Source organism: Panicum virgatum, chromosome 5N (genome assembly GCF_016808335.1).
Source record: "Panicum virgatum strain AP13 chromosome 5N, P.virgatum_v5, whole genome shotgun sequence".
Lineage (NCBI taxonomy): Eukaryota > Viridiplantae > Streptophyta > Magnoliopsida > Poales > Poaceae > Panicum > Panicum virgatum.
In genome coordinates, this window is record NC_053149.1 from 42092259 (window position 1) to 42163814 (window position 71556).

The following is a 71556-nucleotide window of genomic DNA, read 5'->3' on the forward strand; positions in this document are numbered from 1 at the left end:
CTCAAGAACTAAGCCTAAACAAGCACTAAGCACTCTCACAAGTGTGCTTAAGCCTATATGATGTACAATGAAGCTCTATGGTGGTTGGAGATGATCTTTAGCTCTTGTATACTTCCTTGAACTCCAGCACTCTCAAATGACCCGGCCTTGGGGGTATATATAGGCAGCACAAGCAAATATAGCCGTTGGAGAAAAGCTGCCAGAAATGTGCTTAACACCAGTTAATCCGATGCTCCCCAAATTGCCATCGTCGGTTTAACCGGTAATACTAAACTGCCCACTGAAAACTAGCCGTTACGTGTACGGGCAATCAACCGACGCAATCGACCGGTGTAGGGGCGGCCCTTCGGGCCTAGCTTCGCCTCTCTTCTCTTTGTCATCACTTGAACCTAAAAGCCTGAGTATATCATTTAAGCAAACACATTAGTTCAAGTGTTGCGTGTGTCATCAATCGCCAAAACATTATATTGAAATATGGCATGAGAGGCCATTTTCGCTACAATCTCCCCCTTTTTGGTGATTGATGACAACACAACCAAAGCAAGCAAGATAAATTGCAAGAATATGAAATTGATACAAATTTGAAAAGTTAGAAACTACTTAGCTTGCTTGGATGACATTTCAATGCTCATTTTAAAAAGCCCTTGATACCAATTGTAGAAAGAATTGTAGAACAAAGGCTTGTGTGTGGTTTGAACCATATGAGCAATGAAAAATTTGTACCTTAGTCCATGGGATCATCAAATTGCACTTCTCCCCCACATTGACTAAGTACCTCCCCCTATCACCATGCATCCTTTTGCATTGCATATTCCATTCCTCCCCCTTGCTAATGGCATCACTTGCTTGCTTTTAGGGTACATTTCTCCCCCTTTGTCATTAAACACCTAAAAGCTTCATAACCACTAGCAACAAGGATCATTAGTAGCAAAAGAAATTCACTAGTGATAGAGTGTTATACCAACTAGATTAGGCATATCTCCCATTGTTTGAACAAGCTCCCCCTTTTTCAAAGCTTGTGGCACCTCCTATCTTGACATTCATTGTAATACCAATTGTGACTTGTAGGGGTAGTGTTCAAAAGAAATTGAACTCATGGAGATAGCTCTAGGTGACTAGCCATGCCTCCCTATATCATTTATCTCTTTAACCTTTGGGAGTTTTGGCTTGGTCTTCTTCCTTTGTCCAGTCTTTCTTGATCCATTGATACCAAAAGTAAGGTTAATTGCAATGTGCATTATTCTTTTGATCGAAGGATTGAGTGTATTACCATATGGACAAAAGGAGTGTGACTACAACAAATATCACTTTGAAAGTATGTTAGTCACAAAAGCACAAGCTATAGAGTTAGCTCCCCCTAAATGTGTGCAATAGTGTTTGAATCACTTAATCAAATGTATGCACTTGTAATTCACATAATGGGGATCAAACTCTATAACTTGAATAATATGACACCAAATGAATACCAAAAATAGGATTGATACCGATTGTAGACTTTGGTATTTTCTTTCGAAAATATGTGTCATGGAGAAGCAACGGTTTTTCGCCCATGTAGGTTGCACTAGATAAGAAATTAGTACCAAAACAACCTACCATATGATATTTCTAGGAAAGCATATCAAATAAAAGATGCCAAAAGTAAATACTAATTGTAAAGATAAGATCATGCATTCCTAGAGAGGCATTGAGCTACAATGATGCATGAAGGATATCAAATGAATTTGAGATCATCCTTTTACCTTGCTCATTACCTCATATGTAGGGGAGGGGAATTTGGGTTACTAATCTTTAATCCATAACTCGACTTTACTTTATCTTTGCATGATGCATCCCTACATATGCATCCCAAACCTTGTCAAGCCTCCAAATTCCCCGTAGCTTGGATGCTTACCACCATATAATGATGACTTGGCCTCCCTCTAAAACCTTGATTCCCCCTTTGATTCTCCCTCATGACTTGATTCACTTAGGTATTTCTCCCCCTTCGGGATATGCTTCCTCTCCTTGAGAAAATACCTTGATTTGATCCACATTTGTCCCTCTTTGGAATCAAATTACTTAAAAGGTCTTGCTTCTAAAAGTTCTTGCAAAATAATATAGCTCAAAAGAAGATTAGTATCCTAGGGAGTTAGCTCCATGACTCATGATCCAATTGTATGATATCAATGAAGATATCAATTGAGAATTTACTATGGTGGATCACAAAATCACGAAACTAGCATGACATGAGCTAAGCTTTCCACAAGTATGTGCATAAAGTGATAATGTGAAAATCAAGTGCACAACTAGATGTTATAACTAGAAAGCTTAGATCATATCATGCACGGAGGTAGCTCTAAAAAGGATAAGAAATTGACAATTATACCAATTGAATGAGTTTAGAACCTAGCATACCTCCGGGGGAAACAACTTAGTTTACCTTGTATGTACCAAATTGAAAGTGACTTGCAACCAATTGAAAGTCTTTGAAGGAAGAGTACTTGGTACACCAAGGTTGAGCAAGTGTATGAGCACACTGCCCACTGAAAACTAGCCGTTACGTGTACGGGCAATCAACCGACGCAATCGACCGGTGTATGTAATATTGGCGTCGGTTCAACCGGTGACTTGATTTCTTTTAGGTTTCAGGGCCTAGCTTCGCCTCTCTTCTCTTTGTCATCACTTGAACCTAAAAGCCTAAGTATATCATCTAAGCAAACACATTAGTTCAAGTGTTGCGTGTGTCATCAATCGCCAAAACATTATATTGAAATATGGCATGAGAGGCCATTTTCGCTACAACTGTGGACCCCCAACTCCGCAGGGCCCACCAACCAGCCTCGCCCCATGTCCGACCTTCTAGAAGCGCGCCCCGAGTCCAGATCACGGCGGGCAACGCTCGTCCGCTTCCCTTGCGCCGCACCGGCCCGGCCGCAATCTCCGCGGCGGCCCCGCTAATCACGCCCGCCGAGGATTGCTCCTGGCTCTATTTGAGCGCAGTCCGCCCACCCCTAAACCCCTGCATCCACCAGAGCCCCCAGCCCGAAATCCTAGCTGCGCGTCTGCCAGCGGAGCTCCACCCGAGCGCCGCCGCAGGTGAACTGGCGCACTGCCGTTTTCCCTCGCCGCCGATGCAGGCCAAACCTTGTTGATTCCCGTGGTTTCGTCGCAGGGACTCCGCGAGCCCGCACGTGGAGCCTAGAAGACCCGAGGGGCGCTCCACCAACCGGACCCCGAGTGCCGCACGCGAATCCGCCGCCGAATCCCACCGCCGGCTGACCTTCTCTGCAGCAACCCCCACCCCGCGCCCTTGGTAAAGGTCAGCTCGCCCCCTGGTCACTTTGTGCTAGTTGGGTAGACCCGTAGCTCGCACTCGAGGTCAGAACGCCGCTCGCACGCGTGACTCGCCACGCCGACCCGCCGCCGCAGCCACTTTCTCATCTCCGAGCCCGGCCATTCCCATCTGTGGCCTCCTTTGGCTTACCCATGTCGCGTAGGTGCCCCTGACCCAAATCCGGCTCGAATCCGCCCCTGGAACGCCGGATTCGCTTTCTCCGGCGGTCCCGCCGCCGCGGAGCTCTGCTCCGGCGACATCCCGCCGCCGCCTGCGCGCCCCTTCTTCCAGAACCGTCCGATCCGTGGCCAACGGATCAGATTAGATCCCGTTTCCATCCGCTCCGAGCCGTTAGATCCAGATCCAGCGGTCTGGATCCACGCGTACCGGTTCAGCCTTGGAATTTTGTTAAAGAGACCCTGGGGTCTTTCAGATTTAACCCGCGGTCCAGCTCCTTTCAAAAATAATTACGTAGAGGTCCTAGTTTTAACGTTTTAGCCCCTGAGTTTTACCAGTTTTGAACCCGCCGTCCACCCTTGGCGTTTTTGCACGTTGGACCCTAGATCTTTAGTTTAATTACGTTTTAGCCCTCGGTTTTAGCAGAAAAGCCCCTGGAACTTCAGTTTTCTTACAAATAAGCCCCTAGGACTTGTTTTTGGCCTAGAAAATGCGTTTTAGCTCCGTTTTTAGCGTTCTTTATGTCCACGCGATCGTTGTAACGCATAGAATAGTTCTAGATTAGTTTTGTGCGCTGTTTTTATGTATTGATGTACTGTTCTTTAGTTTTTGTTAGAGTTTGCTTGTCTGCTTATTGTTGTGCTTTGTTTTGGCCATGTGTTCGTGAGTAGACGCTGAGCTACCTGAGGAGCCCCAGTATCAGTACCCGGAGCAGCCGTCTTCCGAGCAGTTTGAGCAGCAGCCAGAGCAGTACGAGGAAGGCAAGTATAACATGAACAACCTATCATCTTTAAATACATTTTCATACTGCATTTTAATACTGTATGCCTATAAGGATTTCCTAGCCACTTTATATCCTTTATACGTACCTTTGGGTTGCATTTTGGTTAGTTGTGCTAGGTTGCTGCACTTTAACACACTCTGGTCCTTTTTAATTAAATTAATTAATGGTTTACTTGAACTTAATTCTGAGAGTGGCCCTCTGTGTGGCTTGAGTGGCTCACGTCTCGTTAAAATTGGCTTTTGTTAGAAACATGGTTTAGGGGGCCAGCACGGTGCTTAGTGCTTGGTTGGCCACTCTCCATAAGGACCGGTTCATAGAGCGACAACCTGGGACAACAGCGCTACCACAAGGCTAGAATGGGATAGACTTGGCGTAATAAATAGATCTTTTTGGTTTGGAGTAACTTACCTGCGGGGCAAGAGTAGTAAGCTTCAATGGTCCCTGCTCCTCCGGCTTGGTCTGTGCTTGGATTGCGCTCCTGTGCTTGTACCCCCGGAGGTGGGCCCCATCGTCGCCGATCTAACTCTCGCGGTTACGCCTTACCAACGAGATTCTTTTTAAAGGCCTTGTACGCAGCAGGACAGCTGCGAGGGGCAGCTTTGGACTGGTGGGAGTCCCACCCAGTTCACGACCGCGAGGCTCTCACCTGGCTCCAGTTCCGAGAGCGTTTCCGCAGCCACAACGTCCCCGCGGGCGTTATGAAGATGAAGCAGAAGGAGTTCCTTGCACTGAAGCAGGTAATCTTAAATATAATCATTCAGCGGTTTCTTTTGAGCTAATGCCCCCTTGTTCTATCTTTATGAATCTTGAGTTAATCTTCCGATATCTATCTATCTTTGTGAATTCAGGGGACTATGTCGGTCACGGAGTATCGTGATCGCTTTCTTCAGCTGGCTCGCTACGCCCCTGCCGAGGTTGCGGATGACCGCAAGAAGCAGGAGCACTTCATGGAGGGTCTTGAGGACTACCTCCAGTACGCGCTGCTCAACCTCCGCTTCGACGACTTCAACCATCTAGTTGATAGTGCGCTCAACACTGAGCGTAAGCACCTGGAGATGGAGGACAAGAAGAGGAAGGTTGTCCCCGTTGCTACCGGCAGCAACACTCGTCCACGACTCCAGCAGCCTCAGCAGTACCAGCCTCAGTACCGGCCTCCTCAGCAGTACCAGCAGAGGCCACCGCAGCAGTACCCGCCTCGACAGCAGCAGGCAGGTCAGGGCCAGAGGTTACCGGCACCTCCGGCTCGTGCTGCTCCACCGGCACCGCAGGCTCCACGTCCGGCAGCTCCTACCGGACAGCAGGCTCAGGGACCACCTCGCACCTGCTTTCACTGCGGCCAGCCGGGGCACTACGCCAACGCGTGCCCCCGGAAGGCGCAGGCGGGACAGCAGGGGCGCCCAGCTCAGCCCAGGGCGCCAGCACAGGGCAGGGTGAACCACGTGACGGCCGAGTCAGCGGCCGAGGCTCCCAACGTGGTTATTGGTACGTTCATGGTTAATTCATATCCAGCTACAGTGCTTTTTGATACTGGTGCTACGCATTCCTTCATTACTCAGTCTTTTGTCGAGCATCATGGTATTCATACTAGCACATTAAAGAGGTGCCTGTTAGTATCTTCACCGGGAGGACAGTTGAGGTCTCACACTTACTGCCCGAGAGTCAGTGTTTCTTTGAGGGGAGTAGAGTTCTGTACTGATCTGATGGTGCTAGACACCAAGGGCATTGATGTCATTCTGGGAATGGAGACTCTGGCCAAGTGGGGAGTCCGGATAGATTGTGCTCAGAGGACAGTCTTGCTATCAGCTTCCAGTGGCCAAGAGGTTGTTATCAGTGCAGTAGAGCCTTCCGGATTTCTTCATCAGATGGAGGCTAGACCCACGGACGGTATTCGCGTGGTGTCTGAATTCCCGGATGTCTTTCCGGATGATCTGCCAGGTATGCCGCCTGAACGCGCCATTGAGTTTTGTATTGATCTCTTGCCTGGCACAGCTCCTATTGCAAAGCGGCCCTACCGTATGGCACCTATAGAGCATGAAGAAGTTAAGAAAACTATTGATGAGTTGCTAGCCAAGGGCTATATCCGTCGCAGCTTCTCTCCTTGGGCTTTTCCATTATTGCTGGTAGATAAGAAGGATGGCTCGAAGAGGATGTGTGTGGATTATCGGGAGCTGAATGCAGTTACTATCAAGAACAAGCATCCACTGCCCCGTATTGAGGATCTCTTTGATCTGCTTCGAGGTGCTCGTATATTCTCGAAGATTGATCTTCGTTCGGGTTATTTTCAGCTGAGGATCCGTCCTGGGGATATTCCGAAGACGGCATTCACCTGCAAGTACGGGCTATACGAGTATACAGTCATGTCCTTCGGCTTGACTAATGCCCCGGCTTACTTCATGCATCTGATGAACATGGTCTTCATGGATTATCTAGATGTCTTCGTGGTGATTTTCATTGATGATATTCTGATCTTCTCCAAGACAGAAGAAGAGCATGAGGAGCATCTGAGACTCGTATTGCAGAGATTGAGAGAGCATCAGTTGTATGCCAAGTTCAGCAAGTGCGAGTTCTGGATTGACGAGGTTCCATTCCTCGGTCATGTTATCTCTCAGGGAGGCATTGCTGTTGATCCGAGCAAGGTGAAGGATGTGCTCGAGTGGGAGACACCGCAGACAGTGAAGGAAGTCAGATCTTTCTTGGGTTTAGCTGGATATTATCGGAGGTTCATTGAGAATTTCTCCAAGATCGCGAAGCCTTTGACTTCTTTGCTGGAGAAGAATGTGGTTTTCGTATGGACTGATGAGCGTCAGAGGGCCTTTGATGAGCTGAAGAAAAGGTTGACTACGGCGCCAGTCCTGACTCTGCCAGACCAGACCAAGAGGTTCACGGTATATTGTGATGCTTCGAAGGATGGTCTTGGGTGTGTCCTGATGCAGGAGGGCAGAGTGATAGCTTATGCTTCACGGCAGTTACGTCGGCATGAGCTGAATTATCCTACTCATGATCTTGAGTTAGCCGCAGTTGTGCATGCTCTGAAGATTTGGAGGCATTACTTGTATGGGCAGCGGTGTGATATCTACACTGATCACAAGAGCCTCAAGTACATTTTCACGCAGAATGAGCTGAATATGCGGCAGAGAAGATGGCTAGAGTTGGTCAAGGATTATGACCTGGAGATTCACTATCATCCGGGCAAGGCCAATGTTGTAGCAGATGCTCTGAGCAGAAGAAGTTATGTCAACATGGCCGTGGCTTTCCAGATGCCTCCAGAATTATGCGAGGAGTTCGAGCAGTTGAGTCTGGGCTTCTTGCATCATACTTCGAGTGCAGCATTCGAGGCAGTACCGACTCTAGAGTCAGAGATCAGGCAGCATCAGAAAGATGATGAGAAGCTGCAGGAGATTCGTGAGTTGCTCAGAAAGGGCAAGGCTCCTCATTTCAGAGAGGATGATCAGGGTACCTTGTGGTACAAGAACCGGATCTGTGTACCAGATGTGAAGGATCTCCGGAAGTTGATTCTGAGTGAGGCCCATGATACAGCTTACTCTATTCATCCGGGCAGCACGAAGATGTATTATGATCTGAAGGAACATTTCTGGTGGTATGGGATGAAGCGTTCAGTAGCAGAGTATGTGGCTATATGTGACACCTGTCAGCGTGTCAAGGCTGAGCATCAGAGGCCAGCAGGTTTATTACAGCCTTTGAAGATTCCAGAGTGGAAATGGGAGGAAATCACTATGGACTTCATTGTTGGATTGCCTCGTACTCAGAAAGGGTACAACTCCATTTGGGTAGTAGTGGATCGTTTGACGAAGGTTGCTCACTTCATTCCAGTGAACACTACTTACTCCGGTGCTAGACTTGCAGAGTTGTACATCTCTCGGATTGACTGCTTGCATGGTGTGCCCAAGAAGATTATATCTGACAGAGGGTCTCAGTTCACTTCTCGGTTCTGGGAGCAGCTCCATGATTCATTGGATACGAAGCTACGTTTCAGTACGGCTTATCACCCTCAGACAGATGGGCAGACAGAGAGAACCAACCAAGTGTTGGAGGATATGCTGAGAGCTTGTGCTATTCAGTATGGTACTAGTTGGGATAAGTGCCTGTCATTTGCTGAGTTCTCATATAACAACAGCTATCAGGCCAGTCTAAAGAAGTCTCCCTTTGAGGCATTGTATGGCAGAAAGTGCAGGACTCCTCTCTATTGGGATCAGATTGGTGAAAAGCAGCTCTTCGGTCCTGAGATCATAGATGATGCAGAACAGATGGTCCAGGCTGTGCGAGAAAATCTGAGGATTGCACAGAGCAGGCAGAAGAGCTATGCTGATGGCAAACGGAGAGACCTGACTTTCAGTGTCGGTGATTATGTATATCTAAAGGTGTCTCCGATGAGAGGGATCCGCAGATTTAATGTCAAAGGGAAGTTAGCACCTCGGTATGTGGGGCCATTCAAGGTGCTAGAGCGGAAAGGCGAAGTTGCTTATCGCCTGGAGTTACCTCTCAGCCTCTCGGGAGTTCATGATGTCTTCCATATATCTCAGCTGAAGAGGTGTCTGCGAGTACCCGAGGAGCAGGCACCACTGGATGGAGTCGATGTCCAGGAAGATCTGACTTATACTGAGCATCCGGTGAAGATTCTGGAGACATCAGAGAGGGTTACTCGGAACAAGCGCATCAAGATGTGCAGAGTTCAGTGGAGTCACCACAGTGAAGCTGAGGCTACTTGGGAGCGAGAAGATGAGCTGATGAAGACATATCCAGATCTCTTTGCTAGCCAGCCCAGCTAAATCTCGAGGACGAGATTTCTTTAAGGGGGTAGGGTATGTAACACCCTAATTTAAATTTCAGCATTTAATAATAAATTTAACTGGCTTTATTTAATTTTCTAAGGTTTAATGTGTTTAGCCTTGCATTTAATTTAATTTTGTTTCGTAAGTAATAAAAATTTGTCTAAGTTTAAAAATTTGTGTTGCATTCATGCTGGTGCATACTTTTATTTGAGTGTGGTTTGAATTCAAATTTTGATTTGAATTCAAACTTTGTTTGGATTAGAAATAGAAAAGAAAAAGAATTAGAAAGGGAACCCATAACCCAAACCCAAAACCCGGCCCAAGTCAACCCAGCACCGGCCCTCTCCTCCCTCTCCTTTCCCCGCGGCCCACTCCCGAGCCCAGCCCGGTCCGCCTCCTCCTTCTCTCTCTCCCCGCCAGCGCGTCCCGCTCCCCTTCGGCCCAGCTGGCGCTGGCCTGCTCCCACGCCCGCCTCACGCTCAGCCCAGCGCGTCACCCTCTCCCTCACCGCGCCCCCTGGGCCCACCTGTCGGCGCCGCACACCCCGTACGGCCCGCACTGCGCCGCTCGCCACGTCACTGACCAAGCGGCCCCACCGCGTCAGCTCCTCCTTCCTCCCCGCGCCGGAGTTCCTCTGCTCCGCCCGCTCGCCTCGCTCCTCTGCACTGTGGACCCCCAACTCCGCAGGGCCCACCAACCAGCCTCGCCCCATGTCCGACCTTCTAGAAGCGCGCCCCGAGTCCAGATCACGGCGGGCAACGCTCGTCCGCTTCCCTTGCGCCGCACCGGCCCGGCCGCAATCTCCGCGGCGGCCCCGCTAATCACGCCCGCCGAGGATCGCTCCTGGCTCTATTTGAGCGCAGTCCGCCCACCCCTAAACCCCTGCATCCACCAGAGCCCCCAGCCCGAAATCCTAGCTGCGCGTCTGCCAGCGGAGCTCCACCCGAGCGCCGCCGCAGGTGAACTAGCGCACTGCCGTTTTCCCTCGCCGCCGATGCAGGCCAAACCTTGTTGATTCCCGTGGTTTCGTCGCAGGGACTCCGCGAGCCCGCACGTGGAGCCTAGAAGACCCGAGGGGCGCTCCACCAACCGGACCCCGAGTGCCACACGCGAATCCGCCGCCGAATCCCGCCGCCGGCCGACCTTCTCTGCAGCAACCCCCACCCCGCGCCCTCGGTAAAGGTCAGCTCGCCCCCTGGTCACTTTGTGCTAGTTGGGTAGACCCGTAGCTCGCACTCGAGGTCAGAACGCCGCTCGCGCGCGTGACTCGCCACGCCGACCCGCCGCCGCAGCCACTTTCTCATCTCCGAGCCCGGCCATTCCCATCTGTGGCCTCCTTTGGCTTACCCATGTCGCGTAGGTGCCCCTGACCCAAATCCGGCTCGAATCCGCCCTTGGAACGCCGGATTCGCTTTCTCCGGCGGTCCCGCTGCCGCGGAGCTCTGCTCCGGCGACATCCCGCCGCCGCCTGCGCGCCCCTTCTTCCAGAACCGTCCGATCCGTGGCCAACGGATCAGATTAGATCCCGTTTCCATCCGCTCCGAGCCGTTAGATCCAGATCCAGCGGTCTGGATCCACGCGTACCGGTTCAGCCTTGGAATTTTGTTAAAGAGACCCTGGGGTCTTTCAGATTTAACCCGCGGTCCAGCTCCTTTCAAAAATAATTACGTAGAGGTCCTAGTTTTAACGTTTTAGCCCCTGAGTTTTACCAGTTTTGAACCCGCCGTCCACCCTTGGCGTTTTTGCACGTTGGACCCTAGATCTTTAGTTTAATTACGTTTTAGCCCTCGGTTTTAGCAGAAAAGCCCCTGGAACTTCAGTTTTCTTACAAATAAGCCCCTAGGACTTGTTTTTGGCCTAGAAAATGCGTTTTAGCTCCGTTTTTAGTGTTCTTTATGTCCACGCGATCGTTGTAACGCATAGAATAGTTCTAGATTAGTTTTGTGCGCTGTTTTTATGTATTGATGTACTGTTCTTTAGTTTTTGTTAGAGTTTTCTTGTCTGCTTATTGTTGTGCTTTGTTTTGGCCATGTGTTCGTGAGTAGACGCTGAGCTACCTGAGGAGCCCCAGTATCAGTACCCGGAGCAGCCATCTTCCGAGCAGTTTGAGCAGCAGCCAGAGCAGTACGAGGAAGGCAAGTATAACATGAACAACCTATCATCTTTAAATACATTTTCATACTGCATTTTAATACTGTATGCCTATAAGGATTTCCTAGCCACTTTATATCCTTTATACGTACCTTTGGGTTGCATTTTGGTTAGTTGTGCTAGGTTGCTGCGCTTTAACACACTCTGGTCCTTTTTAATTAAATTGATTAATGGTTTACTTGAACTTAATTCTGAGAGTGGCCCTCTGTGTGGCTTGAGTGGCTCACGTCTCGTTAAAATTGGCTTTTGTTAGAAACATGGTTTAGGGGGCCAGCACGGTGCTTAGTGCTTGGTTGGCCACTCTCCATAAGGACCGGTTCATAGAGCGACAACCTGGGACAACAGCGCTACCACAAGGCTAGAATGGGATAGACTTGGCGTAATAAATAGATCTTTTTGGTTTGGAGTAACTTACCTGCGGGGCAAGAGTAGTAAGCTTCAATGGTCCCTGCTCCTCCGGCTTGGTCTGTGCTTGGATTGCGCTCCTGTGCTTGTACCCCCGGAGGTGGGCCCCATCGTCGCCGATCTAACTCTCGCGGTTACGCCTTACCAACGAGATTCTTTTTAAAGGCCTCGTAGTGAGTCGCTGGCCATCTCACCTAAGGAAGTGTGATGAACAACTGGCATAGCTCACGACTTGTGGGTAAAGATGTGCAACCTCTGCAGAGTATAAAACTGGTATACTAGCCGTGCTCACGGTTATGAGCGGCCCAGATCCTCCTTTTGATTAGTGAAGTTATCTCCTTCCGACGAGGGAGGTGCTTCTCGGGGTTACCTTGGTGGCTTGGTTTTGGTTTGGTTTCTCAGTAGTTACATGATTAAACTTGATTAATTACTATGTAACTGGGTTAATGGTAATTCATCAACTCGTAGTAAATAGCTTTAATAAAATTTTGCCAACACTTAAAAGCTAATGCAGTTGAGTCAGCCAACCTTAGAGCCTCATAGTTTGTGTTATACTTATTGAGTACAAGTTGTGTACTCACCCTTGCCTCTTCTCTACTTTTTCCTCTTGGCTACGCTACTGCTGCTCAGTTCCTGCCGACACGAGGGAGTTCGTCCAGCGCTACCAGGACTACGAGGACTTCTAGGTGCTTCGTCTCCCAGTCGACGTCCCTGTGGCGCCCCGCTTCAGCTTCGGAGAGCTTTATTCGTATTTTTGTACTTCGCTTCCGCTGTATCAGATATTTTGTCATTATTGTAATAAATAACACTCGTATTTCGCTTTATTATATCTTTTTATGTGATATGTGCTATGATATACTGTTCATTCTGTTGTATATACGTGTGACTTGATCCTGGCACGTATATGATTGCTCGGTTTATGTTCTTTTATAAACCGGGTGTTATAGTTTATAAAAACTAGGACAGAAACATGCATCAAAGGATGGGATTGAACTTGCCGTCTTCAAAGCCTTCGGGGAAGTCTTGACCTTCGGGCTCGGGGTCGCGGAACGGGTCCTCGTTCACCTGCTCACAGCACTGCTCGTCAACGGGTTCTCCTTCGTTCACTCCGTGGTCTACAGCGCACACAAACAGGCACACAATCAAAACACAGAAAATAAAGATTTGTCGTCGAGCTCGAAACGGGAACACATGAAATATAGAGCATAGAGTATTATTTTTGGATGGTTTCTGAATGGTAAGGCCACAACTGAGCTAGGAGAGGCGGGGTAAAATTTTAGGTTAAACCGGGGTCGTTAGGCACATAAAATGATAGGTCAGGGGAGCATTTAGGCCCTAAACAGGGGTCCAGGGACCTAATTGTAATTAAGATTAAGTAGGCAGGGGCTTGGTTTATGTTTTAGAAGTTTCTTGGGTTAATTAAAAAGGGTCAGGGTTTTATTTGTAATTAAGTTTATAAGGTGGGGGGGTTTGTTTTGGAAATATAACAAAGGGTAAGGGTTTAATTGAAAAAAGGGCTTAAAAGGGCGGGGTCTCTTTACTGATTAAAGGAAAATGGAGGGGGTTATGGGCAAAAATGCCCTTTCTTCCTCCTCCCTCCACGGGAAAGCAGGGGAGGAGGTCAGGGGGCGTCGGCGGCGCTCAACCGGCGGCCCTGGCCCTCGGGAACGGCCGGAGTAGAGGGGAAAGGGGAAGGGTGACACCGGGGTTTGATTTCCCCTCCCTAATTTCGGAGGAGGGGGGCCCGCATAGGGGGTTCTGGCGGCCATGGCCATGGCGGCAGGCGGCGGCCGCAGGCAACGCCGGTGGGGGCAGCTCGGAGGGAGAGCTTATGGGGGAGGAGGGAGAGGGAGGAGCGAGGGCTCCTTTCCCCGGCTCACCTCGGGCGGATGCGGCTCGAGGAGGTGGCGCGGCTAGGGCCAGTGAAGGGGCGGCGGCGTGCGGGCGTGGAGGCGGCGGCGCTGGGAGGGCAAGGAGGCGGCGGGCGGTGGCTCGGGATATGAAGCTCGAGGGCGACGCGAGGGTCCCCTTTATAGGACAAGTGAGGCGGTGGAACGGGGAGCAGGGCAGCGGCGGCGTCAACGGCGGTGCTGTTCGGGGGTCACCGGCGCCGTGCGCGCACAGGGCGGTGGCGTGCGCTGCGAGACGGGACGTGACGCGTCGAGGAGGCGGCGTCCGGCGCAGGCGGCGCTGTTCGGGGGTCAACGGCGGGCAGCAGCGGCGTGGGGCACGGGGGGGCAGGGCGTGGCGTGGCCGGTGCGCGCGAGCGTGGCCAGACGGCCGTGGCGTGTGCGCGAAGCGAGATGGGGCCGAGCGTGGGCGCGCGCACGAGGGGGAGCGGGGCAGGGCAGGCCGTGGTGCGCGTTGCGGCGGGCGCGGTCGGGGGCGAGCCTGGTGCGTGAGCGGAGAGCGGCGCGCGGGGGCGTGCTCGGGAGCGGCCAGCGCAGAGAGGGGGGGGCCGGGCCGGTGCTCTGCCGCGTTCGGGAAGGAGGGAGGAGAAGGGAGGAAGGAGAGGAGAGAAGAAAAGAAAGAAAAGGAGGAAAAGAAAAGAAAAGAGAAAGAAAATGGGAAAAAGAAAAAGAAAAAGAAAAGGAGGGAAAAGAGAAGGAAAAAGAAGGGGGAGGGAGGGATCCGCGCCGGGATCACGGCGCTGATCGCGGAGCCGGTCGGCCACGCTTGGCGTCCGGGCGCGCGAGAGTGCGACGCGCAGGTCGAGGGGAAACAGGGTGTCGGATACGGGTGTCGGGTCTTTGGGGAATCGGGAGATCCGGCGGAACAGGGAGGATTCTGGAAAACTGGGGTTAGGGTTTCAAGGAGGGATCTCGAGCTCAACAACGAAGCAAAATTTTAGCGCACGATTTATTTTGGGTAATTTTCGGGATGTTACAATACCATTGACTTGTCTTCTTCAAGAGTTACTACAACACCATTTTTGTCAAAGGTACACGTTAGTCCAAGATCACACAATTGAGCAATAGAAATGAGATTAAAACTAAGTGCTTCTACAAACAAGACATTAGAAATAGATAAATCTTTAGAGATTGCTATTCTACCCAAACCTAAGACTTTCCCCCTTGAGTTATCACCATAGGTGACATGTTCATGATCGCCGGGGTCTTCAAGAGAGGTGAACATGCTATCATTGCCGGTCATGTGTTGAGAGCAACCGCTATCAAGTACCCAATGTTTTCCACCGGCTTTGTAGTTCACCTAGACACATGAGAATTCACTTTTGAGTTTTAGGAACCCAAACAAGCTTTGGGCCTTGCACATGTGTGACAAGAGCTTTTGGGACCCAAAGTTGCTTGGGGAGCTTCTTCTTTGACTCCTTAGCAATTTTGCCAATAAATTTGGCCTTCACCTTGCCCTTCACTTTACTCAAGAGAAAATAGTTATTTTGAAACATTGATGAGTAATTCTTAGGTAAAGTGGGAAGAGGACGTGATGGTAAGGTGCACTCCCTAGTGTGGTGCCCGGTGACTTGGCAATGTTGGCAATATAAACCAACTTCCTTGATGAAGCTAATCTTGATCTCCGGAGAAGGAGTAGTGCCTTGATTTGGCTCCGGAAATGAACCAAGACCTCTCTTGCCATAATCACGTGCATTGTTGAAGAGAATTTCCTTATGGATGTATTCTCCTCTTGAGAGCTTCTCCACACTACTCTTGAGGCTTGCTACTTGATCCATCAACTCCTTTTCCCTAGAAGGAGCAAGCTTGGACACAATATTAGTGGCATTTGCATTAATGAGTAGGTCATCACATGAGGTAGAAGCATTGACCTTTTCAATAGTTTTATGAGCAAAGTTCTCAAGACTTGGGTCAATTGCTTCATAGGCAAATTCAAGTTCTTGATATTTGTGAGCCAACTCCTTATAATCTTATTTAAGCTTTTTGTGGCTCTCCTCAACTTGCTTAGCAAGTACAAGTGACTCATTGTGCTTTTTGAGCAAGTCATTGTATTTGCCAAGCAAATCGGAGTGGGCAAGCTCTAACTTGGCATGAGTGCTCTCAAGAACTTTGACTTTGCCCTTTTCCCTCTTGATGACGGATGTATACTCATTAATGAGGTTAGTGAATTCATAAGGATCAAGCTCTTCATCACTATCATCTTCACTATCTACCTCACATACCTTGGTGTTACCTTTTGCCATTAGGCACATAGGAGGCGGAGGTAGTGGTGGTTCTTCATTGGTGAGGGCGATGGTGACGATGTCTTCTTCATCACTTGAATCTTCGCTTGATGAGACATCGGTCACCCATTCTTGTTTTTCCACCAAGAAGCTTCTCTTGGTGTGCCCTTTCTTCTTTGGGAAGAGCTTGGTCTTCTTGTCATGGCTCTTCTTCTTCCCAAGCTTCTTGTTCTTGTTCTTCTTCTCATCTTCTTCATCATCGCTTGAATCATGGCGATGTTTGCCTTTGTTGTCCTTCTTTCTTTTGTCCGGCTTGGGGCAATCGGGAGAGATGTGGCCTTTTTCTCCACAATTATAGCAAGTTTTGTTCTTGACATCTCCCCATGGCCGGAACATTCTTCTTTTGGGGTCAAAGTTGAAACCCTTCTTGTTGATCTTGTCATTCAAGCGTGTGAACTTTCTCATCATGAGAGCAAGTTCTCCATCATCTTCTTCATCGGATAAGCTCTCATGATGATCTTCTTCTTCATTGCTTGAGCTTGAATCTTGCTTGACCATCTTGAGCTTGCGGTGCTTGTTGGCCTTGGTTTTGAGAGTAATTGACTTGCTTGTTGTTGGCTCTTCGGTCATACCAAGGATACTCATTTCATGAATGCGAATTTCGCCCACAAGCTCTCTCACTTCCATTGTATCAAGATTCTCCTTTTGAAGCATAGCATTGATAATGTTGTACTTGGGCTTCGGAAGGAGCATGAGAATCTTGCGGTTGATGGAGCCACTGTCAATTTTGGAAACTTCAAGAGCATTAATGTCCTTGACAATGACATTCAAGTGGGAATATATATCATTGCAATTTTCATGAGCAAGCATTTTAAAAGAATCATATTTTGCTCTAAACAAGTGATATTTTTATTCACGGACTTTTGTGGAGCCTTCATGAATTTCAATTAGCTCTTTCCATATATCACTTGCTAAATCCATGCCATTTACTCTAGCAAAGACTTCCTCATTAATGGCTTCGAAAATTGCATTTCTAGCCTTTGCATTCCATTTTAATTGCTCCGTGGTGGGAGTTCCGGTGAACCCGGTCTTTGTTGCCAACCACACTTCGGGGGCAATCGCATCAAGGTATGCGGCCATATGAACTTTCCAATAGACAAAGTTCTTGCCCTCGAAGTGAGGCGGCGAACCTCCCATCTTGGCCATAGCTCTAGGCGGTGAAGCCTAATGATCCAAAAGAGCAACGAGGCTCTGATACCAATTGTAAGGATCGATGGACCAAGAGGGGGTGAATTGGGCCTTTTTCAAAATTCTAAAGCAATAAAACAACCTTAACCTATGCAATGCTAGTAAGGCTCAATTCACCAACCGGCTAAACAAAGCAAACAACACAAGCTAACAAAGATATGAAACTAAGCAAGGTAGAGCTAAGTTATGATCTCTAATGTCAAGCACATGAAAAGTTGCAAGAAAGTAAATGCTTGAAATGAAAGAGTGGGCAAGAGACAACCGGATTTTTCCCGTGGTGTCGATGTGTTGGCACACACCCCTAATCCACGTTGTGACACTCACTAAGAGTCTTGTCACCTCCCATGTCACCGAGACTTGGGCGCTCACTAAGAGTCTCCGTTCACCATCCCGGCGTGGTGGAGCTCAAGCCACGTACACACTTCTTCGGGCTCCCACAATCCTTGGCAAGCTCCGGAAGAAACACCTTCAATCACCAAGATCGTCTAGGTGCTGCCAAACACCAAGAGTAACAAGCTCCTAAGCCTTCACTTGACCTACACTCAGTTGGCCCTAGCTCAAGCACACTTGCTACACTTGCAAAGGATGAGTTCTTCAAGGTTGAAGCACAAACTAAGCACTAGATCTTCTCTCTTTTGCTCAAAGCTCTTTCTCTTCTTCTCAAGGGTGGCCTCAGGTTTTCAGGGTGTCAAAAGGCAACTAAAATGAACCAGGGGGTACCCTTATATAGAGTGGAGGAGGTCACATAGCCGTTGGAACTTTTCTGCAGAAAAACCGTGACCACCGGAAAAACCGACGGTATAGAAAATATGGGCATCGGTTCAACCGGTCTCTCTGTGTCAAAGAAGTAGCCGTTGGAGTTCTGACACAGTATTCACGCTTGCGTCATTGCACCGGTGCATGCTCCGTAGGGGCATCGGATCAACCGGTGCTGAAGAGGTTCACTGATCAACTCAAACAAGCGTTCTGGAACAAAGTACATCCAATGCACCGGTGCTTTGATTCTGAAGCGTCGGTTCAACCGGTGCTGAAGAGAAGTTGGAGTCAACCAAAATATGCTTCCTAGAACAAAAGACTTTCATTGCACCGGTGCTTTGATTTCGGAGCGTCGGTTCAACCGGTGCTGAAGAGAGGTTGAAGTCCACCAAAACATGCTCTCTAGAACAAAGGACTTTCATTGCACCGGTGCTTATCTTTTTGACCATCGGTTCAACCGGTGCTAAACTTGATTTCTGCCTTCATCCAGAGAAGATAGACCGACAGGTCATCGGTCCTTCCGCCATGCATCGGATGCTCCGATGCTAGGGCACCAGTTCAACCGGTGCTCCTGATTTTCTTTGTTTTCAGCTGTTTTGACTTGGATTTGAATGTGACTTTGATTGTTTCTTCTTCCAAGAGTTGTGTTGACTTCTATTGACCATCTTTTGCTGTTTTTGAGTGAGTGTGCAAGATTTCTAAGGCCAACTCAAGTTTGATCAAGCTACTAACTCATGAACCCCTCTTAATAGTACGATCAAGAACTAGAAACTATAAAACCTAACTAAATCAAGTGTCCTTCTACTCCTTGTGACACTTGAGACTAGAAAGGTCCTTAATCTTTTAAATTGAGTCCTTGGTACGCATGATTGTTTCGAATTGAGGGGTCTCCTTTCATATTTCATATGAGACTAATCCAGTTATTGAGCTTTCCTTTAAAACACACGTTAGTCACATACGGTTGTCATAAATCACCGAAACTTACCATTAGCATCTATCGGCTTAGATGCGCTACATCCACCTTGCAAGGTTAAATCGAATCGATTCGCCGTGACTCGCGGATATGAGAACCTTGATCTCTCTGTCACATCGTAGTAAAGAAGTGAAATGAGTTTGAACTGAGAATGTTGGCTGTGGTAATCTGAAAAGATAATGTGATCAACCATGTATGCTCTAGAGTACTAGGCAAACCTAAGTTATAGCGGTCAACTCAATTGGCGCTAAAATATTGAAAGTAAGGATTCAATATTAGTAGCTTTTCAGCAAAACAAACTCCAGAGCCAAAAAGTTTTCATGTCTAGATAATGGGCTAAGTATACCCATGGACGGGTAAGTCTTGCTGAGTATTAGAATACTCAGGCTTGTTGTTGCCATATATTTTTAGCAGGTTACGTTCCGGAGGACTCCGAAGAGATCTGCGCCTCGTGGATCGGTCAACCACTTCCTCCCGATTGGTCGGTCGAGTGGGTCCCGTCTTCTCCGTGAAGTTCGGGCAGGTGAGCCTCACATCAGTGGGCAAGGTGTGAAGCTCATCTTTGTCTGCGACGTTATCTAGCGTATTGTATTTTGAAGCTTGTTTTAAACTCTAATTTACTTTCCGCTGCGTTTGAACTCTGAGGTTTGAACTCTGAGGTTTGACTTGTAAAACTAGCTTGTACACACTTGTTGTAGTTTAAGTTAGTGCTTCTGTTAAACTCGGGTTGTAAATGACTTTAAACGCTTTTGTTGCCGGTAATCATCTGTGCTCGTCTTTTGGCGAGAGTTCCTGTGTAATCGATCCTGGTTAAAGCAGGCGGTCTGAGTGTACTGATTGAGTGCAATAATTCTGGGTTGAGTTTAAGTGTTAATTCTTGCACTTAATTGGTATTATTTGGACTGTCCTGTGACAGTTTCAAGAAGAAGTTGTACACCAATTACATCAAAAAGGATAAGGAGCCGAACTGGGACGATCTCCCTCAAGTTAAACCATCCTGGGAGGAGTTCAAATAATACAAACTTTCAGAGGAACCCCAAGAAAAATCCCAATAGGCCAAGGTGAATGCAGCAAATAAGAAGTATAGCCACCACCTTGGGGCTGGAGGGTACAAGAAGACAATAAAGAAATGACAGAAGATGGAGCAGGACCTTATGGATAAAGGCATCAGGCCGATGACTTGGGATTGGCCGGATAGATCCAAGTGGTGGTTATTTGCTAATGGCGTGACACTAAACCAGTTGGATGGAACTTTGGTCGTGCCTGGGCATATGCAAGAAGTGTTCCGCGATCTGGTCGCTGCAATAGATGAGGCCCAACAAGGAACATTCCAGCCTCAAAGGGAGAATGATGAGCTGACAAGGGCATTAAAGAATCCGGAACACCCTGGACGAGGCCGTGGCATCGGCGTGGTTCCATGGAAAGTTGCTTGGGCCGGAGATTCCTCTTACAAGACTCACCGAAAGAGCAAAGTCGAACAAGGAGAGAAACTCCGTGCCACACAAGAAGAGATGAACAGGAAGGTTGCGTCCTTGGAATCTCAGATGGATGTCAGGGTCAATGAGGCAATTGCGCTAGCTCTGAGCCAAAGGGGCACTGCTGGGTCGCACCCGGATGTTGTGATAAGCCCGGCCTCTCAGCGACGCAGCAGCTGTGCATCCACGGTCGCGCCCGACGTACAAGCTGAACAGCACCCCCAGATTGAGCCAACGGCAGTAAATTACCAGAGGTATCCAGTGGATGATGTCATCATGCCGACACCGTGCGAGCTTCATGTGTGAGCAAAGAATATATCAATTCATGTCGCATACGGGTCATCCATGCCCCTGAATCCTTGTACTACAATTCATGGAAGGCCGATACCCCCTGGCTACACCTCCATCTCAGTCGAGCAGATAGTTGGAAACAATGAGGATCTTGAGCTCGACTTCGTAGGAGGGGATGGAGAGAAGACATTGGGAGACGCAATGCACGGGATCGTTCTATGGCACAAGGCCGACATCAAACTTACTGCAAGCACAACGGCTCCCGTGCAGATCGATCGCCCGTCTCCGTGGCCTCCCTCACCGCCATCCCCACAACCAGCTCCCTCACTACCGTCTCCGCCGGCGCAAAGGGCCACGAGTACTCCAACTCCTACTACACCAGAAAAAGGAAAGAAAAAGACAACATCCCTCCCAGCGACTGGACCCTCAAAAAAGAAACAGAAAACGATCGAAAGAAAATTGACCTACGAGAAGACCGTTGAGGAGTTGGAAGAGGGTTGCCACTCCTACACCCGACGGACGTAAAACTCCAGGTGGACCTACAGGCCGCGATATTTCTTTCTGAAACTGGATTAACGCTCCCGTTCTTACTCCATTCAGCATGTAAAACTTTTTGTCACTGAGGAAGAGGAGAAAAGTCTAGGCACGCAGATGTTCAATTTGCATAGATGGTACCTGCGAATGTCGAATGATGAAGGGAAAATGTTTGAAGTCAAGTATCGTGACCATGATTTCTTCCGCGGGGAGGACGACTTCTGGGTGTACTTCGAAAATTTATATCACATTTACCATCGACAAGCCTTCGATGTCTCTATCATCACCATTTGGGTTTTGTAAGTATCACTTACCTTTACATTAATTCTTTTTGTTAACAAGAATATAATTATATGTGTGCATTATAAAATTTCTATTGTATCGTTTAGACAGGAGACCCAAAGAAGCCGAAAACATGGATGGCACCATCAGATCGGCTTCATGTCTCCTTTGCTAGTCAACCAGAAAGTGCTCAACGAAAATTACAAGGAAACGTGCCAAAACATGTACGATTTGTTGACTAGGCAAAATTACAAATCTTATATATTCATACCATACAACTTTGTGTAAGCCTTGGTCGACTCAATCCTCTATTATATTACTAAATAAATACTAAGTTGTCTAATGCATGTATGTATATATCCTATCTATATCTGCAGTTATCATTGGATTTTACTCATACTTTTCATAGAGACCGGCAATCTTATAGTCTTTGACTCAATGAGAAATCCAAAGTCCACAATCGAACATATCATATACCCCTTGAACAGGTAAATTCAGTTTGCACAATCAAATCCTTTTTTCTGTTAATAACAATTCCTGAATATCAAACTTAACTTTGAGCGCAGGGTTTGGAAAAAAATTATGAAAAATAACAAAGGATGTGGTCAATGGAGGCCCGAACTGAACGTTAAAATGGATTATCCGGTATGTTGATTCACACAGATTTGTCTAGTTAAGTAATCCCAAATTGTTCTAAATTGAGTAATTTATTTGTTTCTCCTTAAGTGTGCGAGACAACAACAAGGAACTGATTGGTGTGGGTACTACGCATGCGACTACTTGCACATCATGACTCCATGCGGGAAGCCTACTACGGAGGACATGAGAGTACGTCCAAACCGTTCACTAGTACATTTTCATAATTCTACTAACACACATGATGTTAATATATCAGTCCTTTTTTCCTAAATGATAGATGTCTCAAATGGGGGATGAATGTTACTCTACTGATCGGATCAACGCCGTGTGCGAGCAGCTCACTGGATTCATTTTGAACGAGATCCTGGATCCTAGAGGCGAGTTCTACCACGACGGTCACATCCATAGAGGACTTCCATCGAGCTCCTGAGGGGCCCAGTAGTTGGACTACAAACATGACTTGTACATTTGTAAATATTTCTAAATGTGATGTCTTGATGTTTGTATATTTGTAAATATATTAGTTCATCTAATTAGCTTAATTATATGCTCGCATTTCACTTTTAGTTAGTTTCAGATATTCTCTGAAAATGAACACATACGTACGACCAATGAACGTATACTACTGTAGAGCTCGAGTGTGTTTAGCAATTATAAAAAAATAACAGTAATAAATAAAATAAACAAAACTGGAATATGGGAAAAAAGGAAAAATGTCATTGGCACCGGTTGGAAAGACCAACTGGTACCAAAGCGGCATTGGTCTCGGTTTGGGGGAACCGGTTGAAAAACCGGTGCCAAAGGGTGTTTCCAACCGGTTCCCATGGCGTGTTTTCTAGTAGTGATCTAACCTCCAAAATCATATACCGTGACTGTTTCCACGTGACACATTCATATGTGCATGTTGGCCGTTCAAACGTGACGAATTAATTTGTGCAGGAAGAGCCATCCGCATTACTATCATGTTTAGAATTGAAGCGGCCATTGCATCTCTAGCTGAGTAGCCGCCTGCGGAGTGATCACAATTTGGACTATTAGCTATGCAAACGTAACACGTACATATGTGCATGATGGCCGTTTATATATTTTTTCCATTGTTTTTTGTTTAACGTGAATGCATTGACATGGGTTGATACTTGACACTTTAGAGGAAAATAAAATAATAGGTGAGTTGTAATATCCTTTCCCTAATGTGACATGGGTGTGTTGTAACATTTTGTTCCTAACATGATATGGGTGAGTTGTAACAATTTTTCCTAGCGTGACATGAGTGTGTTATAATATGTTTTTTAATGCGATATAATAACACGTGACATGAGTACTAACCCAGTGTTTGATCAAGAAAATAATAGATACTTAACGTGTTATGCATTATACATGTGACCCTGTTTTTATAACATGATTCAAAAAAAGAAAAATATGGCATATGAATGTTACATTTTTAAGATATATGTGACCCGTATACACGTGACAATTGTTTTGAAAGATATAAATAATTTGTTACTTTTTGAAAGGTACACATACATGGAATCAACTATCTGATTTTGCTCGAAACCTACAGCCAGATTAGATTTAGATCTAACTGAAACATAATATGTTTGTCCACTTTTTATTTTTCCAACCGGCAACAAATAAATGTGACATATTACGTGTAGATTCCATTCAACAACCTCCGAACAAACAAGGGGAGCAATCCACGCCAGATTCCACCTGCATGCATGGCTGCATGCATGATAACCGAAATAGCATGCAATATCTTTTTTAAATTTAATTAATTGGCTTGTCTCTTCTAAAATTCAAGGGTCTAGATTTATTGAAACTCTTAATTCCTATGAGGTAATTGGAGTACCGTAGCAAGGCCCAAGAAGAAACTGAAGCTCGAACCTGAGCCTCTTCGCACAAATGCCAGCGCGGTTCTGCAGAGCAGCATCAATCCTCCTGATGACATCTTTGGCCACTTGGCGCCGAACACAGGTTGTGGTGTCCATCCAATGATAGCGTTTTGGTACTGAACTCCAGCTCAGGATAGTGTCTCCACGATTGTAGAAGCTGTCGAGAGGCACAGCCAGCTCGTGCGGCATCTTGCATTGGCAGGAGAGCAAATACCTGATGCAGGAGGTCCTGGCGAAGCACAAGAAACAACCACCGTGGTCGGCAGACTGGAGCTGGAGGCAGGAGCTAGAATATTGTGAGAAAAAAACACTGTTAACTGGCTGGTGGCTGGAGACTAGTGCTGGAGGAATGTGAGGGAAGAATACTATAGGGCTGGAGGCCCCAGCCTCCCAGCCGAACACGGTGGTTCCTACGGCTGTGTTTAGATGGAAGGAAAAGGGGATGCGAAAAGTCACATCGAACACTGTAGCACAATGTAGCATTTTTCGTTTGTTTGTGGTAAATATTGTCCTATCATGACCTAATTAGACTTAAAAGATTTGTCTCGCAACGTACATCAAAACTATGCAATTAATTTTTTTATTTACCTACATTTAGTACTTCATGCATGTGTTATTTGCTATATTTAATGTTTCGATGTGATTTTGATGTGATGGAAAATTTGGATGTTGGGGTTTTTTGTGGGATCTAAACACACCCTACAATGCCTGCTGCTGGGAGTCTTTCTTCTCGCCGCTGAAACAATCGATCCATCTACAGTGCAGTTGGCTGTTGTTGGTGACAGAGAACGGATCAGGCGAGCCTGCTTCCTCCAAGGAAATATTGAAAAGGAGTCACCAAAGCAGAGCAAGAGGCATACCGGTCTGGGTTCGCCGGCGGCGTTTCACGGGCACGAGCCGGGACAGGGCCAGCATCCCCATGGCTGCTTCTCCGATGTCGCAGGTGCCGCGGCGTCGATCGAGATCGAACTAGGGCAACGATAGGCGGCTTATTATAATCTCAGAGCCGCGGATAGGCCCCTTTCCTCTTCCGCTTCCAACAAGAGCTGCAAACCGAAGCGGCAAGCAAAATCCAAGGGACGGCCACGGGATGCAGGACGCCCGTGCGGCAAGAATCTTCTTCAATTTCCTTCCTCAACATCTAAGTTTGTCTGATTTTATCGTCAACTCCAGTAATTCCAAAATCTGGCATATATGTACCAACAATTAATCAAGAATTACGAGAATGCCTCATGCATTGAGGCTGGAATTAAGGGCATATTTCAAATGTAAACAACCTGAGCTCAAGGTGGAATAATCTTGTGTGGGAGCAAGCGTTATAACTGCTGGCATTGCCACAACGCTACACTTGTTTAGCCGCCATGGAGTTTTATTCCTTGTAGCCGCCCACACCCCCTACACCCATGTTTAGCCGCCATAGAGTTTTTTTCTTTCCCCTTGAGGTATGTGTACTCCCACAATGGTTATTGCTCTAACATTTACTAGTATATTGTTTAAAGCCACAGCCCCATAGGCTTTAAGTTGACTTTAGAATTTCACATGATTGGTATAGGATCCGAACTCGAATCCTGCAAATTAAAATTCCCCCACTTTTCATTGGCCAGATTTGATCATCGGCGAGATGCGCGCTGACGTGGAGGACGCACGCTGCGTGACGTTACCGAGTCACCACGGCGTCAAGCACCGAGTTGTCAAGTTTCCTTCGTCGTCAAGGCATAGGCAATGCATCAGCTAGCGTGTGCGGCGGAGGAAGAGGAACCAGCGCGCGAGCGGAGGGAGGCCGCTCATCAGTCCGCTGTCCCCGTTGACGGCTCCGTGGCTCCGATCCCGCCCCGCCGGCCGTCGGGACTCGCCTGGCTTGGCTTCAGCGTCCACCGTCAAAGTCGTCCGCCGGTCGGTCTACGGCGACCTCGACCCAACCCAACCTTGGATCCGTGACCGTGTATGCTCCGTCGTCGCACAGCTCATACATTACATGACGCCACCACCAGCTCGCGGCCCCGACCCCGAGGCCAGCGAAACCGGAGCCCGCCGCCGTTTCCTTGCTTCCCGGCCAAAAAGTCCGGCTCGCGTGCGCACCGCTGGCGCTGGCGCGCATGTCAGCGTCACCGGCCTGTCAGTTCAGTTGGAACTCACTCGGCAACAGGGTCGCGCGCGCGTGCGGCCTTGACTTTGACCTGAGCGAGCGCCAGCCGAGCCGAGGTGGAGGCAGCAGCAGGGGACCCCATAAGATAAGAGCGCAGGCGGCTAGCCAAAACAGCCAGCGGCGATCGATCTCGATCGCTTTGTGTTGTGTGGGGTGTGGCGCACGATGTCCTCTTACGAATCTCTGCTGTCGCTAAGCCCCGAGGGGTACTGGATCGGCGGCGGCGAGTTCGGCGGCGGCAGCGACGTGGAAGCAGCAGCGGCCGCATCGAGCTTCCTCTCCTTCGACATCGGCGTCGTGTATCACCCGCCGGAGCCAGCGGCGTTCCAAGCGGAGGAGCAGCCGGCGCCAGCGCTCGTTGACGCGCTCCAAGCCGAAACTGACTGCCGCGCGAGTGGTGTAGCCGGAAGCAGCAGCGATGGCGGCGAGCCCGGCGAGCAGAGCCAGACGGAGGCGTCAGCGCTCAGCTCAGAGGGGGACGGCGGCAGGTAATGAGAGTATTAGAAACTTTTCATCTGTTACTAGTATGGATTGGGGGGCTGTAATTAAATCGTATTCTAATATAGGAACTAGTAATTAATTAAGATCTTGTGCTCCCTGATGAACTTTTCAGCGGTTTCACTACTAGCGCCGGCGGCGCCGGGGGCCTCCCCCTCGTCCCGGCGAGGAAGAAGAAGATCGCGTTCAAGACGCGGTCGGACGTGGACGTGCTGGACGACGGCTACCGGTGGCGCAAGTACGGCAAGAAGATGGTCAAGAACAGCCCCAACCCGAGGTACCTAGCTTAGCTACAGCAGCCGCGACTCGGCGGCGTGTGTGTGACCTCAGACTCTCAGAGCACGCATCATGCAGGAACTACTACCGGTGCTCGAGGGAGGGGTGCCAGGTGAAGAAGCGGGTGGAGCGGGCGCGGGACGACGCGCGCTTCGTCATCACCACCTACGACGGCGTCCACAACCACCCCGTCGCGCCGCCGCCGCGAGGCTATCAACGCCTCCTCGACCCGCCACCGCCGCCGGCGCAGGCCCACCGTGTCTTCTAGTTCTCTAGCTAGGAGAAAAGCCTGACTCCCTCCAATCCGACCAGAAAAGCCTGACGGTTCGCAGAAGCAGCTAGCTAGCACGGTTCTGTTCGATTTTTTTGTCGCTAATAATCATGCATGAAGGTCAGCATTTTTTTTTGTCGCGGGAGGAGACTTGTACTATTAGCCTATTGCTTTGTCCGAAGATGACTTATATATTATATCTTTTCAATGATGATGGTCAGTCGATCGGTTATGAAGTTGGTAGCATGATTAGTCGTTCTGCCAGGTTATCAGTTAATCAACCAGCAGTATTTTTCTCTTATATAAATTAGTATTTTTATAGTATTTTTTTAATAAATCAGCATCAGTCAACGAACCAAGTCTAAAGCAAAAAGAAGAAGGGAGAAAATATAAATAAAGGTAGTTAGTTTTTCTGGAGGACAACAAAGGACAATAAAATATAAGGCTAGCCCTGCCCCCACGTCGCCCCGAGGGCGACACGGACGGCACCCCCCTCCGCCCACCCACCGGATCTCGCCTCCTCCACTGTTTGGTCCCCCTCCCTTCCCACCTCTAGCATCACGCCGGAGGGTGGATGGGGTGGGGATCTATCTCTTCTAATAATCCACTGTTTGGTCCCCCTCCCTTCCCACCTCTGGCATCACGCCGGAGGGTGGAGGGGGTGAGGATCTATCTCTTCTAATAATTTTTAATAGATCAAGTTTATATTAGGGTTAGTATTTCTTCATGCCGCGTTTCGTGGTATGGGAGATTTCTCCTTTTCCTCTCCGGCAACGGTGAAGAGATAGGGTGGCTTGGATCTCTCTATGGCGGCTCCGATGAAGGAGGTGGCTGCATCTACAGTGTCGGCAACTTGCTTGGAGCGACGACATGGAGAATTAGGTTTCCGGATGGCGTCATCGAGGCGGGGATGGTGTCGTCATTGTGGAATAATTTTCTCCAGCCACTTCTCTGTTTTATCATGGTTAGATCCAACCACAGTGAAGGGTTTGTGAGAATAAGTCTGTCCCCCCAAGCTGATGTCAATCAGTCTTGGATCGGATAGATTGGGATCAGTCTCTCTTCTTCATCGGTGGCAGAAAGATGAAGAAGAAAGACGCATGAAGAAAGACGCGTGAAGAAAGAAGAAGATTGTGCTCGTTCTAGCCTACAGGGATGTTGGTCGCCGTTCTTTGGGCACTTGTTCTCAGCCTGCTTGTTGAGCGTATGCCTGTGTGGTCTTCTATTTGATTTTTTATACAGGTTTGGGATTGAGATTTGGAGATGCTTAGTGCGTGAGTACTTTGAGAGTGTTGCGTGTATCTTGATAATGTACTCAGCTTTGATATAATACAATTCTTCCTTTGATCTAAAAAAAGGACAATATAATATAAATATAATACAAACAAGAGGCTGCGAATCTGCTATTGCTGCTGGTAGCCCAGCCCTCCAAATTGGGCTGTCGTCGTGCGGTTGGGCTGACCAGCCCATTTCCCGGCCCACTACCTAAACGTCCAGCAGATCGCGCTAGTCCACTACACAGTGTACCGACGCTGTGGATTTCGGTCAGTGTAAAAAATAAATAAATTTGAATACGATGAGGGTTTAAATTTAAGGTTAAAAAACGAATTAATTAATTAATATACTATACTAAATCTCCGAGAATCGGAGTGTTTCCGTGAATCGTGGCCCCACGTGGGACCCACGCACAGTTTATGCGGGTCCCACATACTATTCAGGTGGGACCCACGTGGGACCCTCGCGCTATTTAGGCGGGACCCACGTGGGACTCACGTGCTATTCAGGCGGGACCCACGTGGGACCCACGCGCTATTCAGACGGGACCCACGTGGGGCCCACGGTTCTATTAAGTGAGCCTTTTATCTTAAAAAAATATTTTTTCTTCCATTATTTGACAATACAAAATATATTTAACTACTTCCTACATATAAAAATAATAACTAAATTTTGTATACTACATTCACACGTGTTAGTTCTACTATTTTTTGTCTTTGTGTTTCCCTCCGTAAACTCACAAAATATACTTGAACTGTTTATTCATTTCTAATCTTTTTTTCCCTACTAAAGTAATCAAACTATACCTACTAACACAAAAAAAAAACGAATTCCTAAGGAAAAATTGTCTGTACCTCTATACTAAAATGATTGAGATTGGCGCGCTCTCAGACTCTAAACTACTATGCCGTTTTACTGTAATTTTTAGATTTAATTCAATACATCGATACGATGTTGTTTCAAACATAGTAACGAATAATATCTTTCCATTAATATTTTAGGTTAATGTTTTTTTTGTATAGGCGCGCGTAGCACGCCAACCTGACTAGTTATACTCCATCCCTCCCAAAATAAATCCGATTCTAGAACCGAACACGTAAATCAATACTATGTGCAAATTGCTTCTTGTCTTTTGTTAGAAAAAATCTAGACATTGGCTTGTCTTTTATACCAGAAGTTTTCGGAGACTCTTGTTTTTTTTGTTGTTGCTAGGTTAAAGTTGTATTTTTTGTAGGATAAATTTTGAATCATAGAATTGTATTTATTTTGGGACGGAGAGAGTTATTTGGAACGGGAGAAGTATATTTTGATAGGAGTACGAGCATTCATCGTCTTTGGACAAAGGTTAGGGGGAATAGGACAGCCACCTGCTCTTTCTTCATTGTTTCTTCTTCTGGACCTGGACGTGCCATAACGAAAAAACAGAGGGAGCAAAACAAATTGCCGTAGGCAGCGACAGGGACCCTAAACTGTCAAGCCTAAGCGAAGAATATTCCAGGATTTGTGCCGTCCGTGCGCGGCTGTGCATCCAGCCAGCCCAGGCCTCAGGGGACTGTGAGTCACCAATTGAAGAATTTGAAGCTCACTGGTTTGGAACTAGGAAGTTGGGCAAAACCAACTGGTTTTGGGATCGGCTAAACTAATATTTGTTTCTAGACGGGGAAAAACCAAATTAAGCTGATGTCGTTCAAGGAAAAATGAACAGAGTGGCATTTGGCAGCTTAAAACATTTGTCTTTTCTTCAATGACGTGGACCTCACTTTGCATGGGTTTAGAAAGGTTTTCACATTTTTTTTGTCAACTATATAGCAGCCAGCCTGTCACCATTTTGAGTGGTGTAAAATAAACCTTCGCCTTTTTTATATAAACATAAACAAATAAACAAAGAAGTTAAAGAAGAAACAAAAACTTGCCGGCAATCCAAATCAGCACCAACGCGTAAAGCACCTATACGCCGACGAGAAGAAATACTATCGTATCATAGAGGAAAAGAAAAGGAAAAACAAAGAAACTAGAACGATTTATCCAGATCCTCCCAAACCAAATCACGAGAAATCGCGGATCGATCGGCCACGGTGCAGAACGGCGAGGGCACACGTGTTCTGACGTCGCGTCGTTCTACCGAATCATTGACGACAAGGAACCCCAAGACGCCACGCAGCTCTCTGTGAGCTCAAGGAAAAAGAGAAGCCTTTTTAGTAGTATTTCTTGGCTGGGATAGATTCGAGAGAAGCACAAATCAAAAGACAATTAAGCGGTAAGCATTGGCACACCGTGTGATTGTATAAAAAGGTCATTAAATCCAAGGGAGAGCAAAGGAAAAGGAAGGGGGGGAATTCATAAAAGAAAGGTGGGGCAGAGGATAGGAAGAGGAGAAGGGAGCTTTACGTCTTCCAGAGGCCTTGGTCGCGTCTCGAAGGTTCTTGCCTTGTTCGGAAGGGATGGCGTCGGAGGTGGAGGACGAGGCGGGGGCGGGGTCGCCGCTGGTCGCCAACGGGGCGGCCGACGTCCGACGGAGGGTGGGTCGCCGCGCTCGCGCCGCCGCCCGGCTGTTGGGCTGGCGTTCGATTGGTTCCTGTTGCGATTTCGATTTTTCCTTTTTTGGGGGTGAGTTGTTGATCTGTTCTTGGGGGTTTTCGTGTTGCAGAGGGACCAGGCCAAGGCGATGCTGTCCAAGCAGGCCGTCAAGATCGCCACCAAGGCCGAGGAGCACGAGCGCTTCATCTTTAAGGTCATTTCCTTCCTCCTGCCTCCGCTTACAATCCCTTTCCTGTGCAAATCATGTTGTCATCTCAACAAATCTTGCCGCGCCCCTTGCTTTTATTTATCTGAAGTTAAGGGATTGTTGTCTTGTGTCTCCGTAATCAGTCCAGTCCGCAGTCAATTCTGGTGGCCATCTGTGATGTAACTGTTGGATGAGTACGAGACGATGTTCTTATGCTCTCTCTTTTTGGGGGCAATTCAGCGGAATGGGATACTGTAGCTGCACCCACTTTGTGCATTTATTGTTCGTACTGTACTGCAAAGATTATAGGATGTAGGGAATGTTCTCACATGGTGACACGCGTTTTAAATGTGCAGGTCACACACTTGCTGGGTGTTCTTGGATTCGGGGGATTTTGTTACCTATTGGGTGCCAGTAAGTAAACTGCAGCATTGAATTATTCGATTGAGCGGGGTACGTCATGAGTTGGTTCCTCTTGTAATGCTGTATGCTCTGTTCCTGTTTGCAGGACCACAGGATATTCCATATGTGTACTGTCTGTTTTATGTCATATTCGTTCCGCTTCGCTGGATCTACTATCGCTACAAAAAATGGCACTACTATCTCCTGGTGAGTCTCACATTTTTATGTTCTCGAAATGCATCCAGTATCAGAAATGTCCTTGAACTTAGTTCAGTTCATCAGATTAAGTGCGTTGGTGTCTCTGTTTGAGGGCTCTACCCAAAGCGTAGCTGTTAAGTGAAATGGCTTAGTGGCACATGTTAGTATGATAAGTGAACAATACTGTTATATGGCATTGGGCCAACTCATTGCAGTTGCATGATATATGTACAGAACTATTGTCACATGTCTCTTTTTTTTCCTTTGAAAGTATAAAAAAGCATCCGTTTCCTGCTAATGACATGGAGTATTCTGTATTCAAGATATTTCCTAGTTTAACAGGAATAGCCATTTACCTTATTTACCTCATAAATAGCATGCATCTGTATGTCCAGGTCAAAATTCTAGGTCTCTTTCATTTTGCAGTTTGAATGTTCCAACTTCCTAGTCACAGTTATCAGTTTGCTGGACACCAGCTTGATGTTCTCTTGTTGGAATGCCTTACATGAAAACCAGTTTCTTGTGTAAAATCTTGTGATTTTATTTTCGTTTTCTTCAGGACTTCTGCTACTATGCCAACACTTTTCTCCTTGTAATGATTCTCTTCTATCCAAAGGATGAAAAACTGTTCATGGTTTGCTTCTCGTTTGCAGAGGTATGAAGAATTTTGTTGTTCATTTCTGATCCATGTCCAAAATATGTGTGTAATCCTTTAATTCATTACAGGGTCCACTTGCTTGGGCACTAATTGTGTGGCGCTGCAGCTTGGTATTTAGCTCATTTGACAAACTTGTTAGTGTCCTGATACATCTTTTACCTGGTAAGTGATGAGTGATCTCAGACATGAACGGTCCGATCCAATGTGTAAATACTTTACTTTTGCAGTTAAGATATCATTTGGTTTTGTGGACTATTTAGCTGTCTCAGTTCATTGAAACATTTGACCAATGTGCGCAAATTATTTATGCGAGGTTAACATTCTTTGAATTATTCTGCTCTTTGTTGATTAGCATGTGAATATGTGATGTCAGCGTGCTAGCTCTTCATTTCTTGACTTTCCTTGTTTTAATCGAGCTGAGCTTCCTTCTTCCATTATTACTGAAAATCTATGAAACTACTAGGAATACTTGAGCCAAATTATTAAACAATTAGAAATAAAAAATGATCAACATTTACTCTTGAGGAATTGAACAAGAGTGTGCAATTTGTCTGTTAGTCTACATAAGAGCTCTGAACCTCAAGTCTGGTTTGGGTTATATTGACGCCTTCTCAGATTTCCTCTAGGTTTTCAGATTGCATCCATTACATTTCCATTCTGAATATACATACAGTTCTTCATGACTGATTGAGAGCGTTTACAGGGATTGTTCTATTCACCATCCGGTGGTGGAATCCGCATACATTTGCTGCCATGCATCCAGAAGGAAGAGCAGCCAGAGTTACATGGCCATATGTGGAGGACAAATCATATTTATGGACATGGCTGTTTTTTGTTCCTCTAGCTGCTTACACTTTGTGGCAACTTATGTATTTTCTCATAGTTAATGTGCTTCGTCGACAGAGGTTGTTAAAGGACCCTGAAGTCATGACATCATACAGGTGCATGTTTGCATTTTTTTTTAAGGTCCAGCATGCACTATACCTATTAGCCTACTTTGTTGGATGTGCATCTGTATTTTTGCATGCCCTCTTGCTTTGTACTGAGGAGAAATGAACTCAATAGCTTAAGGGGTAGGCTTATGAAATTGCAATGAGGGAAGATGGATTTGGGTTTGTCCCTGAGACACAGTGCATCACCTGGCCACCATTGAATGGTGACATTAGCACTAATGAACCTAGATAGACACAATTGCAGTTGTATTTTCATGCAATGACTATGCCCTATTTACATTGATGCAGTCCGTGGATTTGTTGCTTGAGTTTTACTTTGAATTCTTTTCTCGAACGCGCATAAGAACTGCGTGTCATTATATTAAGAAGAAGGAAGGAAGGTAGTTTTACTTTGAATTTATTATATACAAAAGAAGCTTCACATGCTATTTATTAAGTTTGTCCCTGTTTTTCCTTTTTGCCCACATGCATTCCTCAGTTACTGACTCCCTGTTTCCCAGAAACTGTTAGTATCCTCAAATATCCTCGCAACATGGAACCTGGGAAACCTAGTAAATTTTCCTGTTATAAACTGTTTTTCAGGGAGCTCTCAAAGAAAGCACAGAAAGCAAACAACATCTGGTGGAGGCTGAGCGGACTACTGGGTGATAAGAATCGTCAGGTCATGTACATACTTCTCCAGGCACTGTTCACAGTGGCGACGATGGCCTTGACTGTCCCCATATTCCTGTCCTACTGGATGCACGTGGTGTTCCAGATACTGAAGGTGTGCGCGGCGACATGGAATGGTGGAAGCTTCATCCTGGAGGTGATGCCTCGGCAGGTAGTACAGAAGCAGCAGAAGAAGAAACTCAACATGAAGCCTATCGAACAGGTGAACTCGGCGCAACATGCGGAGGATGATGATGGTACGCCGGGTAACCAGCATGAGCACACAACCGAGGAGCAAAAGCAGTAGACACCAAAGCAGGATGTAAGATTAGATTTTGCAGGTTACTGATACATTCTCGATATTACTTTGTGTGGATGTTCCGTTGGGACTTGGAGTTTTTTTGTTTTTCTTTCCCTTCCGACATTTGTCTGGGGTGGCCTCTAGGTTTGGACTCTTATCACCAATGGAGGGATATGGTGTGTGCGTGGTTGACAAGGCAAGGGTGGTTCTGATTTCTCTCTCTTTTCTTTTCTTTTCTTTTCTTTTTTTCCCTTTTCATTACTGGTGCTGGTGCGCTATGTGGGTAGGAAACTAGGAAGAAAATCTTCATCTGTGGCAGTTGAGAGTTTGCTCGAGTTGTTGCAACTCTGTTCTTTTAACTGATGATCATGTTAATAATGTAATGCTTTGATGTCATTGATGTGGCAGTACCGCCCAAATTAATCCGGCTCAAGTGCGCTAACCATCACCCTAAAGGTAATTCCGGCTATTACGTACTTCAAATGAAGTAATCCGGCAGGGCTGTCGGGTAAAGTCCCGAAGAATCCACCTGAGCGTCGATCGAACCCAAAACTTACATGCAATCCACACGAAGGTGAGCCCAGAGAGTACAATATTTCACAAATACATTACATTACAGAGTCTTAACTTAATTATTACAAACCAAGTTCGAAATCTTAGAAAGTTACTACTTCAAATTTAAAGTAGTTCAGAGTTCAACTGTAGCGGAAATAAAGCGAGTTCTAAACGACGATACACGATGTCATGATGAAGCCCGTACATAACATCACTCGGCATTGTCATCGTTGGCCGGAGTCGTATCCCACTCCACCGACCAACCAGGGGGTAAAGTACACGGCCAAGTCAAACTAGCTATCTGATCTTCAAACACATCACCTGAAACAAAGTTGAGCCACAAACAAGGCTGAGTATACTAACACTCAGCAAGGCTTACCCGACTAGGATATACTTAGCCCTCTAACTAGACATGCAAGGCTTTTGGCTTGAAGGGTTTGTTTTTGCCGAAAAAGCAATAAAGAGTAAGTCCTTATTTTCATATTTTAGCTTTCAAGTTTTAGTTCGATTAACCATTCTACATTAGCATCTATCCAAAAGCATACATGGTGAAAAACAATTATTTTTCATCATTCAACCATATTCCTCATGATCAATGTTCCACTTCTTACTCTATGTGGCAAAAGGGTTAAGCAGTCCCAATATCCGTGAGAGGCGGACGATTCGAATCGAATTTGTTAACCTGGCCAGGCAGACCTAAACACACGCATGGGAACCGAGTCCCCACGCAACATTTCCCCTTCTTTCCGGCTTGTGGATCAGGGTCACCCCCTTCGACTACAAGAGCCCCACGCCACGGTCGACGCCGGGTCGTGACCACGCTAGCACCCGCATGTGGCCGCATGAGAAACAACGTTCCAAGAGGGTGAGGGAAAAGTCCACTCCCTGGTCCGATCAGGTACTTAAGCTTACCGGTTACCATATTTCTCGGTATGTGGTTAGTACGTTCAAACGCTTAACCACCACTACCACACACCGCGGCCTTATCCGTTTTCACTAAACAGACGGGGTATCACAAGTACAACAACCCCGCCCGTAAACCTTATATTGCAGTGTGTAGTAAACATCCAACTCCTATAATTCTCGCGAGTGACAGAAAATCACTCGAGTTCTACCGAACCATTAGCATAGCCAACTAGCGATCTATACATGCTAGTATTCAAACATAGGTACTTAAGGTTATGCAACTAGGGTTTCAAGTAATTCCTATAAACTTAAATACACAAGTAGATAGGAATAACAATAAGTTGCATAAATTTAAAAAAAATAGACGGGACATGCTCCGGGGCTTGCCTTCCTGAGCGGGGTGCCTTGGGCTCTTCTGAACTTTGGTTCAGCTCTTCAGTAATTTCAGTTAGATTAACTTGAGCTTCACGCTGCTCACTCTCGGACTCCGGCACCAGCTCGTACGTACCGTCAGCGAGAGTAGTCAAATCTACATGAATGCATATGCGTGAGTTGTGGTGATGGTAACAAACTTAATTTAATTCACTATAGTGTTGTAAAATATTTTCTTTACATCTCCTTGGGCAATCATTTATAGAGTATTGTCTAGATTAACTATTTCTTATTAAGTAAGTGAGGGTTTTGTTATTTTTAGAAAGATTATTTTTCAAGTGCAAGTATGGAATATTCAAAACAGCATATGGGTATAGCTTCTGAAGATGAAATTTTTATAGGGAGCCAATTACTTAAGTACAAACCTGCCATAAAATTTTCAGCTATTTTCATTGAGCATATTAATTATTAAAACTACATTAAACAGCTACTGCTAGGATTAAGATTAATTTATACAGAACAAAACCTAAGAGTAAAAAGGCTATAATTTTTAATGAGTACTCCTAAACTCATTTTAAGTCTACTGTAAAAATTTCAGATTTAACTAAGCATTACACAGGGCATGAAAAATAGTACAATGTATAGCTGCATGGATCAAAAATAAATTCCACAGACTGTTATACCAAGATTCTGAGCCTTAAAATTTATAAAAATGGTTTCCAACTTAATTAAAGACTTTAGTAAAAATATTAGATTTTTCCAGGTAAAGGAACTATTTTTCATGATTTAGCACATTTCTTCCCACCATAAATTATTTGGACCAGTTTGACTTAACTAAAAATTTCCAAACTTTTTCTGAAGAATACGTGCATCTATATAGAGCAACTGTAAAATTTTCAGCTCAGGAATCATACTATAACAACTTGGATAAATACAACTATTTAACCTAGGAATAAATCAAGATTTAATATAAACTGATAGCTAGGCATGTCAAATGTCCACTAAACTTTTACACAAGACTATTTATCTAACGTGTAACACACTGACCAAAAATGGCCAACAGATCATGCATCTAAGTTGAGATCTAATAAAAGCTCTATTTTCTTTATATTTTAAATAAAGCAAAAACTATTGATCAAATGAAAAAGTACATGTAACAAAAGTTGTAGATCTCTTTGCAAAGATTCCATAACAGTTGAGTTTGCATTTTTCTGATTTTAATACAATTTTGAAATGAATTTACAAGTTTGCTGTTTTTCAAAACAAAAGAAAAAGGAAACGAGATCTTGCATCTAGGCCCCTGGAAAGATTTGGGGGCTCGCAGATAAGCCCCTGGCCGGAGCCAGGAACAGAGGAGGCGGCGGCGGTGGCGTTTCCCGATGAGGGAGCTCGCCGGCGGCGAGGGGAGGTGGGGGAAAGGCAAGAGGAAGGCGAGAGCTACTCGGAGGTGGGCTTGTCGAGGTCGGGGGCGGCCGGGAGTGGGGTCGGCAGCGGAGCAGCGGCTCGCCGGCGGTGGCAAACTGCGGCGGCGGCGCTCCGGCGTGGGAGGTTGGGCGACGACCGGCCGGGGAGCTTCCCTGGACCACGAGGAAGCAAGTTTGGGGGTCAATTTGAGTCGAGGAGGGGCGGAGAGTAGGGCTCCACGGCGGCCTACGGAGGAACGGCGGCCATGGCACCGGCGGGGTGTCCTGGACGGCGGGAAGGGGCTCGGGTGGCCTTCTGGTGCGCGAGGGGGAAGGGTGGAGGGGTGATGGTGCCGCTGGGAGCAAAAGAAGGGGGGGAACTCGGGCAGGGGAGGAACGCGGGTGGCGGCCGGTCAGCGGACGGCGGCGAGCTCAGGCGCGCACGGGGGGGGAGGGGGGTTCTGGCCGTTTAAAGCGAACCAAGGGAGGAGAGGGAGGAGGTTTGGGGGTCGGTGGCGCGCGGCATTGATGGCCGGACGCGGTCAGCGGACGGCAGGTGCATGGCCGGCTCTTGGGCGCCACGGCGGCGTCGCGGCGCGTCGTCGAGCGCTCGTCGTTTGCGGCGTGCTCGTCGACGGAGCAGAGCCCGGTAGGCTCTACGGGATGGGGGAGGGGGAAGGTCAGCGGGCGGGCGTGCAGGCGAGCACTTATGGCCGAGCAGCGAGCACGGCGGGGCAGTGGCGCAGCGAGCGCACGTGCGTGCGCGCTCGAGTGCCTGCGCGCTCTGGGAAGGGGAGGGAGAGCGAGGGAGAGAGAGAGGGGAGAGAGAAAGGGAGTGGAGAGAGAAAGAGAGAGGTCAACCGAGTTTGACTCAAAGTAATTCGAATTTTGTATTGAAACTCCAAAAAGTTTGAATACGAAAGTTGTTTAAAAAGTCAAAATCTACAACCTTCGTTTCAGGCATTTTCCCATTTGAGGTTTCATTTGGAAGTTAAAAATTTGAATTCAAGTTTAAATGAAAACCCCCTAAACCCACTGTTTTTCTGTGTTTTCTCCAAATTTCATGTTGTAACTTGAAAAACTTTGAATACGAAAGTTGTTTATCTTGTCAAACTCTACAACTTTTGTTTTGGGCAAAAGTTCATTTGAGCTAAGGTGTGAGAGTTGACTTTTTGGTGTATTTAAACAGATTTCTGGCTTTTTAAGTAATTGGAATTTGGGGGGGGGGGGTTTAACGTGTCATTTTATGTTAATTGCATTTTTAAATAGTGCTAAACACCGAAGGTGTTACAGCCTACCCCTTAAAAAGAATCTCGTCCCGAGATTCAGATAAGCAAGCTAAACGAGGAAAAGGGGTGTACCTCCAGTTGAATTCAGAAAACCGGGGAAATTTTGATTTAGGTAGCTTTCAGTTTCCCAGGTAGCTTCCTCTTCGGTATGGTGACTCCATTGAATTTTGTACATTTTAACTGCTTTTCTTCGAGTGACCCTTTTCTTTTGATCAAGAACCTTGATAGGATACTCGACATAAGAGAGGTCTGGTTCTACCAATATTTCTATTTGTTCAACAATTTCGGTGGGAACTCGGACACATTTCTTAAGTTGAGAGACATGGAAAACATCATGTACTGCTGCAAGTCGAGGAGGAAGTCGCACTCTATAGGCTACGGGTCCACAAATTTCAGTGATTTCATAAGGGCCAATATATCGGGGAGCTAATTTGCCCTTTACTCCGAATCTCTGCACACCCTTGGTTGGCGAGACTCGAAGATAGACATGATCACCCACTTCAAATTGCAAAGGGTCTCTCCTTTTATCGAAATAACTCTTTTGTCTAGACTGGGCGGCCTTTAGATTCTCTTATATTACCCTTACTTTCTCTTCTGCCTCTGTTACGAGATCGGGTCCGAATACCACTCGTTCTCCGACTTGCGACCAGCTCAAAGGAGTACGACACCGTCGACCATATAAGGCCTCAAATAGTGCCATTTTCAAATTCTCTTGGTAACTATTGTTGTACGAGAACTCCGCTAGAGCTAGCCATTTGTCCCAACTCTTGTCATAATGAATGACACAAGCTCTCAACATGTCTTCCAGGATTTGGTTCACCCTCTCAGTTTGTCCATCAGTTTGTGGGTGATAAGCTGAGCTTCGAATCAATTTTGTCCCAAGAGATGCTTGCAACTGTTCCCAAAAGCGGGCAACGAACTGTGTTCCCCGATCAGAAATGATTGTCTTGGGTACCCCATGCAAGCAAACAATGCGATCGAGATAGATCTCAGCATACTTCTTGGCAGTGTAAGTAGTATGTACCAGAATGAAATGTGCCGTCTTGGTGAGTCTATCCAAGATAACCCAAATGGAATCGTGATTTTGGGATGTGTTTGGCAATCCAACAATGAAGTCCATACTTATGTCTTCCCATTTCCACGATGGGATAGGCAAAGGTTGAAGCAAACCGGCTACTTTCAAGTGGTTGGCTTTTACTCTCTGACAGGTGTCACATTCTGAGACATATTTAGCAATTTCCCTTTTCATCCTAGTCCACCAGAAATTTTGCCTAAGATCTTGGTACATCTTGGTACTGCCCGGGTGAATAGAAAATTTGGAAAGATGTGCTTCGTCGAGAATCTGCTTCCGAAGATCATGATTTTTCGGAACCACTAAACGACTTTCAAACCATAGGACTCTGTTATGGTATTGACGAAAACACTTATACTTCCTTTCTCCTTGAGAGAGTTTTTGTTTAATGATCCCAACACCTTTATCATGTAATTGGGTCATAATGATTTGGTCATGAAGAGTTGGTTCAACTGAGATGTGATTTAAAGTGCCTTGGGGGATCATTTCCAACTGGAGCTTCCTCATCTCATGACAGAGGGTTTCAGAATAGGATTCCACGGATAGGCAATGGCAATGAGCTTTGCGACTTAGTGCATCTGCGACAACATTAGCCTTTCCTGGGTGATAGTGCACCTCAAGATCATAACCCTTGATTAATTCTAGCCACCGTCTTTGTCTCATATTTAGGTCAGCTTGAGTGAAGATATATTTGAGACTTTTGTGATCGGTGTAGATATTGCAATAAGTACCCATAAGATAATGCCTCCATATCTTTAAGGCATGAATGACAGCTGCTAATTCGAGGTCATGAGTAGGATAATTCTGCTCATGGGGTCGAAGAGCTCGTGACGCATAAGCAATAACTCTATTGTCTTGCATGAGCACACAACCAAGACCAGTACCCGACGCGTCACAATACACGTCAAAGAACTTGGTATTATCAGGTTGAGCTAAGACAGGTGCTGTAGTCAACTGCTCCCTTAGGGTGTGGAAAGCCTTTTCACATTTTTCATCCCACACAAATTTTACTCCTTTCTTCAACAGTTCAGTCATCGGCTTAGCAATTCTGGAGAAATCCGGAATGAATCGGCGATAATATCCAGCTAAACCAAAAAAACTGCGAATCTGATGAACAGAGGTAGGAGGTTTCCAGTCCATCACCTCTTGCACTTTGCTAGGATCCACAGCTATGCCTTCGCTAGAAATAGTGTGGCCCAAGAATTTCACACTATCTAACCAGAATTCACACTTGGACAATTTAGCATAAAGCTGATGGTCCCGAAGACATTGGAGAACAATGCGTAGGTGCGTAGCATGGTCTTCCTCATTCTTGGAATAAATAAGGATGTCATCAATGAAAACCACGACAAACTTGTCAAGCTCAGGCATGAATACCGAGTTCATGAGGTACATGAAGGTTGCAGGTGCATTTGTGAGACCAAAAGACATGACTAAATATTCATAGAGTCCATATCGCGTGGAGAAGGCAGTTTTAGGAATATCACATGGATGAATCTTGATCTGATGATAGCCAGAGCGAAGATCAATCTTTGAGAAAACTCGAGCTCCAGCTAGTTGATCAAAGAGAACATCAATGCGGGGAAGTGGATATTTGTTTTTAATTGTCACCGCATTGAGAGGTCGGTAGTCCACACACAACCTCAAACTATCAACCTTTTTCTTTACAAAGAGGGCTGGACAACCCCAAGGTGATGCACTAGGGCGAATGAAACCTTTGTCTAGAAGTTCTTGAAGTTGAATCTTTAACTCGGCCAACTCCTTAGGTGGCATTCTATATGGTCTCTTTGAGATAGGGGCAGTGCCTGGCTGCAACTCAATAATGAATTCAATGTCTCTATCTGGCGGCATTCCTGGCAAGTCATCCGGAAAAACATCGGCATACTCGCATACCACCGGGATTTCTTCTACTTTGGATCCACTCATGGCAAATGCACAAGAATTCATGCACTCTTGGAATGGCAAAATAGAGAGTAGTGGTTCCATGGGTTGGGGAACTGATTTCAACAGCTCGGGAAGGAATGTCTAAGACCACTCCATGTTGATTCATCCAATCCATTCCCAAAATCACATCTATGCCTCCCAGTGCCAAAAGGATTAGTTCAGTTTTGATAGTTTTGCTACCCAATTTGATCGGAACATTTCTCATGATTTGATTGGAAGCAACTTTTCCACCCGGTGTTGATATCATATAAGACCCTTTGGTGTGACAGAAATCCAAACCCACTTTTGCACCAAATTTTGCATTAATGAAGCTATGTGATGCACCAGAATCAAATAATATAACTGCAGGCTTGTTGTGGATAGAAAAGATACCCGTCATCACTGGTGCGCCCTCGGGAAGTTCTGCAAGAGTGGTGAAATTGATGCGCCCTTGCCTGACCTGAATAGTCTGCTTTCTGCCCTTGTTCTTGTTGTTCTGATTAGAGCCTTGGCCCTGGTTTTGTCGCTTGGGTTGTGGGCACTCACGGGCGAAATGAGTTGAGCTCCCACAATTGAAGCAACGGTTTCCATCACTTGGACGGGCTGGCTGTGGAGCATTTGGCCTTGGGCCAGTTAACTGAGGAATAGGGAAACGTGCAACGCCCTGCTGTAGTGGAGGCCTGATAACCCAACGCCCTTGCTGAGGGGCTTTCTGAGGAATCTGGGGTGCAACATTCTGCACCATGCGATACCTCTGTGGCTGCGCACTAGAGGGTCCAGCTGGCGCTTTCCTCTTTTTCTCAGCACGGTGAGCCATGATACAGTCCTCTTGAGTGAGTGCTAGATTAACCAGCTCATTGTATGTGTCGACCTTAATGGGGTTTAGACGTTCCTTGAGCTTGGTATTTAAGCCTCTACGAAAACGATCACTCTTCTTAGCATCTGTGTCAGCATGATAGCCCACATACTGACAGAGATTGTTGAAAGCTTGGGCATATTGGAGAACTGTACGTATCCCTTGAGTAAGAGCCAGGAACTCATTCAGCTTCCTTTCCATGAGTCCTTCTGGAATATGGTGACCCTTGAATGCAGTCTTGAATTCATCCCAAGTGACAATGTGATCAGCTGGAAGCATGCCAAGATAGTTATCCCACCAAAGACGCGCCGAACCACGAAGCTGTTGCGCGGCAAAGCGAGCCTTGTTTTGCTCTGAGCATGGCACCAGAAGTAGTGAAAACTTGGACTCGATTGTGCGAATCCAAGCATCCGCATCCAGTGGCTCTTCTGTCTTGTTGAACAGAGGGGGCTGAGTTGCCAAGAATTCCGGGTAACCAGCAGCTTGAGATTGATGAACATTGGGTCCACCCCGTTGCTGCTGTTGTTGTTGCTGTCCCTGGACGAGTTGGCGGAGTAACTCGGTTTGGGCGGTCAGATACTCCGCGAAGTTGGGTGGCGGTGGTGGCGGCTGCTGCGATCCGCTACCATTCGCGTTCCCGAAACCCTCAGGGTTGCCACGTGTCGCTCCCATCATCTGGAACGGCAAATTCTCTCATTAGTATGGTGACATATGACTTCCCCAAAGTACAGAAGGGTAAGCGCAGAAAAGTAGAACTGGAATGAGCACGATAACAATAGGGACAACAACGCTGTTCGTTACAAGAAAATCCATAACTTGCACTCTGTTCATCGAAATGCGCCCAAATTTTTACAGCAGATAGATAATTTATCATACTACAACATTGGTATTCAACTCCAAGGCTAAATCGATAGTTAAGATGGTCGAAAAATGCAATTTCTGCCTCCCTGTCCAGTCTGCTTTTCAGCAGGCCGAGGTACAATGTTCGGGCCATAACTTCTGGCACACAAGTCTAATGATGCTGAAATTTTGTGAGCACCTAGGTCATGAAATTCACAATAACTTTGGTATTCAACACACAGCCTATAAATGCAAGGAAACATGGATAAAAATTTAGACAAGTTTCTGCAGTGATAGATTCAACTACAAGCAACCCATTACAACCATCCATCAAGTCCTTAGCCAAGGCCTAAGCGATTAAGGTACTTTTATATATGAGTGACACTTATTACAAAAGCAAGGTACTCAACTCCTAGTTAGCCTATTACATCACTGTCCAAAAGTTAGGCTACCCTATAGAGGAGTATGCGCGAAAGACTACTTAAGACATCATCTAAAAGTCCTCAAGGTTGTTGATGGACGACTTGCTCCTCACTGGTGAGTGAGCTCCCGGAAGTGGTGGCAGGGGCACTCCAGACGTAGTGTCAAGTCCTGAGATACCCTGAACCTCATGGGGCTCCTCCTCCATGGCCTCGGGCTGGGCCTGCTGATCCTCCAACATCTCGATGTGATCCAAGGCATTATTTAGCTGAACCTGTTGGGCGGTGAACTGCTGCTCCAGAAGTGCAAAGTCAGCATCCCTCTCGTCCAAGAGAACATCACGCTCCTCAACTAGACCCTCAAGTTGGCCAATATGAGCATCAAGATCCCTGATCTGCTCGTTCTTAGCAATCACTATCTCATGGCTGGTCCGTGCAGAAGCAATGATCTGGGCCATGGCTTTGGCTTGTAAGGTCTGCAAGCAGTAGAGTGCATTCATGCACTTCACCGACATGGAGATAGTCTCTGCAGCTCTGTTCTGCTGAAGGGACCCAGTGTGTCCGACCCGACTAAGCCAGTTAGGGTCATTGGGCTGCTCTGCTGGGAAGAGGCCAATAGGGGCTAGTGTGACAACTGCATAATTCTTTTCGCAAAACTTGTTGAGCGCTGTCATGGCTGCAATCTCCCAAGTGTCAACCAGACGGTGTCCAACTACCTCCAGCTCCAAGGAAGCCCAGTGAGCTGGAAAAGGGTGGGGAGCATGAGTCATGTGCACGCGACAGCGCGCGACTCCCATCTCAAGGAACTCCTCGCCCACATAGCACGGGGGACTGGGATATCCGGCATCGCGCATCACTTCCTAAAGAATAGAGGGAAAACCCTGCCAGTGTGTGCACTCGGAGTGTGCACGCCCATCCTCATCAAACACCAGGAGAGCAGGGGCAGCCATTTGTACAAAAGATGTGCACCAGTGAGTGATGGTTAAAACAGATTTTTGGGTAGTGCACAAAAACAAGTATAACTAAAAGCACATAGCTCTAAAAATTCTCAAAATTTACAGGAACACTCCTAAGGTTCTTACGCTCAACTTTTCTAGTCAACCCAAGAGCTAGATCAGAGCCTAAGAAGGTCTTATCCTTAGAGTTTTCCTTTGCTGTCTGCCCAGAATTTTCAGTGACCAGAGAGCTAGTAAAATGAGTGCTGAGGACAAACTACTAAGCATAAAATTACCAAATTTTGACAGCATCTCTGTGAGTAAATTATGCACAAGTTTTGTGTTGAACACATCTGCAGAAAACATTCTTAGGAAAGCCTAAAAATTCGTGCAACCCAAGTGCTCAAAGCTGACAGAAAAACAGGGTGTCAAAGTTTCTAGTGTACCCCACTGTATACTAGTCGAAAAATTCACAAATTTAAACAGCAGCTAGTAGACAAGTTTTGGAGAAAAATTATCCACTGGAACTTCTATAGATAAAGTCATCTACCATGTCAAATAAATTCATCTCCTAGGATATAGCAGAAAATGACAGATTTCTAGATAAACCTTAATCGAGAGAAAATGAACCGTGCTCACGTGCAAACCTTAACATTTCCGACTAACCCACGTCTATTTTCATTGGCTTTCAATTTATGATCATGATGCATGCACGACCTATTCGTCCTCACAAGGAAAACAATTGCCAAATAGCTTTGGACTTACGGGGTTAGCACCGGTGGCATGGCACAATTTACGTCTCTCCCTATATATATATATATATATATATATATATATATATATATATATATATATATATATATATCGAGTTCTAACCGTTCTTAACTTACATAATCGTGGTTAGTGTACCTACAGAAAATTGACAGATATATATATATTCATTAAACCTTTCATGCCAGCACACATGAAAGCGTCCCCATACATTACCGCTCACTATAGAATCGGCATCCATGCGTCCAACACTGCATGGACAGTGCTCATACGCTACCGAGGCGACGTATTCACGGTTTCTTTTACTCCCAATATAATCAACCGATGGTCGGTATATTGGCAGCAGCTCAAGTAGGCCACTGATTGAGCGCAGCGTTCGGTTCGCATCACCGACGGGAAGGTCAGACTCCCTCAGCTGACTGAGTATACTTTACTCCCAATATAGCCAACTAATAGTTGGTATATTGACAGCACCTCAAGTAATCCACTGCTTGAGGGCAGCGTTCGGCTCGCATCACCGACGGGAAGGTCAAACTCTCTCAGTTGACTGAGGATCCTTACCGTCTTACCTTAGCGTAGGTGCGTCGTTACATAATGCAAAGTACTGAATTTAAAGTACAGAAAGAAATGTGCTGAAAGTCAGTCATAAATAAACCATAAGTCAGATAGCCACCTAGTACTCCCATAATTTTTCCCTAGGGCTTTACGTACTATGCACGATTCTTAGCGAACCAACGTATTTTCCAAACACGATTGTGTGGCTAAGTTTTAAGTAAAACTTTTGAAATCTAGTCGCACTCCCGAGTGTGCGCTTTGTTCGGCTCTGATATCAGCTGTGGCAGTACCGCCCAAATTAATCTGGCTCAAGTGCGCTAACCATCACCCTAAAGGTAATCCCGGCTATCACGCACTTCAAACGGAGTAATCTGGCAGGGCTGTCGGGTAAAGTCCCGAAGAATCCACCTGAGCGTCGATCGAACCCAAAGTTTATATGCAACCCACACCAAGGTGAGCCCAGAGAGTACAACATTTCACAAATACATTACATTACAGAGTATTAACTTAATTATTACAAACCAAGTTCAAAATCTCAGAAAGGTACTTGAAGTTCAAATTTAAAGTAGTTCAGAGTTCAACTGCAGCGGAAATAAAGCGAGTTCTAAACGACGATACACGATGTCATGATGAAGCCCGTACATGACATCACTCGGCATTGTCATCGTTGGCCGGAGTCGTATCCCACTCCACCAACCAACCAGGGGGTAAAGTACACGGCCAAGTCAAGCTAGCTATCTGATCCTCAAACACATCACCTGAAACAAAGTTGAGCCACAAGCAAGGCTGAGTATACTAACACTCAGCAAGGCTTACCCGACTAGGATATACTTAGCCCTCTAACTAGACATGCAAGGCTTTTAGCTTGAGGGGTTTGTTTTTGCCGAAAAAGCAATAAAGAGTAAGTCCTTATTTTCAGATTTTAGCTTTCAAGTTCTAGTTCGATTAACCATTCTACATTAGCATCTATCCAAAAGCATACATGGTGAAAAGCAATTATTTTTCATCATTCAACCATATTCCTCATAATCAATGTTCCACTTCTTACTCTATGTGGCAAAAGGGTTAAGCAGTCCCAATATCCGTGAGAGGCGGACGATTCGAATCGAATTTGTTAACCTGGCCAGGCAGACCTAAACACACGCATGAGAACCGAGTCCCCGCGCAACATTTCCCCTACTTTCCGGCTTGTGGATCAGGGTCACCCCCTTCGACTACAAGAGCCCCACGCCACGGTCGACGCCGGGTCGTGACCACGCTTGCACCCGCATGTGGCCGCATGAGAAACAACGTTCCAAGAGGGTGAGGGAAAAGTCCACTCCCCGGTCCGATCAGGTACTTAAGCTTACCGATTACCATATTTCTCGGCATGTGGTTAGTACGTTCAAACGCTTAACCACCACTACCACACACCGCGGCCTTATCCATTTTCACTAAACAGACGGGGTATCACAAGTACAACAACCCCGCCCGTAAACCTTATATTGCAGTGTGTAGTAAACATCCAACTCCTATAATTCTCGCGAGTGACAGGAAATCACTCGACTTCTACCGAACCATTAGCATAGCCAACTAGCGACCTATACATGCTAGTATTCAAACATAGGTACTTAAGGTTATGCAACTAGGGTTCCAAGTAATTCCTATAAACTTAAATGCACAAGTAGATAGGAATAACAATAAGTTGCATAATTTTTTTAAAAAAATAGACGGGATGCTACGGGGCTTGCCTTCCTGAGCGGAGCTAGCCTTGGGCTCTTCTGAACTTTGGCTCAGGTCTTCAGTAATTTCAGTTAGATTAACTTGAGCTTCACGCTGCTCACTCTCGGACTCCGGCACCAGCTCGTACGTACCGTCAGCGAGAGTAGTCAAATCTACATGAATGCATATGCGTGAGTTGTGGTGATGGTAACAAACTTAATTTAATTCACTATAGCATTGTAAAATATTTTCTTTACATCTTCTTGGGCAATCATTTATAGAGTATTATCTAGATTAACTATTTTTTATTAAGTAAGTGAGGGTTTTGTTATTTTTAGAAAGATTATTTTTCAAGTGCAAGTATGGAATATTCAAAACAGCTTATAGGTACAGTTTCTGAAGATGAAATTTTTATGGGCAGCCAATTACTTAAGTGCAAACCTGCCATAAAATTTCCAGCTATTTTCATTGAGCATATTAATTATTAAAAATACATTAAACAGCTACTGCTAGGATTAAGATTCATTTATACAGAACAAAACTTACAAGTAAAGAGACTACAATTTTTACTGAGTACTCCTAAACTCATGTTAAATCTAGTGTAAAAATTTCAGATTTAACTAAGCATTACACAGGGCATGAAATATAGTACAATGTATAGCTGCATGGATCAAAAATAAATTCCACAGACTGTTATACCAATATTCTGAGCCCTAAAATTTATAAAAATTGTTCCCAACTTAAGTAAAGACTGTATTAAAAATATTAGATTTTTGCACACAAAGGAACTATTTTTCATGATTTAGCACATTTCTTCCCACCATAAATTATTTGAACCAGTTTGACTTAACTAAAAATTGCCAAACTTTTTCTGAAGAATACATGCATCTATGTAGAGCAACTATAAAAGTTTCAGCTTAGGAATCACAACAGAACAACTTGGATAAATACAACTATTTAACCTAGGCATAAATTAGGATTCAATATAAACTGACAGCTAGGCATGTCAAATGTCCACTAAACTTTTACACAAGGCTATTCATCTAACATGTAACACACTGACCTAAAATGGCCAACAGATCATGCATGTAACTTGAGATCTAATAAAAGCTCTATTATATTTGTATTTTAAATAAAGCAAAAACTATTGAGAAAATGAAAAAGTACATGTAACAAAAGTTATAGATATCTTTGCAAAGATTCCATAACAGTTGAGTTTGCATTTTTCTAATTTTTCTACGATTTTTAAACGAATTTACAAGTTTGCTATTTTTCAAAACAAAAGAAAAAAGAAACGAGACCTTGCATCTAGGCCCCTGGAAAGATTTGGGGGCTCGCAGATAAGCCCCTGGCCGGAGACAGGAACAGAGGAGGAGGCGGCGGCGGCGGCGGCGTTTCCCGGCGAGGGAGCTCGCCGGCGGCGAGGGGAGGTGGGGGAAAGGCAAGAGGAAGGTGAGAGCTACTCGGAGGTGGGCTTGTCGAGGTCGGGGGCGGCCGGGAGCGGGGTTGGCGGTGGAGCAGCGGCTCGCCGGCGGTGGCGAACTGCGGCGGCGGCGCTCCGGCGTGGGAGTGAGGGCGACGACCGGCCGGGGAGCTTCACTGGACCACGAGGAAGCAAGTTTGGGGGTCAATTTGAGTCGAGGAGGGGCGGAGAGTAGGGCTCCACGGCGGCCTACGGAGGAACGGCGGCCATGGCACCGGCGGGGGTGTCCTGGACGGCGGGAAGGGGCTCGGGTGGCCTTCTGGTGCACGAGAGGGAAGGGTGGAGGGGTGATGGTGCTGCTGGGAGCAAAAGAAGGGGGGAACTCGGGCAGGGGAGGAACGCGGGTGGCGGCCGGTCAGCGGACGGCGGCGAGCTCAGGTGCGCAGGGGGGTTCTGGCCGTTTAAAGCGAACCAAGGGAGGAGAGGGAGGAGGTTTGGGGGTCGGTGGCGCGCGGCATTGATTGCCGGCCGTGGTCAGCGGACGGCAGGTGCATGGCCGGCTCTTGGGTGCCACAGCGGCGTCGCGGCGCGTCGTCGAGCGCTCGTCGTTTGCGGCGTGCTCGTCGACAGAGCAGAGCGCGGCAGGCTCGACGGGACGGGGGAGGGGGAAGGTCAGCGGGCGGGCGTGCATGCGAGCACTCATGGCCGGGCAGCGAGCACGGCGGGGCAGCGGCGCAGCGAGCGCACGCGCGTGCGCGCTCAGGGAAGGGGAGGGAGAGCGAGGGAGAGAGAGAGGGGAGAGAGAAAGGGAGTGGAGAGAGAAAGAGAGAGGTCAACCGAGTTTGACTCAAAGTAATTCGAATTTTTGTATTGAAACTCCAAAAAGTTTGAATACGAAAGTTGTTTAAAAAGTCGGAATCTACAACCTTCGTTTCAGGCATTTTCCCATTTGAGGTTTCGTTTGAAAGTTAAAAATTTGAATTCAAGTTTAAATGAAAACCCCCTAAACCCACTGTTTTTCGGGGTTTTCTCCAAATTTCATGTTGTAACTTGAAAAACTTTAAATACGAAAGTTGTTTATCTTGTCAAACTCTACAACTTTTGTTTTGGGCAAAAGTTCATTTGAGCTAAGGTGTGAGAGTTGACTTTTTGGTGTATTTAAACGGATTTCTGGCTTTTTAAGTAATTGGAATTTTGGGGGGGTTTAACATGTCATTTTATGTTAATTGCATTTTTAAATAGTGCTAAACACCGGAGGTGTTACAATTGCTTGCATAAGGTTGTCTTGAAGGATAGAATACTGTGCTTTTTATTTGGAGGACTCTTCCGTGGTTTGCTGTGCAAGCATACATTCGTGGAAGTTGCAATGCAATCCCAGGCAACTGTGTCTTTGTCTGACCCTCGCAGCAAGGTAGAAAGCCCGATCTGCTATCATGAGCAGAGCACTGCCTCAGTGGCGGACTGCGTTGCCTAGCGTACCAGCCGTGCCAGATGCTTCAGCGTGGCTCCAAGGTTTGTGAGCCCTGGCACAGGCACTCGACCAACTTCTTGAACGACTCCAGGTCCAGGGTTGACCAGGCGATGAGATCAACTTCTGTTCGTCACGCTGATGTAGCGGATTAGTGACGTTGTAGTGGATCGAGCGTCAGACTAGTTAAACACGTTGGAGTAGAACATCCAAGCAAATGGGCTCGTTATCCATGAAACTACCGTGTCTTTTCTCTTAACCAGTGCAGTGCGTACATGATCAGGATGTTCGGTTACATATGAATTTATTCCGAACCAGGAATGATAGTAATAATAAGAGAGAGTATAATAAAAAATCAAAATTTATTTGGGATTGGAAACTAATTGTAATAATAAAATAAACTCATAATAGATTGATTCCACATCTCTCGACTCATAGATTGATTTCCGATCTCTTATTATACCTATTATGAGTATATTTTATTATAATTAGTTTTTGACTCGAAATAAATCATGATCTCTTTTTTATATCTATTATGAATCTCTTGTTGTTTTTACCATTTTTTATCCGGAATAAGTTCATGCGTAACCGAAAGTCTGATCTGACCAGGTCTGATCCGTGGATGTCTAGTCAATCCCCGTCGTCCTCTTGCTCCCTCTCGACACGCCACACGCTACTCGCCATGCACGCGACAAGCACCTATAAATGGCGCACCGCACGGTAGCTTGTGAATTTTGTTTATTTAGCCGTTCGATCACTTCGCTTTGCATCCGATCCCCGAAACCGCGACATGGCGGTCGTCGCGATCCGAGTAGCCACCATCTCACCGCCCGCCGCGCTGGCCGCCCTGGGGTGCACGCTCTTCCTGCTCAGCTCGGGCGCCGCCGCAAGCCGCGCACTCGGCCGCGGGGACGCCGGTGCGGCGGCGTCCGTTGCGGCCGCCAGCACCCTCGTAGCCGCCCTCCTCGTCGCGGTCCGCGCGCACGACCGGGCGCGCGGCGCCCGGTGGCGGGGCCTCCTCGGGGCCGCGGCGTGGGCTGTGTCCGCGGCGCTCACGGACATGTTCGCGCGCCGCGTCGCCGCGGTCGCGCCGGGCCCGGCCGCGGCCAGCCGGCCACCCTGGTCTGGGCCCTGGCCGGCGCCACGGTGGCCGGAGGGTTCTGCTACCTCTTCGTGCACGGCCGCGGCGGGGCCGACCCTGATCACGTCGGCGGCGGCCGCGACGCACGGCCAGCCTAGCTGCTAGCGCGCGGCGTCAGTTCGCTGCTTAATTATTAGTCCTCGTGCTTCCACAAAACATATAGTATATACGTGTCATGCGGTTGAGTTGTTGTTACAAGTAAAATTACCCGTCCAAAACACAAGCGAACTCCTAGTAATAATAAGTTGGGCACGATCCAGTATTGGATTCATTCGATCTGGTGGGAGTTGGACTTTGCTATGTTTGCTTCCTGTCTTCCGGGCTCTGGCTGGTCGCCAAATCTTTGGGCTCTCTAATTGTGTCTGGTATACTGCAGCTACGTATACATGGCTAAACGGGTTGTATCAACGGCATTAAAAACACAACACGAATACGACCGGACATGCTGGGCTTAGTGCTAGTACCAGCATAGCACGGCTGTAGTATAGTGTGTGGGCTGAAACCCCATCATGCAGTGATGGCACGAGCACAATATTACAAACGAGCTGTCACAGCCACGCATTGCATTGAATGTACCGACTACAACACCCATATTTATACTTCCCACTTTCCCTCTCTCTCTCAAACCCTAATCTCTCTCCTCCCTCTCCTATTGGGTTGGACCCGTCAGCTGCCACCTCCTCCTCGGCTCCTCCCTCTCTCCCCCACACACATCTCTCACCTCCTCGCACTTCTCCTCAGCTCCTCCCTCTCTCTTGCAATCTCGCCCCCGCGCACGCCTCCCCTCCACATCGTCGCCTCGACGTGCGCGGCCGCCCCTCCCCACTGTTGCGCGTCGCGGTCTCTCCCTCACCACACTGCGTGCCGCCGCCCCTCCTAGCTTCCCTTCTTCCGTGCAGCCGCCACCGCTCTCCCCACGTCGTGCGTCGTTGAGGTTGCCGTCGTAGGACATCGCACGGTTAACTCCTCTTACTGTTGTGCCTTGGCGAGCTTCCGGCACGTAGTGCCGGCAAGGCTTGGCTAATTAAGCCTGTGTGATGTCGTGCCGTGCCAGAACGTGTCGTGCCGGAGTCATGTAATGTCGTGTGGCACGTTTGGCCATCTTATACAGCTATGCAATCAATTACAGGGTAGGAAGGAGTTAGCGATCAAGTGCTCTACCACCTACGGCTTGGGGCTTAACACGCATGAACTCGGATTAGCCAAGTTTTCGCCGGCATGTCCAGTGGTAGCTGACCATGTTATGATAAATAAGATACGTTTTGCTGCACCCTAACATGTAGATGGAGGTACATGTGGGGAAGCTGTATGGATAGAGCATGCTACTTTAGTTAGCACATATTTAGTGACCCAAATAGAGTCTCAATGCTTAATAATTAGGGTATGAGAGTCTTTTCTACACAGCTATAATCACTACTAAAGAATAGGCCTTTGTTCCAGGTCATTTGTCCCGGTTACCTTTGGGCCCGGGACAAAAGGTGACTTTTGTCCCGGGTCCAAAGGCTAGCCGGGCCAGCGGGAGGGGGGGGGGGGGGCAGGGGCCTTTTGTCCCGGGTGGAGCCACCAACCGGGACAAAAGGCCCCCTTTTGTCCCGGTTGGTGGCTCCACCCGGGACAAAAGGTCCAACCCTTTTATCCCGGTTGGTGGTACCAATCCGGACAAAAGGCCGCTCTACGTGATAGTTCAAAAGGGAGTTATTCTTTACTGAGTCACATGTACTACTTAGATGAGTTGGCAAGCAGGCCATGCGCGACCCAATAGGTCTTTGGCTCCAATCCCGCAGGGCGCAAATATTTTTTAGCGCGAGGGACATTTTGTCCCGGTTCTACCACCCGGGACAAAAGCCCTGGTTTGTCCCGGCGGCCGTATCCCGGTTCCAAAATCGGGACAAATAGCCCTTTGGAACCGGGACAAATGGCCCGATCTGTAGTAGTGAATATATCCTAAAAACTCCAAAATACCCTACATTTCAAAACGGAGGGAGAAACTGTGCCCTACCTAGGGTTCCTTTTTTTTTTTGCCTAATTGCTTGTGCACATGTATTCAGTGCAGGGTGAGCCTCCTCAATAAAGGATTCTCGATGAAAACATATGTAATCTGTGTGGGAGCGAACCTGAAATGGCCGCGCACTTGATTTTCTTCTGCGCATTTACTGTTTCATTCTAGCAGTTCATAGGATTCAAGTTACCATTGGATCTAGCTGCCAATGACATACATCGACTCCCCTCAACAATCGGCCATCCTAGCAGAAGTGGAACCAACACATGGGGGGTGGGGGGGGGGGGGGCTCGAGCGCCCCAACACGACCCTACCTTGCGCAGCAGTGGAGCCCCCCTCCATTTTTTGCACTAATATTTTTCCATCAATCGATACTATAATAGGAGTCCAGACAATCAATCTGAATCCCAATCAAACCCCGAACAAATCAATCAAAATCCCAATCAGAACATGGACAATCAATATCTTGTATAATTATGGCACGACCTGTTCATGAACACAAAGATGTAGGTCTATGATATTACCTATAGCAACGTACAGATACTATACTAGTAATATATATTATAGAAGCAGCAGTCTTATAGAAAGACTATTCAGTTAGGAGCCAAGTAAACCCAAATGGCCACCATCTCCACACCAGGGGGAATCCAGGCAAGCTGCAGATTACTGTCGTCACCGTCATGAACCTCGCCAGCAAGGGCCACCGGAGGCACCGGGTCCAAAGAGTCGTAAAAAGGTGCTTAGAGCCAGGGCAGAGAAGCCTGTCAGGAGGTTAGGGTCTGGTTTAGATGCAAAATTCAAAAACTATCCCATGAAACGTGTGCGGCACGTGCATGAAGTATTAAATAAATAAATAAATTAATTGATAGTTTGTTTGTAAATCACGAGACGAATCTAATGAGTCTAATTAGAGCATGACTAGATACTAAATTGCTACAGTAATTACTACAATAAATATGTGCTAACGATGAATTAACTAGTCTTAGAAAATTCGTCTCGTAGTTTACAGATGAGTTCTGTAATTAGTTTTGTGATTAGTCTATATTTAATACTTTAAATATGAAAAAAATTCAAAAATTTTATACCCTGCATCTAAACACGTTGAAAAGATTTTTTTTCAAAAATTTTACACCCTACATCTAAACACGGCCTTGAAGAGGAAAAAGACTCCACCGATGAAGAACATCTCCGGCCACCGAAGGATGAAGATAAAAGCGGTGCCAGCGGGTCAAAGAGCAGAATCCTCAATTTTAGAAGAACGCTTGCAACACAGCAAACAACAAAGATCCACATGATACAGAGCTAGGAGCTTATGGACGGGGATGGTGACGAATACAGAGGATTTATGCAGCGCCTTTCCACATCATCGCTCTAATAATCTATACATGATGCAGGTGCAAACTGCACCTGCTTAAACAAAGCTTACAAACGGAGTCACTGTGCTAATGAAGTGGGGCTATTGGGCGTGTGCCCGTCCACCATCCGCCATGGCGCTTTGCCCTCTGCTTGCGCACGAACAAGAACAGCTAACACTTTCTGTTCGTGGTTATCTAATTGGCTAGTTCTAGTTATGATACAAGGCAAAGCTCCCACGCATTAACAGGATTTCGTTTTCCTTTCCCCCATGCAATTACCACATAACCTTTGATCGGCGCGGCGCCGGAGCTCTTGACCAGCAGCAGCAGCACCTGCCGTGCCGCCGCTCAAGCAAGCTCAATCCGACTCCTGCAGGCCGGCGAGCACGACGGAGCCCACGAACAGCCCGGCGGCCCCCGCCGCGAGCACCGCGGCCACGACGGCCTGGGCGGCGACGAGCGCGGCGGAGTCGTCGGGCACGACGACGACCGCGGCGACGGCGGCCACGAGGAGCGGCAGCGAGATGGACGCGAGCGCGGAGGGGGACGCCCCCGCGGCGGCCTCCACGAGGCTGAGCATGCCGAGGTCCTCGGCCTTGGACAGCAGGCCCAGCCGCTCCAGCGAGGAGAGCGTGACGCCCAGCTGCTCGGCCCTCGACAGCAGCCCGGCCCTCTCGACCGTGCTCAGCACCTTGCGCCGCTCCAGCTTCCGGAACACGTCCACCGACGCCTCCTCACTGCCCTCCGCGAAGATGCCGGCGCCGAACCACTGCTTCGACCAGTTCTCGTCGTACCGGTTCACCTGCGCCGGGAACACGCGATCGAGCAGCAGCTTGAGCGGAAATTGATCGGGCAAGGTGGGCGGAGCCGCGAGACCGGTGGGTACCTACCTTCTTCTTGGGCGCCATGGCCGTGACCTTGAATCGCCGTCGGCTCGTGGAGGGGGGCAGGAGGCCAGCAGGCTGGGAGAGCCGAGACGAGGAGCAGCAGCCGGAAGGGATCGTTGCTGGCATCGCAGCCATTGCTTCCTACTCTTCTTCTTCCCTGCTGCAACGACGCAATTTGTTTCGCAGCAACGTTTTTCTTTTTGCCGGACTGCTACTGCTCTGTGTTTCACTGTCCGCAGGAATCGAAGGAATCTGAATGTGGACACTGGCAAACGGGCTTATCTTTCGGCTGGACCCACGGGCGAAGCCGAGCCACAAGTGTGTCGTGGGCTCGTGGCGACGCTTCCTGCCGGCCAACCCGCAGGCCACAATTGAACAAACGCAACTGAACAAACGCAACCACTGTACCACAGCCAAGCACATGGCCTTTGCCCACGCCTCAGAGTTTACCTATCTTCAAGCTAGTTGTAAACTTCTAATATTTGTGGATTGCTCATTCTTATGTTATGTCAAATTTTTAAAACTCTTTCATGGTCCTATGTGTTCCCTCTAATTCTTATCTCTATCTCTACTTATTATTTATAAAGCAAGCAATGTTTCCTTCCGTCAATTGGAATCCTAATCAGAACCGGACAAACCAATTATATCGGAATCCTAATTGGAACTTAAACAAACTAATCAAAATCCTAATCAGAATCCAGACAATAAATATCTCCCACAATCATGACACAGCATAAAGTTGGTGGTATTTTGTAGGTCTATTATATTACTCATAGCAATGCATCACTACTGGAAACGTCAATTTCCGTGTTGGTGGGATACCGACAGAAAAATGGTTTATGTCGGTATCCCGACAGGAAAATACCGACAGCCCTGGCTTGACAGGGAAATAAAATTTGTAACCCGACAGAAAACATTTCCTTGTCTGTACAAGACCGACAGGAAAAATGGCTTGCGACAGGTCTGCAGTGTGTTTTATTGTCGCATGGAACTCACAGAAAAATTAAAATTAACCAACAGGAAAACTATTGTTCTGTCAAGTACCACAACATTGTTCTGTCACCACCCCACAGGCAAATATTTATTTTTTCTGTCAACTATCATTTTTTCTGTGGGTGCAGTTTTATTAGAGAATATTAAAAGCCCTGGCTACAGCCGACAGAAAAATTCATCCCAGTTTAATTTGTGCAGGATCAAAATGAATTTAAATGCCAAATCACATCCATAACTCAGAATCAAATTGCATAGCAGGGAGACAATATAGATGCGAGTCCACATCATACAAGCATCAGTCTCAATTATCGCCATTCATATAGTACAATAGCTAGAGACGAGAAGTCATACTACCACAGCCTAATAAGCAGCCCACCAAAATTAAAGCCATAAACTTCCCAAATGGAGTCATACTGCCATTCTCCTACCAGGCTACCACAGTCTAATAAAGCAGCCCACCAAAATTAGAGCTATAAACTTCCCAAATGGAGTCATACTGTCATTCTCCACCCAACTAGCATACATATAGGTACAACACTACAAAAGATGAATGTCAGCTGCCATTCTATTTCAGAGTGACCAAGTTCCACCATCACACAGATGCATTGTTTGCACTCCGATCGTTACTAGCAGCAATATTGTTATCAATGTGTGGGCCACAAAGATCCTCACCATTATGGCCATCAACATCAATGCTGTTGTTAGTGGACTCTAAGCCAACATGAGATGAATCACTCGCCTGCATATGAATGAGGTAGATAAGATGAATGTGTGTATGAACAATTGAGAATCTGCATTTTGGTAAAGCTGAGAATATGCATTGTTGATTCAGGCAAGAATAAGCTACTGTTCCAATTGAAAGCTAATAGAATTTGCATCTAAATGGTCTAGCATATGAAAGCTAATAGAAAAAACTAAGTTGCATCTAAATGGTCTAGCATATGAAAGCTAATAGAATAAACTAAGTCCAACAGAAATACTATGAAATACAAGGCAGGGCAGCAAGACCTCAGGGTAAATATATCTTGCTTTCAGTTCATCACTGTTGCATAAAAGGCAGTGCTTATTCGTTGTTGAATCTGAACTTAATTCTCAATTAAGTCCAGTGCAGCAGTATGTAGCCATGAGAGAATGCATTGCAAATTAATCTTAATGAATCAACAGAGAGCTGTCCTTAAGGCAGACATGCAAGTGAAAGAAAGGGAAATGGCCATCCAAAAACTAGCAATTTCAGTACATTATTAGATGCATATTAAATTGCTTGTGTGTATATACTCACAATTGCCTGGGCAGATGATAGGCGTTGCAATGCATTCTCTGGGATTTCCTGTCCTAACTGCCGATACAGATTCTGCAGGCCAAAGCATATATATTTATGTGGCAGTACCGCCCAAATTAATCTGGCTCAAGTGCGCTAACCATCACCTTAACGGTAATCCCGGCTAACACGCACTTCAAACGGATTAATCCGGCAGGGCTGTCGGGTAAAGTCCTGAAGAATCCACCTGAGCGTCGATCGAACCCAAAGCTTACATGCAACCCACACGAAGGTGAGTCCAGAGAGTACAACATTTCACAGATACCTTACATTACAGAGTCTTAACTTAATTATTACAAACCAAGTTCGAAATCTCCGAAAGGTACTTGAAGTTCAAATTGACAGTAGTTCAGAGTTCAACTGCAGCGGAAATAAAACGCGTTCTAAACGACGATATAAGATGTCATGATGAAGCCCGTACATGACATCACTCGGCATTGTCATCGTTAGCCGGAGTCGTATCCCACTCCACCGACCAACCAGGAGGTAAAACACACGGCCAGGTCAAACTAGCTATCTAATCTTCAAACGTCTCACCTGAAACAAAGTGGAGCCACAAGTAAGGCTGAGTATTCTAATACTCAGCAAGGCTTACCAGACTAGGATATATTTAACCCTCTAACTAGACATGCAAGGCTTTTGGCTTGAGGGGTTTGTTTTGCCAAAAAGCAATAAAGAGTAAGTCCTTATTTTCAGATTTTAGCTTTCAAGTTCTAGTTCGATTAACCATTCTACATTAGCATCTATCCAATAGCATGCATGGTAAAAGACAATTATTCTTTATCATTCAACCATATTTCTCATAATCAATGTTCCACTTCTTACTCTATGTGGCAAAAGGGTTAAGCAGTCTCAATATCCGTGAGAGACGGACGATTCGAATCGAATTTGTTAACCTGGCCAGGCAGACCTAAGCACACGCATGGGAACCCAGTCCCCACGCAACATTTCCCCTTTCTTTCCGGCTCGTGGATCAGGGTCACCCCCTTCGACTACAAGAGTCCACGCCCGGCATGCGCCTTCTTGTACCCGCATGTGGCCGCATGTGAACCCAGTTCAAAGAGGGTGAGGGAAAAGTCCACTCCCCGGTCCGATCAGGTATTGAAGCTTACCGATTACCATATTTCTCGGCATGTGGTTAGTACGTTCAAACGCTTAACCACCACTACCACACACCGCGGCCTTATCCGGTTTCACTAAACGGACGGGGTATCACAAGTACAACAACCCCGCCCGTAAACATTATATTGCAGTGTGTAGTAAACATCCAACTCCTATAATTCTCGCGAGTGACAGGAAATCACTCGACTTCTACCGAATCATTAGCATAGCCAACTAGCGACCTACACATACTAGTGTTCAAGCATAGGTACCTAGGATCATGCAACTAAGGTTCCAAACAATTCCTATATACTTAAATGCACAAGTAGATAGGAATATAAACAGTTGCATAAATTTAAATTAGGTAGGACATGCTCCGGGGCTTGCCTTCCTGAGCGGAGCTAGCCTTGGGCTCTTCTGAACTCTGGTTCAGGTCTTCAGTAATTTCAGTTAGGTTAACTTGAGCTTCACGCTGCTCACTCTCGGACTCCGGCACCAGCTCGTATGTACCGTCGGCGAGAGTAGTCAAATCTACACGAATGCATATGCGTGAGATGTGGTGATGGTAACAATCTTAATTTAATTCACTATAGAGTTGTAAAATATTTTCTTAACATCTCCTTGGGCAATCATTTATAGAGTATTACCTAGATTAACTATTTCTTATTAAGTAAGTGGGGGTTTTGTTATTTTTAGAAAAGTTATTTTCAAGTGCAAACATTGAATATTTAAATCAGCTGATGGGTATAGCTTCTGAATATGAAATTTTTATGAAGAGTCAACTACTTAATTACAAACTTGTCATAAAATTTTCAGCTATTTTCACTGAGCATGCTAATTATTAAAAATGCATTAAACAGCCACTGCTAGGATTAAGATTCATTTATACAGAACAAACTCTACAAGTAAAGATGCTAAAATTTTTACTGAGTCCTTCTAAACTGATGGTGAGTCTACTTTAAAAATTTCAGATTTAAATAAGCATTACACAGGGCATGAAAAATAGTACAATGTATAGCTGCATGAATAAAAAACAAATTCCACAGACTGTTATAGCAAGTTCCAGAGCCTCATCTTTTCCCAGCATAGTTATATACTCAAATTTATCCTCTAGAAAAATTACTATAATTTTTCATGTGCAGGAACTATTTTTCATGATTTAATGTATCTATCCTCACCAAAAATCATTTGGTCCAGTTGGGTTTAACTAAAAATTCTCAAACTTTTTCTGCAGACTCTAGGAACTAAAATACAGGTACTTCAAAAGTTTGAACCCATGAAACATGTGATAACAACTTGGATAAATAAAACTATCTATCCTAGGCATAAAGCAAGACCTAATTAAACCTATAGCTAGACATGTCAAAAGTCCACGAAACTTTTACACAAGGCTATTCATCTAACATGTAACCCACTGACCAAAAATGGATAACAACTCATGCTTGTAACTTGAGATCTAATAAAAGGTATATTTTCTTTGTATTTTAATTAAAGCAAAAGTTGTATATATCTTTGCAAGGATTCCAGAACAGTTGAGCTTGTATTTTTCTTATTTTTCTACGATTTTTAAACGAATTTACAAGTTTGCTGTTTTTCAAAACAAAAGAAAAAGGAAATGGAAACTTGCATCTAGGCCCATGGAACAATTTGGGGGCTCACACATAACCCCTTGGTCGGAGTTGGGACAGAGGAGGCGGCGGCGGGGTTTTCCCGGCGAGGAGGAGGCCCGCCGGCGGCGGGGATGGCGTCCAGGGGTGAGAGCTCACCGAGCTCTACCTGCGGGTGGGTGTTGTGGTCGACGGGGATGGCCGGAGCAGGGTCGGCGGCGTAGCAGCACGGCCGGCGGCTCTGGGCGGTGGAGGTTGGGTCGTCGAGCACCGGTGGGAGGTGAGGGAGCTCGTGGGCGAGTCAATTTGGGTCGAGGAAGGGCGGAAGAGGAGGTTCCGCGGCGGGCGGCGGGCGGTGGCGGCTCTGCCCGCGACGGCGGCGCCCGGCGGCGATGGGGATGGGCGAGGCTTGGCCGTGGAGCTTCACCGCGGTGAGGAGGTCCTGTTCCGGGGTTCAATTGGGACCGAGGGGCACCGGAGGTAGGGGCTCCACAGTGAGCTCGAGCGGCGGCGGCAATGGCGGGGCGGCAGCGCGTTCTGGAACTGGGGCGGCTTGGCTCGGCTTGAGAAGGGAAGGGGAAGGGAGTGGGAGGGTGGAACGCCCTTGGGCGAAGCAAATGGGGAGGGGGAGCTCGGCAGGAAGGGGGGCGTAGAAGAAAGGAACGGCGGCGTGTGAGCGGCATGCGGTGGCGTGCCCGCCGAGCGGCCTTGATGGCGGATCAGGGCGCAGCGAGTGGGTTGGTGGCGCGCGGTAATGGAGGCTGGCCACGGTCAGCGGCTCGGCAGGGAAGGGCGGCTCATTTGGGCGCCACGGCGGCGTCGCGGCGCGTCACCGAGCGCGTGTCGCGGCGTGCTCGTCGTCGGCAGGGCGCGGCAGGCTTGACGGGACGGGGAAGGGGGAGGTCAGCAGGCGAGCGTGCGCACTCGAGCGGGGAGGGAGGGTCAGCGGCGCGGCCAGGCAGCAGGCGCAGCTTGCTCGGCAGCGGCGCAGCGAGCGCACGCGCAGGCGTGCTTGAGTGTCTGCGCGCGCAGAGAGGGGAGGGAGAGCGAGGGAGAGAGAGAGGAGAGAGAGGAAGGGAGTGGAGAGAGAAAAAGAAAAGTCCACGGTTTGACTTAGTTCAAACTCAAAATTTTCAATTGAAACTCGAAAAATTTTGAACACGAAAGTTGTTCAAAATTCAATTTCCTACAACTTTCCTTTCAGGCAAAACTTCGTTTGAGCAACGATTTGAAAGTTAAAAATTTGAATTCAAGTTTAAATGGAATCCACTGTTTTTCGGGGTTAACTCCAAATTTCATGTTATAACTTGAAAAACTTTGAACATGAAAGTTGTTTACCTTGTCAAACTCTACAACTTTCATTTTGGGCAAAAGTTCATTTGAGCCAAGGTGTGAGAGTTGACTTTTTGGTTCATTTAAACGGATTTCGGGCTTTTACGTAATTGAGAATTGGGGGGGGGGGTTTAACATGTCATTTTATGTTAATTGCATGTTTTAAACAGTGCTAAACACCGGAGGTGTCACAATTTCAGAATGAAAATCTAACAAAAATATGTTGCACAAAACTGAACAAGGTTTCATGTATATGTACCAATGTCAAGTCTGTAGTAACTTGGTATTGCTGCAAGGCTTTGTCCTTTGCATGGTTCTATTGTTGTAACCTTTCATTTGCACGGCATAGGCATGCCATTTCTCGAGCCATGCTTTGCAAAGACACTGGATTTGATGGCCGCACGGTCCTTTCCTTTCCTTTGCAGCTGCCCTAACATCTGCCGCCCTAACAGCACCATTTGCTATGGCAAAACGGCCATGGTTTCTTGGACCATAAGACACATCATACAGAACTTGCTCATTCAAATGTTCCTCGTGCACATGTTCTTCCCCTCCCTCCACCTCTTCCATGTCCTCATCCATGTTTTCACGCTCATCATCTTCTGGACGTGCATGTCTCCTAGCACCCTCAATATAGTCATCCTGATCAATGGGATGGCAATATACATCAACATATAACTTAGTGATGAATGGCAGAAATCTTTCACACAAGGATATTGAATAAGCAAGATCAATACAAGGCTGAAATCTATCACAAGGAAGAACATGCATACCATGCGTTTTTGAGCTTTGCGGCTCCTGATTGCACCATGCCTACCAGTTGTATCGACATTATTTATACCAGATTTCATCACAGCATATACATTAAGAGGGGTTGCCTTCTCTGGTCCATATGTAATTTCCTACAACAACAAATAGTTGAATGAGCTGTTAATAAAGAAATAGGCCTCCATTAATAGTATGTCAAAGAATATACACATGCATACAATATGTTGTTGTGTCTCTGCGAACGGTCTAGATCCTCCATGATTTTGAGCAATATCATCAGATTCCAAGCGAGCTTTCTGCCCTCTCTTTCGTCTTACCAAGAATTCTTTTGAGCGCCAATAGCGACAAAGTTCAGGCCACACCTCAGCAGGACACCAATTGATCTTGCCTTTCAAATATTGGTCATACTCAAGCTCAATTGGGCAGGCTAACTTATCATCAAGTTCCTGACCCAGGGTCCTATAGTACTCCTTTACTGCTTCAACACGTGCTTGATACATCATGTCCTTTACCCTTTTCTTCAAATAGGTTTCAAGAATGCGGTCTGCCTCTTCTTGATCTTCCTCTACAACCTTGAACAAGCGCTGCATGTGGAGAGCAGCAATGATTTAAATGAGCAAGTCATATAACATCATTGCTGAATTAATTTAAAGCACCAGCAAAGCACATGTTGCTTACCCAAAATTCAGAAAGCACATGTTCTCCACTTGTCTCAACAGATTCAGTATTCAGAAAATAATCATCCCACTCCAAAGCTGCATGCTTCCCAATGACATGCCCATGCTCATCTTTGTCCTCAATCAAATCTGGGTACTCTCTCTTGAGGATGACCCCAAGCTGTGTAGTGTATTTGTAAGGAGGCTTGTAGTTGATGTAGCTGAATTGCATGTACACAAATATTGATAACTATCAACTGTACACCAATGGAGCTTAGTGCAAGCATCAATTAGCAACTGTACTCATATGTCACCCTTTGGTTTAAGGGTCACCTTGGCACCTTGCTGAGGTAGACGTAATTTCGTTTGGGAACTAGTCTTCCTCTTTTTTTGGGTGGCTCTACATAGGGAGGAGTACCAATTGTGGTCCTCTGGGAGCCCTCGTCGGTAGTTGCTGAACCATGAGAAGCACTCCTCTGCGAGGCATGCCTACCAGTTGCACGATTGTTGCGTGCATGACGAATGGAACGGGCCATCTGCAAAAGATAACATGTTAGATCCATTTTATAATAAAATATGTTAGCTATCTGGAAATAAATACACTAGGAAGCAATAATAAAGCAGAGCTAACTAGAAAAAAAGGTTCAGCAGGAAGCAATAATAAAACAGAGCTAATTGGAAAAAAAAAAGGTACAGCAGGAAGCAATAATAAAACATGTTAGCTAACTGAAAAAAAATCGGTAGAAAGCAATAAAAACAGTGCAAATTTAATAATACAAGTGCAGAAATATTCAGTACATTGGGACCTAGATATAACAAATAGCATTAGAACAAATTAACAATTTGCATCAGGATTCATGACTACAAGTTCAGAAATCATTTGGATCATAAGTCTCTTCTTCCTCTTCATCCATTGGTTCATCGTCTTCCTCTGTAGTTTCACCCTCTTCATGCATAGCTTCTTCATCATATCCCTCATCTTCAACAACTCGATTGTCTATTGCTTCCAAGTCTTTAGGGTCAGTAATCTCGTCTAAGCCCAATGAGGTTATAGAGTCCAAGGCTTCTCCCAAATCAATAACAAAGGTGCCATCCAAACTATTTTCTTGATAGACATCATGTATGTCTGCTTCTGGAATAGTGGACTCACTATTGCTGCCATTTAGAGGCACAGATCCATGTGGAGAAACCTGGTACACAACCCACCATGGAGATAGATCCCTGTTCTTACACGGGTATGACAGATAGTAAGCCTGAGTAACTTGACTAGCCATCACAAATGGGTCAAAATTTGACAGTCTTAATGAATGCTTAACCTCTACCAAGCCTAGATCTTCAGTACGCCTCAATCCATTAGGTGTTGGATCAAACCAACGGCAATAAAATAAAACCAACTCAAGTTTCATACTACCTTCCCATTCAATTTTTATAATATCTTCTATGACACCATAATACTCAAGAGCATTGCCAGTTTCATCATATGAAGTGACACAAACACCGCTATTAATTGTCGTTAATGCTGGTCTTCCACTCTCATATTTCTCTGAACGAAATCTATATCCATTGACATCATAACACCCATAGCAGCTAACTCGAGTGCAGAAACCATAAGACATTTGGTACAAAACCTTGTGAATGCTTGCAGATTTCATGCACTGAAAAAATGAGTTCTGTGTTATATGTTTATTTTCTAGTAGTTAAATATACACATACATTGAACTAGATAAGAACATTATTTGCTTTTTGAACCAATCAAAAAAGTTTGGTCCTGGTTTTATGCCACAGCCATTGTTCCAACCATTTAACCTCAAATCACAGAGTTGTTGTTATGTGGGCTCAAGACGGCTCTTCCATTGCTCTTTATCAAATTGTCTACATTAACAGAATTATTGTTATGCCTTTACGTAAATACTATTGAAGTAACAATAACGTGTTCAACTTATTTATAAAACATACATGATGAAGTCATCCATCTCAGGTACATTTGTCAATATGTACAGGAAAGCAACCTTGTACTCCTCAGCTGAGAGCTCACGAATACCCCTCGGGCTGATGCATCGACCTGGGCATTTAAAAATTTCAAGGTCACATGAACCTTGAAATGTAGATGCACCATCATCATACCTAGGGATCTTATTTTTAATAGAGGGTGCTTTAGATCTAAAATAGAGGCAGAGATTGTTGGTAGCCTCTTCAACTAGAGATGCCTCAACTATTCCAGCCTCAACACATGCCTTATTTCTTACTTTCTTCTTGAGTTTTTGGATACACCTATGGAGTGAGAGTAGCATATTACAAATAAGCAAACTTAAGGACATCAAACATTAACAGTGTATGACATATCTCTAGATTTACCTCTCATATGGGTAACACCAGCGAGCTAGGATAGGACCTCCTAATCGTGCCTCATATGGAAGGTGTATGATTAGATGTTGCATAACATTGAAGAAACCAAGAGGAGATATCTTCTCTAATTTGCAAAGAAGCGCTGCAACATTATCTTCTACAGAGCGAACAACATCTTTGCTGAGCTCTTTGGCACACAATTGCCGATAGAAGAAACTAAGCTCAGCCACACAACGCCATATATTATCTGGTAGAAACCCACGAAATGCAACAGGAAGCAACCGTTCAATAAAGATGTGGTAGTCATGACTTTTTAGGCCAAAAATCTTCCTTTGTAGCAGGTTAACACCACGCCTTAAATTGGCTGCATATGCATCAGGAAACTTCAAATCTTGGAACCATTGAAGGATGGTTGCCTTGTCATTTTTTTCGATGCAGAATGGGGCTCTTGGTCTGTCCCACTTCCCATTATTCTTTTGAACAAATGCAGTGAAGGACGGTTACAAATCATAGCTAAATCTAGCCTAGCTTTGACATTATCTTTGGTCTTATCAGTGTCGAAGCATGTGTTCCATACGGCTTCACCCATATTCTTTTCATTATGCATGACATCAACATTGTGTGGCAGCATCAACTTAGGGAAATATGGCAATTGCCTAAAGCAAAGAACATGTGTCCAATTGTGCAATTTACCAAAGGTTTTTGCATCACCTACAAACTTGTTCAAATTTGCTTGGACTTCCTCCCCCGTTAAGCGTCTAGGTTGCTCATCAAACACCTTTGTGTTCTTACGGAATGCATTAGCTTGTTTTCTAAATGCATGATCTTTAGGTAGAAAGCGCCTATGACAATCAAACTAGCAAGCCTTATGACCATTACAGAGTTGAAATCCATTGCAGCCATATCCACATGGGCATGCCAATCTACCATGAGTGCTCCAGCCACCAAAGTCTCCATATGCCATGAAGTCATGTACTGACCAGAGGTAGATTGCCCTCATTATAAACTTACGCTTCACTAAAGCATCATAAACTTCGACCCCCTCCCACAGTTTTTTAAATTCATCAACTAAAGGCTGCATTCGAATGTTCAACTTCTTATCCGGATGCTCAGGACCGGGAATTACTAGGGATAGAAAAATATACTCATGCCTTAATAATGTGCCAGGAGGCAGATTTAGTGGTGTCACAAAGACTGGCCAACATGAATAGGGAGCAGCATTGATATTAAATGGTGTGAAACCATTAGTCGCTACAGCTAAATGCACATTTCTTTTTTCCCTTGCAAAGTCTGGAAAGTCGACATTAAATTGCTGCCAAGCTTCTCCATCACAAGGGTGCACCATCTTACCACATGTTGAGGGACTATAAGCCTGCATTAGCTTTGCGGTCTCCTTATGTGCATACAACATTTGCAGCCTTTCTGTGATGGGCAGATAACGTAAAACTTTGTGTGGAATTTTACTCCACCCTTCCTCATATCGATTGGTGCCACAAAAATCACATTTATCTTTATGTTTATCATCTTTGTAGAATAGCATGCAATTGTTATAACAAACATCAATTTTCACATATGGCATACCAAGACCCTCTAATAGTTTCCTTGAATGATAGAAATCATTTGGTAACTTAGAATCCGGAGGAAGGAGTTCATGTATTATCTCTAGTATATCATCATATTCTGCAATTGACATGTTGTATCGTGACTTTACAGCAAGCAAACGAGCAACTGCTGACAAACTTGAGTGTGTGGTATTCTCATGCACTAACTCATCTGCACTAGCCACCATCCTATATAAAGCTTGGGCAAATACTGTTGGTTCATCATCTATGTCAAGCGGATGGGCTGCAGCAAGATCAACCAACATTTCATCCATTTGGTCAGTCTCATCAAAACCCTCACTGTTTGCTACTATGTCCCATTCATCATGCCTGGTAACTCTCTCACCATGTTGTCCATGTTTCATAGGCTTCCTTGAACCCATGCTTACACAAGTGCAACTCTATTGTAAACCTTTTGTGTCTAAAGTAATTGCAGCTCATGGCACAAGGACACTTAATAGTATCATTTTCAGCTACGCCCGGAAATGAAAATGCATGATTCAAGAATTGAGTGGTTTGATCAATCCATTCATTAGAGGGAGCTTTACCACGTTGCCAACCATTATACATCCATGTGCGGTCTGACATGATAACTAGTTCTGTTATTAAAAGATCAATATATTATTAGTACGCAAATGATCCTAGTTAGTAGGGAAAATTTTTTAGCACACATATACTATTTACAAGCCTACAATAATGCACGAGTAAGCTGACACATTCCTGCATAGCTAGGAATAATACACAAGGAAACATACTGACATTCGTGAACTAATAAAGATAAGGTGGTTCACTACAACTGCATCTTTGAAATTGCACAGATCGATGATTCCCCTAACTGTACCTCCAGATAGATGACAGCAGACCATGAAAATAATAGCAAATAGCAAGTACGAACACACAGGCATAGCACAACATATAGCAAATATCTGAGGAAAATACATGGATTTGTTACCTTATTAGCAGAATTTGAAGCAAGGAGCACCAGTCAAACGTCGAGCAAGATCCTCCAGGGGTCGGTGTCAGGGGCTCCTCACGCCTCCTCTAAATCAGCGTGTCACGGGCACAAGCATCAAGCTTCTAGCATCACGGACGGCTCCACCGTCACGAACTCCAGGCGTCTTGATTTGGGGCAGCAGCAGGAGAGGGGCGAACGAAGCTAGAGTGGGGGACGGCGGCAAGGGAGGGGGCGACGGTGTGGCAGTGCATATGGAATCAGCCGCGGCAGGCGACCGAGAAGGGGGTGGCGACCTTGGTTGGGGCGGTGGCCGAGGATTGGGGGGGCGACCTTGGTTGGGGCGGTGGCCGAGGATTGGGGGGCGCGGATGGTGTGGCAGCTAGGGATGGGGTCGCTGGCGCTGGCGCGAGGTGAGGGGTGAGGGTGATGGCTGGGAGGATGTGAGCGGAGGGGCAGGGGAGGGGGCGCGAGGTAGGGGGTGGCGGCGGGGGTGGGACGACGAAGAGCGGAGGGGCAGGGGTGGCGGTGCGGGATTTTGCTAGGGTTCGCACCGTTTCAATTTTTCTTTTTCTTTCTCGCGCATTGGCTTCGCAGGTTTGGGCGCGGCCGGCTCTTTCAGTTCGTGCCTGCCCGCGAAACAAGTCACCCACCTTGATCCAGCGGGCGCGAAACGAAAAACGGAGCGCGCGAATGATGGATTGATTGGCGCCCATTCAGCCCAACAAATTTTGGACCAATTTCTTTGAGAGTGCAGCCCAATTTTCCTGAGCGTATTGTAACTCACAGATTAATTCACATAAATTTTCTGTCGGTTTTACCATTTTTCTGTGTGTTTTTCACGGACCGACAGGATAATTAGTATTTTTCTGTAGGTACTCCAATTTTCCTGTGAGTTTTTATTACACCGACAGAAAAAACAGTAATTTCCCTGTGTGTATACGGAAAAACACACAGAAAAATTCCTCACGCACAGGGAAATCTTCGTTTCCAGTAGTGCATAGGCGTTATGCTAGCAAAACTAAAATAAGCACAGAGCGATAACTTATTTGGAAACATGATACTTCCATGACCGATATTTAAATATTTTCCAAGTATGGTTTAGGTTGAATCTATAAGCATCTACCTTATACTGTTAATATATGTAATTTTATGTATATTTATGGTAAAATTTAAAAATAGTTCCTCAAAAAAAGCTAACATATTTGTTGTCACAAATATTGATAGGAAGTATTATAAGTTGGAAATGGGAGGGAGCACTCCATTTGGCCACCAGTCCACCATATTGTCGCGTACTATTTACTACTACTAACATTATTAGCCGCTTTTTTTTCTAGTCAATAATGTTGCTTTCAATTTATCATTTTTCATAATTTTAGCTACATACTAGTATATAAGGTGAAAGTAGGTATCCCACCTAAAATTCTGGAAGTTCCAAACGATCAATTGTGGAAGGGGATCACAATCTACCTCGGTAGGCTAGTCATATTATTGGTCCCTTGCAGCTTGCAGGTTCAGTAGGCTAGTGCTGGTGGTCATCTCGTCTAACTAATTTTGACTTGATCAGCTAGAGAAGGAGGTTTCTTGCCTTGACATAAATCCAATTTGTGTCACATATAAGTGTCAGCACATTTTCACTTCCTAGCCTTGAGCTGCTGAGAAAGGAGATTTTTGGTGAAAAATTTTCTACCTGTTTCTGTTCTGCTGCACTATTGAACGGGTATGTAATTGTAATTCCACTCGATCTTCTGCCAAAGTAAAAGTAAGATCTGCCTTGGTGTTCTTTTCAGGTGTCATGTTTGCTCTGTGGCCTTGGTGAGCGTCACATCTTCAGTCTTTTTTGTTCGACATAAGTAAATGTTAACTACCTGATAAGAAACAAGCCCTTGCTGCTTTTTCCTGGGAACCAGCTCTGTAAGAAAGTGGAACACGTGCCTAAACTCCTAACTGATCAGCAGCAATCATCTTACTGCCATGTGTATAAACTCCACTTGGTTTGTGGTTGAAATGTAACTCCATCACCAGCGTTGCGGTGAGAGCTCTTAAGGTCACATTTGCAATTGAGCCCTAACTCCATATCGGCATGGCCCAAAACATGGCGGTGGGATCCCGTTGGTCCATCCCCATGTGGACGATGTGGTGGATCCGTGGATGCACAAAACAGCTTGGAGAATCCTACACGGAGAGCTCTCTCGAGAGCTCTCTCGATTTAAGATTAAATCGAGAGCCCTCCAACTTACATCCATCTCCACACACGAGAAAGTAGCTGGGGGTGAGAAGAAAGTAACAAAACCAGTGTTGACCATCTTCTCCGGCGACGGGATGGGTGGGAGGTGGGCGGGGCGGTTGGCGGCGGGGTCGCCGCCGGCCGGGATGGCGGCGGAGGCTGGCGGGGTTAGGGTTTCTGGATTTCCGGGGTCGGGGTTGCTCCATGACCGCCGGCTTTAGAGGGATGGCCGTAGGCTGCGGCCGGCCCGACGGAGGAGGCGGGTTGTGGGCGGCGAGGCCGGCGGCGATGGCGCCGCCGGCCGGGTGGTGGTGGACAACCGGTGGGCAGGGTCGGCGACGGGGGCGAGCGGTGGAGGCGAACAGGAAGGAAGCGGAGGGGATGGGTTCGAGCGGCGGTCCTCGCCGGCGGCGACGCCGGCGAGGGGGAGGTCGGCGGTAGGGCGGGGGGCACCCGTGCAGATCTGGCCAGAGAGGAAGAGAAGAAAGGGAAGGGGAAAGGGAAGGGGAAGAGAGGGCGGTCCTCGCCGGCGTCGGAGGCGACGCCGGCTAGGGGAGGTCGGCGGCGGGGCGGGGGCGGAGCAAGGAGC

The 71556-nt window shown here is 46.4% G+C and overlaps 3 protein-coding genes across 3 annotated transcripts; 2 read left to right on the forward strand and 1 right to left on the reverse strand.

Moving 5' to 3' along the window:
- Positions 1-25809: 25809 nt before the first annotated feature.
- On the forward strand, positions 25810-27269 carry LOC120676883 (WRKY transcription factor 28-like). The gene is made up of 3 exons (XM_039958218.1): positions 25810-26476; positions 26602-26763; positions 26841-27269. The coding sequence occupies exons 1-3, from the start codon at positions 26154-26156 to the stop codon at positions 27028-27030; spliced, it is 675 nt and encodes a 224-aa protein (XP_039814152.1). The 5' UTR covers positions 25810-26153; the 3' UTR covers positions 27031-27269.
- Positions 27270-30647: 3378 nt separating this feature from the next.
- On the forward strand, positions 30648-34592 carry LOC120673474 (glycerophosphocholine acyltransferase 1-like). Its single transcript, XM_039954314.1, has 8 exons — positions 30648-30827; positions 30956-31039; positions 31390-31447; positions 31542-31642; positions 32193-32288; positions 32360-32453; positions 32995-33232; positions 33827-34592. Exons 1-8 carry the CDS (start codon positions 30750-30752, stop codon positions 34200-34202), a joined length of 1125 nt encoding a protein of 374 aa, XP_039810248.1. The 5' UTR covers positions 30648-30749; the 3' UTR covers positions 34203-34592.
- Positions 34593-55057: 20465 nt separating this feature from the next.
- On the reverse strand, positions 55058-56446 carry LOC120676090. The gene is made up of 2 exons (XM_039957310.1): positions 56070-56446; positions 55058-55981 (listed from the first exon to the last, which is right to left on the reverse strand). Exons 1-2 carry the CDS (start codon positions 56199-56201, stop codon positions 55538-55540), a joined length of 576 nt encoding a protein of 191 aa, XP_039813244.1. The 5' UTR covers positions 56202-56446; the 3' UTR covers positions 55058-55537.
- Between the last annotated feature and the right edge of the window lie 15110 nt (positions 56447-71556).

Excerpts from the sequence above, each read along its gene's own strand:
- LOC120676090 (XM_039957310.1), bottom strand. The coding sequence starts at position 56,201 with ATGGCTGCGATGCCAGCAACGATCCCTTCCGGCTGCTGCTCCTCGTCT. Across the intron at positions 55,982-56,069 it reads CCATGGCGCCCAAGAAGAAG|GTGAACCGGTACGACGAGAA; the intron begins GTAGGTACCCAC and ends TTCCCGGCGCAG.
- LOC120673474 (XM_039954314.1), top strand. The coding sequence starts at position 30,750 with ATGGCGTCGGAGGTGGAGGACGAGGCGGGGGCGGGGTCGCCGCTGGTC. Across the intron at positions 31,448-31,541 it reads TTGTTACCTATTGGGTGCCA|GACCACAGGATATTCCATAT; the intron begins GTAAGTAAACTG and ends TCCTGTTTGCAG. Across the intron at positions 33,233-33,826 it reads GAAGTCATGACATCATACAG|GGAGCTCTCAAAGAAAGCAC; the intron begins GTGCATGTTTGC and ends ACTGTTTTTCAG.
- LOC120676883 (XM_039958218.1), top strand. The coding sequence starts at position 26,154 with ATGTCCTCTTACGAATCTCTGCTGTCGCTAAGCCCCGAGGGGTACTGG. Across the intron at positions 26,477-26,601 it reads TCAGAGGGGGACGGCGGCAG|CGGTTTCACTACTAGCGCCG; the intron begins GTAATGAGAGTA and ends TGAACTTTTCAG. Across the intron at positions 26,764-26,840 it reads AAGAACAGCCCCAACCCGAG|GAACTACTACCGGTGCTCGA; the intron begins GTACCTAGCTTA and ends CGCATCATGCAG.